The sequence below is a fragment of the Macaca nemestrina genome, chromosome 7 (assembly GCF_043159975.1).
Source record: "Macaca nemestrina isolate mMacNem1 chromosome 7, mMacNem.hap1, whole genome shotgun sequence".
Classification (NCBI taxonomy): domain Eukaryota; kingdom Metazoa; phylum Chordata; class Mammalia; order Primates; family Cercopithecidae; genus Macaca; species Macaca nemestrina.
The window spans coordinates 1,122,478-1,194,566 of NC_092131.1; the positions used below are offsets into that span (position 1 = coordinate 1,122,478).

The following is a 72,089-nucleotide window of genomic DNA, read 5'->3' on the forward strand; positions in this document are numbered from 1 at the left end:
CAGGAAGGGGCATGGCATGAAACCCATGGCTGCAGTCTCCATGGGGACAGCTTATGACTCCTGGCATTTGCAGATACTGATCACAGGTTGACTGGAACTGATCTCATTGCTGCCAGTGGAAAACCACGGGGATGCATCTGCGTCACCAAGTGTGTGGGAACTGTGTGGGGCTTACCACCAGCTGCCACTCCCCACTCCCAGAACAAACTTCTGTGCAGCAGAGGAAGACATGGTCCCCTCTGGAACATCAACCCAGCGGCCTGTGAAGCACCCCTGTCCCCCACACCCACAGAGGCTGCTGCTTGCCCTGCACACGGATACTCAGAGCAGAAACCCGCCTGGGCCAGCCCTCACCTTGCTTTGTGCAGCCACCTGCCCTGGCAGCTTAACACAAAGGACGGCATCTTTTGGGAGCTACATGGCCACACCCACTGCCTGAGAATCCACAGTAGCCCCTATTCCTGGGTAACATAAGCCAAGCAAAACCCGTTTGTTAATACTGTAACTGGTGCTCTTTTGCAAGCAACACCTCCAAGCAGGAGTCCAATCAACAGTCCATCACAGTATCTCCTGGTAGATAACACTGCACCCAGAAAGGAGGAAATGACTGTGATCTCAGGACACCTTATCCCTTGTGCATGAAGGGGATACCACCTGATGTCTGTGCCCTTCCTCAGTGTCCACACCTTAGGGTCTCTGCTAATCTGGGCTTCTCTTCTTATCATTCTCAGAGGTAGGGTCCCTGTGGATCCAGCCTAGCTGTGGCTGCTTCTCAGCCTGTTCCCTCTGTGTTTTTATGAGTCCTACATGAAGTTCACTGGTGGAATCTGGAAGAGAAATGGTACAGCCCAACAATTCTCAGAGTGTTTTATACAAAGCCTCTGAATTTACCTTCATTGACTTTAGCATGAGCTCAGCCCAGCAGAATTCAGGACAGGAGTTGGTGTGGGAAGCAACAGGGAGTCATTCAAGTGGAATTTGCCAGTGGTACCCTCTATGAATTCAAAGAAAAATCATAATCCTCAGGGACACCCTCGTCAGCACAATCTCCCTCAAAATGACTAACCTGAGAGCCGAGGACAAGGCCATGTATTACCATGAGAGACTCAGGGGACATCTGTGTGATGAGCCCAGACACAAACCTCGCTGTAGAAAGACAGGAGGGGACTGTGTGGTACACACTGATCAGAAACACGAAGGGAAGCTCAGAACCAGTAGGAGGCTGACAAAGGAGGACTCAGAAGTCACCAGGGGTTGCTGAAAACCACCTGGGGGTGGTGAAGACACCAGGGGGTGCTGAGGACACCAGAGTCTGCTGAGAACCTCCAGGGGGTGCTCAGGACACCAGAGTCTGCTGAGAACCTCCAGGGGGTGCTCAGGACATGAGGTGGTGCTCAGGACACAAGAGGGAACTCAGAACCACCAGGGGGCGCTCAGGACACCAGCGGTCGCTCATTACCACCATGGGGCGCTCAGGACATGAGTTGACACTCAGGACACAAGGGGGAGCTCAGAACCACCAGGGAACACTCAGGACACTCAGGGGTTGCTCAGAACCACCAGGGGGTGCTCAGGATATGAGGTGATGCTCAGGACAAAAGGGGGAGCTCAGACCACCACATGGCTGTCAGGACACCAGGGTTCTCTTAGGAAGCAGTCCCTCATCAGGTCACGGTGGCTTTCTTTATTTAATCCTTATGATTCCTGACCTGGTGAAGCCAAAGTATCCCAGGATCTCTTGCCATTTCTTCCTTGGAATCCATGTTTCTCTTACCTACAAAATCTTAACTTAGAACAGGAATTCAATTAAACTTTATCTTAATTAATCTTTATATTCTTTATATTTTTGTAATACTAGCAATAATATCTCAGTAAAATTTTAAAATGAAGAAATTGTGTATGCTTACTTCAAACTATTTCCACAAACAGATTTTTGTTACTGTACTGTGTCAGTCACACTATGTAAATGTTTTCTAACAATAACTCTGCATATGCATGATGTTGAGTTTCTTGCTCTTTCATCTGCTAATTGTGAAGATGAAACACCACTTTAAGGGCTCCTGTCTTCCACTTTGGTGGTTCCTGGTGTTTTGCCCCTCCGTCTGTTTCTCCACCTTCCCTTCTTCCATCCAAACCTGTTATATTCCTCAATTTCCATTCAAGGAAACATCAAGTCCATTTACTTTGTCTCATCTACGTCTGGTGAATGAATTCACTTTCCTTTATGATCGCTGAAGCCAACCAAGTATAGGCAGGCAACAGTTCTAATATGATCATCTACCTGCAAATGCTCTGCCCTCTTCACCCCTTTCTAGGGTCCTGCAGACATCCCCCCAACACATCCCCCCAACACATCCCCCCATCCCCCCAACACATCCCCCCATCCCCCCAACACATCCCCCCACCCATCCCCTCCCTTCCGTAAGTACCACAGAGTGGGCTCTGCAGCCCCTGCTGCCCCCTGTGTGCTCAGTCCTGGGGCTCACTAGTGCTTTGATGATAAAGCCCAAATCCCCATGTGTTTGCACACTCTCAGACCACCCTCCAGCCAGCTGTCACTGTGAGTGAATCCCTGGGAACCCTGGGTTGATTTTAGTTCTATATTTATGGATATTCTCTAGCATCCAGGAATGTTGTCAAATAAACAACCTATCGAGTTTATGTTAAAAATTTGTGTGAAGCCATTGCAAAAGAAAAAACAGTCTTTAAATTGGAAATTGCTATTTTTAACTTAATACTTAATGTTATTTTAATTTAATATTTAAATACTATTTAAATGGGAAAAAGCTGATGACTTTTGTAAAGTACAATGTTATTTCAACCAATCGTGTAATAAAATTTTAATAGAGATATTTGTATTATATTTATAATATTAAATGCATTAAAACATTTATTTAAAAAGTATGCTGTTAGTAAAAATGGGAAATAAGCCAGCACAGAGTATATAAAGAATACCATTGTATATTTCAATGTTACATTTGTCAGTAATGGCAGTTACAGTAAGCTTTACTAAAACATGTGTTTACATATATTTCTTAATTTACAGTGGAATAGACAGACTTACTTGTTGAAGAATGTTACTTTGGACCGAAACCTTAAACTGTAAATACAAATAAATCCATAGAAATTCAATAGAATAACATAGAAACAAATGTATGTCACTTTGGTGTTTCGAAATGCATTTATATTTGCCTGTGCACATATATGTTTCATTGCGGGGTGTTGGTGTCTGTGTCTGTATATATGGGTGTGACTATGAAGTTTCAAAATACATTATTAACTTGTATAGTTACATAAATTTAAGTTTATGTTAAATGATAATAGAAAACACACACAAAAATATTCTAGAGAGCATTTGCAATAACTAAGGTGTATTCAGGTATTGTACTAATGAAGAAAAACTAGCCAAAATGTTTTTAAACTTTCATTTTAGATTCAGAAGTACTTGTGCAAGTTTTGTTTTGTAGGTAAATTGTGAGTTATGTTGGTTTGATGTACAGATGATTTTGTCACCAAGGAAATAAGCATAGTACCTGATAGGTAGATTTTCAATTCTCACCCTCCTCCCACCCTCCACACTCAAGTAGGACCCGTGTCTGTTGTTTTCTTTGTGTCAATATGATTAGCTCCCACTTACACATGAGAACAGATGGTATGGATTTTCTGTTACTGTGTTAGTTTCCTTAGGATAATGACCTCCAGCTCCATCTATGTTGCTGCAAAGAACATGATCTTATTCTTCTTATGACTGTGTTGTATTCCATTCTCAAACTTACAGAAATCAATAAACGTGATTCATCACATAAACACAAGTAAAAATAAAAACCACATAATCATCTCATTGATCAATATTAACATTCAATGTAAATCTAAATCTCCCCTAGGAATCTTTCATCTTCTCTTGGCCCTCCCCTCTCCTCAGGCATCCCAAACCAGCGCTTTCTATATATTAGGAGACATGAAAATAGGGCCCTCTCTCAGCTGATGAAAACCAGCCCAGCCCTGACTCCGCAGCTCTGGGACAGAAGCCCCAGCCCTGGAATACCAAGGTGCTTCCATTCAGTCATCAGCACTGAACACTGAACACATGCCATGGAGTTGAGGCTGCGCTGGGTTTTGTTTGTTGTTGTTCTAAAAGGTGATCAAGAAGAACTAGAAATATTGAGTGTCAGTGAATATGAGTGAGAGAAACAGTGGCAGTTTCTGACCAGAATTTCTGTGTTTACAGGTATCCAATGTGAGGTGCAGCTGGTAGAGTCTGGGTGAGGAGTGACACAGCCTTGGGGGTCCCTGCGACTGTCCTGTGCAGCCTCTGGATTCACCTTCAGTAGCTATGGCACGCACTAGGTGGACCAAGCTCCAGGGAAGGGGCTGGAGTCAGTCTTACATGAATGCAAGTGGTGGAGGCACATACTACTCAGATTCTGTGAAGGGCCGATACACCATCTCCAGAGAAAACACCAAGAACTCACTGTATCTGCAGATACAGTTTGATTGTTGATACCATGGCTGTCTATTACTGTAAGAGACACAGTGAGGAGAAGTCAGTGTGAGCCCAGACGGAAACCTCCCTGCAGGAGCGCTGGGGAGAAATCAGGTGCAGGGGTCCCTCAGGGCCCACCGGTCAGAGGCCACTCCAGAGGCAGGTTCACATGAAGGTTAGAGGTTGGTTTTCTCTCAGGATGTGGGACTTCATCATCTTCTTCTGTCACTTTCTTTAGGGAGTCTCTTCATTTTAGAATTCTGTGTGCACTATTGTTATATATACACACACACACATAATATATAATCATGATAATATGAGGACATATTTTCCCATGCACAAAATGTAGATTGACAGAGAAGAAAAATTATCAACCAATGTCAAAAATATCAGAGTCCTGAAAAAGCCTAGGTGTTCTGGTGGGTCATTGCCAATCAGACTCAGTACAGTTAACCTCAGTGAAATTCCATGATTCAAATACTATTTATGGATTCTGATCATACCCAAGAGACAGTCTGCACCAGAGTGAGTGTCATATAGAACCTCACAACTTCCATATATGACCCTTCTCTTGACAATGAAGTATGCAATTGAGTATCAGCAGTGATTTTTCTTTTGCTTTCCATATTCTTTCCTTTTAGTTATCGTTTAGTCATTTATTTTGCTATATCCATTTTTTTTCTTAGTTGTGGCTTTCACTTTTTCATTTGCTTTTCCTGCTTCCTGATAAAGGAAGACATACTTTCTGTGGTCTAAATTCCAGGGCTCAAGCCTTTTCCTGGGGGCTCAGGTGAGTCTCAGGCTGTGGCCCCTGCAGCCACGTGAGAGAGGCTGATGGGACTTTCTTCCCTTCTCATGACTCAGAGCCCTCCATGGTGCTGTGGAGAATCATCTGAGATGCCTGTGGCCATTAGTGGTGAAGGTGATGAAATGTGGATGTGGATTTGATCCTGTGCTGTGCAAACAGTCATAGTCACTTTTCTCACCGTAGTGTTAGAAAGAGACTGTGAAAGTTGTCAGAATCCAAATGGAACAATTTGTGTTAAAACCCTGGGAAATGGAGCTGGGAAGGCCATGAGGGAGGGTTCTCTTCACACACGTCTTCCCTAACAAGAACTGTCATAAATAGATTCAGCCAAACCACAACATTGCACAAAGGCCAGCACAACTTTAAAATAATTACTTCTCCAAGTACATCTGCCTAGAGCTGCCTGCACAATATTAGCCTGATGCCACCCTGGTTATTGATCATTTTATCCCTGGTTAACTGTCTCAAACCGTATATGTGGCCCTCCTCATTTTTTCTTTAAAACACTTTCCTTATTTAACTACCCAAATGTGCCCATGCACATTCCCATTGCAATGCTTATTCTCAAATAAATATCACTTTACTTTAGAGTCTTTTTCTGTCTGATATTCAGGTTTGACACGCTGCAGATGGACTTGCCAATTTTCTGTGGGATACAGGGGATAATAATTATGAGAGATGTCTAAGCACGTTCAATGTTCATAAGACCAGCCGTAAATAAATGCAGGCTGGAAGTCTCGGAGAGAGCTGAACCTGCTGAAACATCATGGCATTTTACCTTCTCCCATTCTTCTCTGATTGGAATCAGACCCAACCCAGGTTATCAATGACAATCTACCTAAGCTAGAGGCAACTGATACAGTATTAACAGCAACAATGGGTTTTCCTTTTCTGCCTGGCTTTGTATTGTCACCTTGTTCCATCCTCTAGAGTATCTATTTCAGCCCTTCGGATGCTGGTTTTGGAGTCCTGCCCCTAAAGTGTAATTTCTTAGTTCTATAGTGGTGATAAAGGAGAAAGAGGTGGGTCTGGATTTGTTTTAGAAGTTCAGGCTCTCATTCTCTTCCAGACACTCTGGTACAGAATGATTTATGGGATTGTCCCCTTTCTAGGGGAAAGATATTCAAGAGAATAGGAAAGCTCTTCAGTATTTGGTCCCTGAGAATTTTACACTAGAGCACATTCACCACTCTTGACTTCAAGCAATCCAATATGTATTTGAAGTATCTCATATGGCAGACTCTGCCTCAGGTAATCTCATACCCTGACTTTGTTACTCTCTGCAAGAACTTGTCTCTCCCCAAATTTCAGATTTGTTGTTTTTCTTAAATCTTTGATTATCTGAAGTATGAAAGACAATTTGCCAAATTTCTTATTTTCTGTTTATCTGTTATTGCTGATGTTGTTGTTGTAAAATACAAAAAGTATATATATTTCTTATCTATATACTTCTCCAAGCTGAGGAGCAGATATTTTTGGTAAAACCCAGAATAACATAAGCTTCCTCATATTAATTAGCTTCTCAATAGGAAAAATAATTATAGTACATTTGTTCACTGTAATATTACCCATCATTTATAATGTATAAATATCTGATACACACAATGACAAGCTAAAACATCTAGGTATTTATGGTGAGTAAAATAAGCCAAACGAATAAGTGTATATACTACATTATTCCATTTCTATAAATTCTGGAAAACGAAAACTAATCTACAATAATTTAATGAAGAACAGTTGTTGCTTAAGGAAATGGCAGAAGAAGGGAAAGGGATAGAAGGAGGAAATGTGGAACAGGAGAAAAAATTGAGGGGAATTCACTTGCCCACTTTCTTGACAATAGTGATAGTTATGTCATGTTTATCAATGTATACTTTAAGGATATGAAGTTTATTGTCTCTCAATTAAACTTTTAAAGTTTATTACAAGCAAACAAATAAAAAATTAGACAAAAAGAACTGATAGAAAATGGATAACGTATGTTAAATGCCAATTACCTGAAAATATATCTGCGTGAACCTTAGTTCTCTCCATAATTTTAGGTGAACGCTAGAGTGTAGCGGAATCACAATGTTCTCATTACAGGCAGTGAGTTCTGCAAACCGCACTAGACATGTCCAGCTCTGTGCTGGAGTTGGTTCAGGGAGCACAGTGATGAGAAGCACAGGCTCAGATACTGGAACTCGGTCATCTCAGACGTGAGCACTTAGACACAGACATAGACTCTCTGTGTGTGGGTTTACGTTCACATCCGTAAATGGAGAAAACATTGAGTCTCACAGACATAATTTATACTATATTTAAAAATATAATGTGGTGTTTGGTGCTAAGTGTTTATCACAGCACAATTTCCTAATAAAAGTGCAAATCTTCCAAATACCATAAGTCACCAAACTCCTGCAGGAGACTCCATCATCTTCTCTCGGCAATGCCTTCTCACGTATCCCACCCTAGAGTTTTTTATGTAGTTGGAAATATGCAAAGGACCCTCCTTCTCTGGTGAAAACCAGCCCTGCCCTCACCCTACAGTTCTGGGATAGGAGCCCCAGCCCTGGAATTCCAAGGTTTTTCCACATGGTGATCAGCAGTGAACACAGAGAACTCACCATGGGGTTTGTGCTGACCTGGCATTTACTTGTTACTATTTTAAAAGTAGACTCAGGGTGAACTAGAGATTTTGAGTGTGAGTGGATAACAGTTAAGGAAACACTGAAAATATGTGCCAGTTTCTGACCAGGATGCCTCTGTGTTTTTGGGTGTCCAGTGTGAGGCACAGTTGGTGGAGCCTGGGGTAGACTTGGTACAGCCCGGAGGGGGGTCCCTGAGACTCTCCTCTGCAGCCTCTGGATTCACCTTCAGGAGCCACTGGATGCACTGAGTCTTCCAGGCTCCAGGGAACAGACTGAAATGGATCTCATGTATTAGCAATGATAGGAGTAGCACACGTTACGCACATTCTGTGAAGTTCTGATTCCCCATCTCCAGAAGCAATGTCGAGAACAAGAACACACTCTATCTGGAAATGAACAGTTTGAGACCTGAGTACACAGCCATGTATTACTGTGCCAGAGACACAGTGAAGGGAAGTCAGGTTGAACTCAGACACAAACCTCTCTGCAGAAACACATGGAGGAAATCGGCTACAGGGGGCGCTCAGGACCCACTGTCAGATTCAACCTCAGAGGCCGGTGCAGATTAGAGGGTAGGAGCTGGTTTTCTCAGTGTTTGGAACTTCCCTCTCCATCTGACAGTTTCCCAGAGAACCTCACTAATTTAGAGTCCTGTGCCTACCAAACAAATCTCCAAATATACACCTTTTAAAAGGTTGTAATATAAAGGCCTAGTCTCACATGTACAAAAACCACTTCCAGGCATGAGAAGTCCTCAACCATGGTCACCAAGATCAGAGTCCTGAGGAAGCTCAGGGGTGCCTTGTGGGTCTTCTCCAACCAGACTCAGGACAGGAAACTAATTTTAATCCCCTGATTAGAAAAGGCTTTAGGGATTCTGATTCCAGCCAAGAGAGAGGCTGGGCCAGAGTCAGTGTCATGTAGAACCTCACATGTTTCCTGGATGCCCCTTCTCTTGATATTAAAATATGCAAAGCCGTATCAGCACTCATCTGGTGCCCCTTTTGCTGTCAATCAATTTTCTTTCTTTTTATTTGTTCTCACTTTTTCATTTTCTTTTCTGCTCCCTGAAACAGAAAGATGTGGTCCATATGGTGTAAATTCCAGGGCTCACGTTCCTTGGCTGGAGCTCAGGTGGGGCTCAGTCTGTGGCTCCTGCAGCCACATGTGGGAGGATGATGGGACTTTCTTCTTTCCCCAACGCTTGGGACCCTCCACTGTGTTTCATGGAGACCCATCTGGAAATTTGAGTGGCCCAGGGGAACTGAAGGGCATAAGCTTGTTTGGTGACAATGAAATGTGGCTGTGGAATTGATTCTGTATTGTGCAAACCAGAAGAGCTTTTGAATGTTGTCAGAATCAAAACGGAGTCACTTTTGTTAAAACTTTTAGAAATGGGACTGGGAAAAGCCGTAGAGGGAGGGTTCTCATACACTTACACTTGGTAACAAGAACTATCACAAAGAGAGCCTTAAAAAAGCACAGCCTTGCCCAAAATCCACCACAACTTTAGGAAAAACTTACTCCCGCAAGGATATGTCCTCATGTACTGTGTGTCCAAATTTCCCCTGTTGTCACCCTGTTATTAATCTTTGCAGCCCAGGAAAATTGTCTCAAAGCAACTTACTTAACCCTTCTCATTTTAACTTTAACAGCCTAAGAATTTACACCCTGAAGTAATTGCCTCATTTAGTGTTAATATTAGTGCCCTTTTGACAATCTTTGAAGCTGTTTTTGTCTGATGTTTCTTGCAACATAAAAAATGGGAATGCGAGGTTTTTTGTTTTGTTTTTTTTTTTTACCATATAAAGGACTTTTAGGAAGATATGATGGAAAGGCAACCTTAATGTATTGTTCAGTGTTTCTGCCTAACACATCAATCTCTTAAAATATATTGCTGTGTCTTCATGTGATAAAGCAGACACCGACACTGAAGATAAAAGAAAAAATGTGCGTGCCTTCCACATTCCAAATCATAAAGTGGTGCTGGAGGTGTTTCTGATGAAGTGAATCACGGGTCATAAGTGCTAGTGCGAGTAGCTTTGGAAAATGGAGTTCATAGGTTTCTTAAAGATTTGCTAGTTTTAATTTAAGAATATTATTTACTATTTATTTTTAGTTCAAGCTTTCCAGAGGATTCTTGGTGGTAATGGCAGTGTAGTATTTAAGAATGACGAATGGACTCACAGCGTTATTTTGTAATATTTTCTGTAGGGTGTACATGTCAGTCACTTGACATAAAAGCTCATGTTGGAGCAGTGTGAAGAAGAGGCGAGAACGACCCCCAGACCGACCAAAGCCCGCGCGCTGCATCCCGCGTCCAGCACCTACGTCCCGCCGCCGTCACCACCATGCCCAAGAGAAAGGCTGAAGGGGATGCTAACGGAGATAAAGCCAAGGTGAAGGACGAACCACAGAGAAGATCCGCGAGGTTGTCTGCTAAACCTGCTCCTCCAGAGCCCAAGCCTACAAAGGCCCTGCAAAGAAGGGAGAGAAGGTACCCAAAGGGAAAAGGGGAAAAGCTGATGCTGGCAAGGAGGGGAAGAACCCTGCAGAAAACGGAGATGCCAAAACAGAGCAGGCACAGAAAGCTGAAGGTGCTGCAGATGCCAAGTGAAGTGTGTGCATTTTTGATAACTGTGTACTTCTGGTGACTGTACAGTTTGAAATACTATTTTTTATCAAGTTTTATAAGAATGCGGAATTTTACTTTTTTTTTTTTTTTAAGCTATGTTGTTAGCACACAGAACACTTCATTGTTGTTTTTGTGGGAAGGGGCATATGTCACTAATAGAAAGTCTCCAAAGCTGAATTGATGTGGGGAAAACACCTTTCCCTTCTAGTTTTGAGAGACTTCCTCTTGGTTCCCAGGAGGAGGGATTCCCTGACTTTCATACACATGGCCACCTTGGCACAAAAGCCTTGTGGTATGGAAAAACAAATTTGTTTTTATGTCCTCTTCTCCCTTTCCATCTTTCGGTATAGACTTAACTCCCTTAAGCCCAGACATCTGTTGGGACCTGACCCCTAGTCATTGGTTACCAGTGTGTCAAGCAATCTGGACTTTCCAGTGATGCCACTGAGATGGCACCTGTCAAAACAGCAGTGGTTCCATTTCTAGATTGTGGATCTTCAGATAAATTCTGCCATTTTCATTTCACTTCAAGAAAGTCAGGGTTGGCTTGTGAAAAGTTGTTAAACAACATGCTAAATGTGAAATGTCAACCCTCACTCTAAACTTTCCCTGTTCAGAGCATCAGATGAAGACTTCATTGGGTTTTATAGTGGCTTTCTGATTTTTGGTAGTCCATTGAAGAAGGGAGTTTTAAAGTTGTTGTATACTGTTAACGATTGTCTGCCCATGCCCTGCCTGAAATACCATGATTGTTTATGGAAAGTATCTTTAATAAAGCTGGATACAGTTTGGCTTGGGAAAAAAAAAAAAGCTCATGTCACTGATAGAAAAATGAAAATTGAGCCGATTTTAATAACTGCAGTGGAAATAGTTCTTGGCAATGAGTGCTTCAAGACAACCACAAAATAAATAGACAAAATACTAAAATACAGCAGGAATCTGATCTCAATTTCTCTGACTTATATGGACAAGCCTGTTCCACATCCAAATTATTGTTCAAACTCCAGGAAAAAATATACTTTTGGATTCTGGAAGCTAAAAGCTCTCTCGTTAGATAGTGCTAAAGTACCTGTGAAATGCAAAATTGTGTTCATGAAGAAGATGACTTCACTGTGATTTTTTTTGTTTTTTATTTTTGCCTGTTGACAGCTTCCCAATCTGTCTCAGATGTCAAGCCCTGATCTATGGGGTGAATGTGGTTGCACATGACTAGCAGAGACTGATTCTTCATATCTCCCAGTGCCCTGTCTTTGGAGCAGCTACAGAGTCAGCCCTAGACTAGAAGAGCCCACACGGACCTTCTGCATCACTTGTGTCTCTGGTCACTCCATTACAAACAGTGCTTATGACTGGGCCTGAATCTGCCAGCTCAGGAAAGGACTGGAATGGATGGAGTGCATTGGTAGTGATGGTGGGGGTCCTACCAGCCTGTGGCAAATGGAAGCATCTCTTTTTTATCAGGCTGAATAACGTTGTAGTGTTTTCTTATACCACTTTTACTTCATCCCTTTGTCCATTACCAAACCCTTAGGTTGTTTTTATATATTGGCTGCCATAAATAGAGCTGCAATTAACATAAGAGCGCAGGTGTCTTTACAAGTTTATGATTTTATTTCCTTTGGCTCTATTCCCAGAAGAGAGTTTGCTGAGTCATATTGTATTTCCATTTTTGATGTATTTATGAGCTGCTATACTGTTTTTCATAATGGTGGGACTAAAAATAGTATAGTTATCATGAAAAACAGTTTCAGTTTTGACATGATCCAAACACAAATAATGTTTGATCCTGGATATTTGTAGGAGTTTTTAATAAAATTGGTGAATAAATTAAAAAGCAGTAAGCAAAATCAGCAATTCAGAAAGAGTGTACCCATATGGTCTTTCTCTCAGAAATGAAAGAGAAATAAGATATTTCTCAGGTGAGATAAACTAAGATGTTTTCTTCACACTTGATGGATCATACAAGAAATATTTAAGGGAATTTTTGTATAAAAGCCAGCATGAAAACCATCACCTTGGGAAAAAAACACACAAAAATTATATTTCAATGGTAGAAACAATAAAAAAGAGAAAAGAAACATTATTACTACAAAACAACATCAAATCATAAAACCAAACAGAAAGAGAATAAACAAAGATAGAATAGTGAGCCCCACAGACGGCAGGAGAGAGACCCAGGCTTGGTAGAGTGTGGACCCAGTGAGGGGGAACCAGGGCAAGTAGTACATGAGAACACACCCTACTATGGGGAGCTCTCCTTAAAATCCAAAACTATCCTAAATTTTAAACATATTTACTTACAAATTTTAAAACATAAAGACACCACGGTAACAAAAGATAAAGGAAAGGTGGATTTGCATATTAAAATATAAAAAATGTGTATTTCTGAACAAATGATAATACTTATGAGGGGGGACAAGTTTATTCTATCATGGGAAATGATTTAAGAGAAGAACATTCAAAATGCTTATGGCCCTAATGAGGAAGCTTCAATTATGAATATGAATAGAGTTATCTCACTACAAGGGTGATGGCTTGAGAAACTTCAAGTTTTGCAAAGAAACAACCTCATCTGGTAAAAATTATAAAAACTCAGCCTTTAATATCAAAGCAAATTATTCTAAGAACACGCAGTAAATAAAAATCATTGATTGTTATAATGTGCTCCTATTGACTGAATGGTTATGACCCCCATAAGGCATATGTTGGAATCTCAACTCCAGTGTGATGGTGGTAGAGGTGGGGTCTTCATTCTCCTTTGAAAGTTGTTGAGGCACCGTCTCCTGAGTGGAATTGGTGCCCTGATAAGATACCCCAGAGAGCTCCTCTTTCTTTCCACCAGGTATGGAAGAATTGGGACATCACCAGATACGAATCTCTAACGCATCTTTATCTTGAACTTCCCAACCTTGAAAATCGGGACATACACATTTATGTTACTTCTGGGCCATCCAGTCCATGGTATTCTCTCACAGCAGTTCAGTCTCAGCAAATGCAGTGAGGACCCAGAATACTTGAGAGAAGAGCATTACCCTCTTTTTTACATCTCAGGATCACAGAATGTTGACTTTGGGCTGAACTGACCGGAAGGTGGTGCTTCCCTCTCCCCCAGATCTCAGTTGACGTCATGGTGTCGGGTCTTTATGGTGGAGACTAAATTCCAGTCTGTGATTCGGTGGATGCCTATCTCCTTCCAGCCTCACTTACAAGACAGAGTTTCTAGGCCATGTATTATAGGCCATAAACTGGTGTACCCCAGTGATTCTCACACCAGCTCACCTGTGGGGCAGAGGTTCTGGGGAGCTTCCTGGGAGAGGCACAATGAGATCATAGGAGTCCACCACTCCCACGCAGTTTTCTGTACTTAAAGCAGGAATGTCCCTCTGAGATACCTGAAGCCTTTCTTCTGCACCAAGATAGAGTCTGGTATATTCTTATAGTGATAGAGGCAGGGCATAAAAACAGTGATACAAAGCTCTCTCTAAAGGGTGTGCCTTGATTTGCAGTTGAATGAGAGTATTTTCAACCCTAAACTTTCATCTAAAATGTTAGTGGTTTTCATGGTAAGTAATTAATAGAAAGCTAATACCTTCATGAGAGCAATATAGAAAACAACAGTCCACTCATTTTTAACAGAGAGAATAAGAAAAATTGTAATTGAAGAATAACCAGCTGGGCACCGTGGCACAGCCTCGAGTTCCATTTACTTGGGAGTTTGAGGTGAGAGGATCACTTGAGCCAAGGATTTCAAGCCTAGCCTGGAAACACAGCTAGACTCCATTTCTTCAAAACAGTAATATTTTGGGGTCAAACCTCAAAAACTGCCCCAAAAAGAAGCAAAATTTAATTGCATCAGATTGTTGATCAATTTATGTTACAAAACAACGTCTCCATTCCAGAAATGAGCACAATGTAACATCTAGATGGGATGTTAAGAGACACAAATGGTCAAGTAGAAAAATCAGGTAATTAGGCTGTCAAAGGCAACACTGCCAAATGACAGCGTTTCCATGGAAACTGTGTGTACATCCAGGACTGCACCTGTGAACGATGACATCATACCCTTCACAGTGTCAGTGTCGAGGACAGAGACATCAAACAGACAAGCCAAGGGACTTCAGAAATATATAAGCAGAAATACAGTGTGCAAGTATGTAAAAATGAAATTAGATGATGACTGCTAAATGATTATCAAGACGTGATCACATACTATGAAATAATATTTTCCTGAATGATAGGATTACTACCAATCTCCCCCAGGACACTCTCTACTCTGTGGACAGCCCTCTTGTCAGGCGTCCCACCCGGAGCTTGCCATATAGTAGGAGACATGCAAATAATATCTCCCTTGGTGCTGATGAAAAGCAGCCCAGCCCTGACCCTGCAGCTCTGGGAGAGGAGCCCCAGCTTTGGAATTCCCAGCACTGAATACAGGAGACTTGCCATGGAGTTTGGGCTGAGCTGAGTTTTCCTTGTTACTATTTTAAAAGGTGATTCATGGAAAACTAGAGATATTGAGTGTGAGTGGACATGAGTGAGAGAAACAGTGAATATGTGTGGCAGTTTCTGACCAGGGTGTCTCTGTGTTTGCAGGTGCCCAGTGTGAGGTGCAGCTGGTAGAGTCTGGGGGAGGCCTGGTCCAGCCTGGGGGGTCCCTGAGACCCTCCTGTGCAGCCTCTGGATTCACCTTCAGTAGTTCTGCTATGCACTGGGTCCGCCAGGCTTCTGGGAAAGGACTGGAGTGGGTTGGTCGCATTAGAAGCAAAATCTAACAGTTACCCGACAGAATACGCCACGTCTGTGAAAGGCTGATTCACCATCTCAAGAGATGATTCAAAGAACCCGGTGTATCTGCAAATGAACAGCCTGAAAACCAAGGGGCATGGCCGTGTATTACTGTACTAGAGACACAGTGAGGGGAGGTTAGTGTGAGCCCAGACGCAAACCTCCCTGCAGGGGCATGCGGGGCCACCAGGGGCGTGCGGGGCCTCCCTTCAGTGGGCGCTCGGGACCCACTGAAGACGGGACCGTTCCCAGGAGCAGGTGCAGGGGGAGGTTTCCTTTCTTCTCAACTGGAGAAGTCAGGTTTGTGTTTTCAGAACTTTGGAATCTTACAGGTTGTTACATTTTTATACTGTTATTTAGTATGTATTTGTTATCATTTGTATTTAAGTTTTAATAATTTTGAACATTGTAGTGTTATTTTTTAAAAACATATACTTTCAAGGAATAATTATTCCTAATTATTTGCAGTTATTCTTCCAGAGTTTTATTAACATATCTTGCTATCAACAACTACAGAGCTATGGGAACATAAATTTACACCTCTAGACATAGGTCTGAATACCACAAACCTGTGCATAAATGTATAGTCATTTATATTTAACATTATAATAAAGTAATTTTAAAAATATGTCCTAAATGGTCAAACTTATTGAGAACTAAATATAAATTATTGGAATAATCCATAATTGATTTCAAAAATGTTACATTGTTGATATTAATTAATATCTGTTTCTTTACTTAAACATTGTATATTGGTCATTTCAAAATAGCTAAGATAAATTTCAAATGGCCTTGATGCAAAAAATGAAAAGATTTTGAGGTGATGAATAAGCTAATTAGTTATATTTAATTATTCCATATTGTATTAATATATCACAACATTGCTTTGTACCTCATATATATACAACCATAATTTATCATTTTTTAAAACAATTATTTAATCCATCCTAGGTCATAATCTTTTTTTCCCTGACCAGGTCTGATTGGATTATCCTGAGAAACCCATCCACACGCCTGCCTCCTGCAGGCTTCTGAGAGGAGCTCCATGAAGGACAGAAGCAGGTCCCCTGTGTTGAGTCCACACGACCTGGAGCCTCCCTCTCCTTGGATTAGGGCATCTCCTTGGGATCACAGGGGTCTTCATTTTGTTAGAAATCCAGGGCACAATTAGAAATTTCAGCAGTAATAGCTGGAAAAACATTGAGACTATATTTAACTTAGTACTTGTGCTCTCAAATACCTTATTTCCCCAAAGGGTGTTCCCAGTTACTATTTTACACATGATATTTGTAATTAATACTAATAAGATAGGTTAAAATATTATCTCAATTATTTAACGACTTTTGATTATAACAAAATACATGTTCCACATCTTTTTGACCAGTTTGTTTTCTCTATGAAATGCATGTTTATTAAGTTATTATAACTGGATGTCACCCTTATCTTTCTGATTTCTGGGATTTAATACTAGCAGGTATTGTTGAGTATATTTTATTAATTCATATTATATTGTCCACATTTTCAGTATGATTTTATTATTTGCATTATTTACTGATTTTTAAACTAGTTCTTATACAGTATTTTTAATTTTCCATTTTTATGAGATGTAATTTCTATATAAGGAATAATGCATAGATCTGCAATGTAGCATTAGAGGATTTCTGGCAAATAAAAACACACTTGTCTCCAACAGCCAAGGTCGGATGAAGAGGAGGCCCATCCCCCAGCACAAGTGGCCTTCTCTGTGCTTCCAGTCAGCTCCCACATTTAACACAATGTTTTGATTTCTGCCACTGTAGATTCATTGTTCATGTTTTGAGCTTCATATAAATGGACTCAACCATTACAGACCCCTTTTCTGGTAAAGGGCTACTTTTTTATGTTTGATGTTTATTTAGGCTATTTCATATGTAAAACTGCATCCGTATATTGACATTTATTCACTTAACAGACTGCCTCTGATATAAAACCTCAAAGTTTTGATATATATGGAGAAAGAGAGAGAAACAGAGAGACAGCGAGAGAGAAATTTTATACTTGAGTCAGTCCATTTAACAATAAATGACAATAAGCTGATCCATTTTCCTGTCAATGCACTTTGAATTTGTTTCTGGTTTATTAACATCATAAGCAAAGCTGCTATAAATATTTTTTTCTATTTATCTTTTCTCATTTTTATTGAGAAAATGTGGAAATATACATTTCTTCATCATAAAACTAAGCTTAATTCATTCAGCTTTATGGAACTATAATTGACAATAAAACTGTATAATTTAAGGTGCACCAGTTGATGTTTTGGTATAAACTGTAAAATTTTCACTATGACCAAGGAGATAGCATATCTATTACCTCACAGTTACCATTTTCCTCCTTTAATTTATTATGTATGTGTCCGATGGGAACAACTGAGATCTATCCCTTTTCCAGAGATCAAGTTTGCAATACAGTGTTGATAACTATAGTCCCATGGCTTTACAATTAGACCTCCAGAACCCATTCAACCTGCACAACTGAAACTTTATGCCCTTGACAAGCATCACTCTGCTTCCCCTCCTCCCAGCCCTGGAAACTACTTTCCTACTCTCTGCTTCTAAGAATTTGAATATTTTAGATTCCACATGTAAATGAGATAATGCAGCATTTGTCTTTCTGTATCTGGCTTATTCCACTCGGTATTATGTCCTCCAGGCCCATCCAAGTTGTTGGAAATGTTATAATTTCATCATTGTTACAGGTCATGTAATATTCCATTGTATGTATATACATTTCCTTTATATACCCATTTGCCTATGGCCATTAACTTTAAAAAATTCCAGACCATTGTGAATAACCTTGTAATAAACATATTTTTTACTTACTGATTTTATTTCCTTTGAATACACAGCCAGAAGTGGGATCACCAGATCACATAATAGTTTTACTTTCAATTTATAAAATAACCTCTACTACCACTCCACTGAATAATTCCCTTTTCACCAGCCAACTGTCGGCATTTTATCTTTTGTCTTTATGATAATAGTCATGGTAACTAATGTGAGGTGATATCTCATTGTGGTTTTGAGTTGGATTCCCCTGATAAACAGCAATGTGGAGCACCTTTCCATGTCCTGCTGGCCATGCATATGTTTTCCCTTGAATACAATGTCTATGTACAGTTTTGCCATCTTAAAAATCAGGTTATTTTTTGCTACTGTATGGGTTCTTTACACATTTATGTAGATCCATTTGTCAGATACATAGTTCCACATAATATATTTTTCTGTGATTTTGGTATCAAATCCAAATAAATCATTTTCCAGATCAATTCCAGGAAGCTTCTTTTTTCTCTATTTTCTTCTCTGACTTTACAATTTTAGATTTCATATTATATTCAAGCCTTGAGTGCATTTTTAGGTGATTTTTGTATATGATATGAAATAAAGTCTCATTTTTTTCTGCATATGTATGCCCAGTTTTTACACCAAAATCTGGCAGAGACACAAAAGCGGGAAATTTTAAACCAGTATTCCTGATGATAGACCTAAAAATGTTCAAGAAAATACTAGCAAATTGAATATAGCAGCACATTAAAAAGTTATTACATTATGACCAAGTAGATTTTACTCCTTTCATGCAAGGCTCCTTCAACATACACAAATCAATAAAGGTGATTCACCACATAAGCAGAATCAAAAGCAAAAACTATATGATTATCTCAATTGATCCAGAGAAACTTTTGATAAGATTCAACATTCTTCATGATAAAAACCCTCAACAGACTAGACATCAAAGAAACTTACCTTAAAATGACAAAAACCATGTATGACAAACCCACAATTAACATCATATTGAATCAACAAAAGCTCAAATCATTCCCCTTCATAATTGAGCAAAACAAGAATACCCACTCTCACTACTCCTATTCTTTTTTTTTTTTTTGAGACGGAGTCTCGCTCAGTTGCCCAGGCTGGAGTGCAGTGGCTGGATCTCAGCTCACTGCAAGCTCCGCCTCCTGGGTTTACGCCATTCTCCTGCCTCAGCCTCCCGAGTAGCTGGGACTACAGGCACCCACCACCTCGCCCGGCTAGTTTTTTGTATTTTTTAGTAGAGATGGGGTTTCACCGTGTTAGCCAGGATGGTCGCGATCTCCTGACCTCGTGATCTGCCTGTCTTGGCCTCCCAAAGTGCTGGGACTACAGGCTTGAGCCACTGCGCCCGGCCTCGCCACTCCTATTCAACATTGTACTGGATGTTCTAGCCAGAGAAATCAGACAAGAGAAAGAAATAGAAGACATTCACATAAGTAAATAAGACTTCAAACTGTCTCTTTTTGCTGTTGATAGGATCCTATGCAAAGAAAAGTCTAGACTCTGCCAAAAGAATCCTAGAATTGCTAAACAACTTTAGTGATGTTTCAGGACACAGAAAAAATATACAAAAATCAGTAGCTTCTTTATACACCAACGACATCCAGGCAGAGAGAAAAATAAATGACACAATGCCACTTACAACATCTACAAAAATAGAAATACCTAGGAATACAGCTAACCAAGGAGGTGAAAGATCTCTATAAGAAGAACTACAAAACACTTCGGAAAGAAATCAGAGAGGAAACACAGAAATTGAAAAAACATTCCACGCTCATGGATTGGAAGAAATAATATCACAAAATGGCAATATTATCCTTCAAATTTTACAGATTCAATGTTATTACTATCAATATACCAGTTTTATTCTTCGAGAAACATAAGAAAATATTCTAAAATTTGTATGTAACCAAAAAAGAACCAAAACAGCCAGAGTAATCCTCAGCCTAAATAACAATGCCAGGGACATCACACTATTTGACTTAAACTCTACTATAAAGCCACAATAACAAAAACTTTGTACTGGTACAAGAACAAACACATACACCAATGAAGTAGAATAGAAAACTCAGAAATAAAGCTGAAAACCTACAACTCTGTTTTTTGACAACCCTTAAAAAAATAAACAAGCAATGGGGAAAATACAACCTAGTCAATAAATGGTGCTGAGATAACCTGCTAGCCATATGCAGAAGACGGGAACTTGACTCCTAACTATCACCATATGAAAAAGAAAATTAACTCAAAATGGATTATAGCTTTAAACTAAGACTTCAATCTACAAGGAAACCTAGAAAGACAACCTAGGAATACTCTTCTCTGCATTGGCCTTGGCAAATAATTACTGGCTCTGAGACTTGTCGCTACACTACTACGTAAGAGTGTTTTTCATATAATTAAACAAAATGTTGACCCTGTGAAATTTTCTACTTTTTCTTCATGTTTTGGTATTATATCTAAAATTTCAGAAGTTTAAAGCGAGCAAGAATTTTTATCATGTGCCAAAGCCTATGCCATAATTCACAGATGCAGGTTAAACTCCAACTCTTTGAATGAAGAAATACCAACAAAATTTTATGTAATTATACTGTTTTAGATAAACATCCTTTTTCTCTCATATATTTTAATTATTCATTTATTAACAGTATGTTTTTATAAATATTTAATACTTTGGTCAAAATCAAATTCCGTGTTATTATATTATTCAAATTTTTCCAGCTCTTTGGAAAATGGGAGCTTCTTCCAGTTGCCCCCTTCATCTTTTTGACATATCCCAATTTTTTTGTGTTTTTTTGCATTTTTAAGTTTTTTTTTTCTTTTTTTAAAATTATGCTTAATGTTCTAGGGTACATGTGCACAACGTGCGATTTGTTGCATATGTATAAATGTGCCATGCTAGTGTTCTGCACCCATTAACTCGTCATTTACATTAGGTATTTCTCCTAATGCTATCCCTCCCCCCTTCCCCCACCCCACAACAGGCCCCAGTGTGTGATGTTCCCCCTCCTGTTTCCAAGTGATCTCATTGTTCAGTTCCCACCTATGAGTGAGAATATGTGGTGTTTGGTTTTCTGTTCTTGTGATAGTTTGCTGAGAATGATGGTTTCCAGCTGCATCCATGTCCCTACAAATGACATGAATGCATCCTTTTTTATGGCTGCATAGTATTCCATGGTGTATATGTGCCACATTTTCTTAATCCAGTCTGTCATTGATGGACATTTGGGTTGGTTCCAAGTCTTTGCTGTTGTGAATGGTGCCGCAATAAACATACGTGTGCCATGTGTCTTTATAGCAGCATGATTTATAATCCTTTGGGTATATCACCAGTAACGGGATGGCTGGGTCAAATGGTATTTCTAGTTCTAGATCCTTGAGGAATTGCCACACTGTCTTCCACAATGGTCGAACTAGTTTACAGTACCACCAATGTGTAAAAGTGTTCCTATTTCTCCACGTCCTCTCCAGCACCTGTTGTTTCCTGACTTTTTAATGATTGCCATTCTAACTGGTGTGAGATGGTATCTCATTGTGGTTTTGATTTGCATTTCTCTGACGGCCAGTGATGATAAGCATTTTTTCATGTATCTTTTGGCTGCATAAATGTCTTTTTTTGAGAAATGTCTGTTCATATCCTTTGCCCACTTTTTGATGGGGTTGTTTTTTTCTTGTAAATTTGTTTGAGTTCTTTGTAGGTTCCGGATATTAGGATTCCCTATTTAATAAATGGTGCTGGGAAAATTGGCTAGCCATAAGTAGAAAGCTGAAACTGGATCCCTTCCTTACTCCTTATACAAAAATTAATTCAAGATGGTTTAGAGGCTTAAATGTTAGACCTAAAACCATAAAATCCCTAGAAGAAAACCTAGGCAATACCATTCAGGACACAGGCATGGGCAAGGACTTCATGTCTAAAACACCAAAAGCAAAGGCAACAAAAACCAAAATTGACAAACGGGATCTAATTAAACTAAAGAGCTTCTGCACAGCCCAAGAAACTACCATCAGAGTGAAAAGACAACCTACAGAATGGGAGAAAATTTTTGCAATCTACTCATCTGACAAAGGGCTAATAGTCTTTTTAAGTTTTTAAATAATTATGTGGGATACATTTGTGTTACATAAATATATTGCATAGTGATGAAGTCTGAGTTTTTAAAGTAAGCTCACCAGATATAGTACCTTGGAACCATTAAGTGATCATTGATCTCATTCTCAAATCTTATGAGTCTTCCATGTCTATTATCCAACTCTCTGTGTCTATGTGTACCCATTATTTAGCTGCTACTGATAAGTGAGAAAAAGACATATTTGGCTTTCTGTTTATGAGTTGTTAGACTTAAGACAACGACCTCCAGTTCCATCCATATTGCTGCCAGAGATATAATTTCATGCTTTTTTATGATGACATTATTTTTCATTGTGTATATACACCACATCCTCTTTATCCAATTATCCATTCCTAGACACTTAGGTTAACTCTATATCTTTGTTATTGTAAATAGTGCTTCAATGAACATAAGAGTGCAGGCATTTTTTTGACACAATGATTTATTTTCTTGGGTACATATCATGGAGTGGGATTGCTGACTGAATGATACATCAATTTTTAGTAGAGAAGTCTTTACAATTTTTTTCACACAGTTTGCACTAATTTACATTATCAACAACAGTGTATAAATGTGATTTCTCTGAATTCTCATCCATATCTATAATTTTTTGACTTCATAATAATAGGCACTTTGACTGATGTAAAGTGTGTCTCACTGTTGATTTAATATTCATTTACCTGATGATTAGTGTTGTTCAGCTTTTTATTTCCATGTGCTTTTTTGCCATTTGAATATCTTCTTTACAAAATGTCTATTGATGTCTTTTGCCCACATTTTAATGGTATAATTTATTTATTTGTTGCTGTTGCTGAGTTGTTTGTGTTCTTGTTAGATTCTAGATGTTCTTTATTGCACAGTAATGGAATAAATCTAAAAATCAATTGCAAAAAACTGTTGAAACTAAAAATATGAGGCAATTTAATACCACAATTTTGACCAATCATTGGCTCATCAATAAAATTAAGATATTAATTTTTAAAAATACAAAGAAAAATGAAGATACAACATACCAAACCCTCTGAGATACAGGAAAACCAGTACTAAGAGGGAAGCTTATAGTTCTAAATGTCTACTAAAAAATAGAAAGATTACAAACTGCAGTCTACTGATTTACTTCAAAGAAACTAGATAAATTAGAACAAACCAACCCCAGAGCTAGAAGAAGAAAATAAATAAAGATCATAGCAGAATTAAAAAAGATTGAAACAAAAAAGCAAAATATAAGAAATCAACAAAATAAAATGTGGTTATTTTAAAAGATGAACACAATTGATAGAGCACTAACGAGGTCAACCAAAAAAAAAAAAAAAAACAGAAGATTCAGATAAGCACAAGCAGAAACGATAAAGCCGGTATTACAACTGACCCAACGAAAATACAAAAGATTATCAAAATATACCGAATATCTCTATGCTCACAAGCTAGAAAATCTAGAGGAAATCAATAAATTTCTGGAAATATTCAACACCCCCCACAATTAAACGAGGAAGGAAAAGAAATCCTAAATTGACCAATACGGGTAATAAGATTGAATCAGAAATTGAAAATCTCCCAACCCCCAAAGCCCAGAACCAGATAAATTCAAGGTCTAATTTTACCAGATGTACCATTCTTACTGGAACTATTCCAAAAGATTAAAGAGATTATTTCCCAGCTTTGTCTAAAAAACTCATATCACTTGATACCAAAATCAGGCAAGGATATAACTACAACAACAAAAAGTTACAGGGAAATGTTCCTAATGAACGTAGACACAAAATAGTAAATAAAATACTAGCTAACTGAAAACAACAGCACAATAAAAAGATAATACATCATGACCAACTGGGTTTTATTCCGGGGATGCAAATCTTGTCTCAAATAGACACATCAATTAATATAATTCAACATATAACATAATTAAAAACAAAAAACATAAGACCATCTCAATGGATGCAAAAAAGTCATTCAATAAAATTCAATGTCCCTTCGTGAAAAATTCCTCAACAAGCTTAGCATCAAAGAAACCTAACTCAAAATAACAAAAGCCACATACAAAAACCAACAAAAACTCTTAAAGAAATCAATAGAACAGGGATCTTCTTCAATTTTGTAAAAACCTATGCAACTGATTTATTCAATGTGCTGGACTTGATAGTGAAGGAATAAATGACTTTAACTGGAAAAAAAAAAGCCACATACAACAAAACAACATCATACAGAATGAGAAAAAGTTGCAAAAATATTCCTGAAGAATGTGAACAAGAATGCACACTTTCACCACTCCTATTCGACATATTACTGAAAGTCCTAGCCAGAATAATCAGAAAAGAAAAAAGAAATGTACGTTTCAAGTTCCAAGCTAAGGAATCCAGGAGTGGAGTACCCAGAGACTCATTTTTTAATCAATGGATAACATCCAAACTCCTGGCATATCCCTTAGAACACAGGACTTACAGGTGATAGAGGCTCTTTATTTTGGGTTAAATGGAGTTGATAGATGGAGGGTGTTAAGTAAAAATGACTACATAAGCTGCATGCTTTGTGTCAAATGATTGTAGTTTTCTTGTCCAGCCTGCTGTTTCTGAGCCACACTGTATGAAAGTCCTCAATAAACTCTATGTCTTGTTTAATGATCTGGGTTTATTTCCTTGGTCTGTTGTACATGATGCCAGTCCTATTGGAGTCAATATTGGTCTGGTGTGACACCCAGTGAACCTGGAAAACACGTCAAAAAATCACATGATCACCCAGAAAATGGAAATCTAAAAAAAGGAGACCCCTGCAAAAACCCTGTGCGGGCTGTTAATTTCTATGTAGGGCCCAACATCTGCTATCCATGACGGATGGGGCCCAGTGCTTGAGTATGGGGATCCTGCCAAACACCAAAAGTCCTGGAAGAACCACTTCAGTGGGTGCATCTTACAAAGTGAAAGTCAGATGCCCAAGATGTTGCGTTTTCAGGTGGCTGGTTCCTCCTGACTCCACTCTGAGCAGCCACTGAGACAGAGCTCACCGTGTAGGCTACAGTGTATCAGTCATAAGAAGAGCGACTCCTAGAAAAACATGCCACACCAGCTCAGACTAATCAAGAGACTTTCTGTCCTGCCTATAGAAGCAGAATGGTGAATTGGGGACTGCGGCTTGTTGAGGAGCACACTTGAAGGATTTCTGACCATACGCGAATTAGTTAGGGCTATGATGACTAAATTGTCATGGGACTCTAAGACCCAGTTCCCATGAAGAGCTCTACGGGGAGGAGGATGAAGATTGGGGTAAGTCCATGGGGGTCCCTGTCCTCTCTACACATCTGCTGGCTACCACCAAGGTAAAAATGGGCCAAATGTACCAGCAGAGACTAGCCCCCGAAGACGTTTCCCCACCTGAAATAAGGAAGCACGCCACAAAGTGAGATTCCACCACTGTGGAATTGCTGACACTTAGAAATGCACTCAGACAGAAGTAGAGAGTTGATCACAGGATGGCTTCTTCATCTGTGAGGCACGGGGGAGGAGGGCATTATACTCCCAGAACTCAACATTAGTAAACTGACATCCATCACAAACCATCTGGGCCTGAGGCAGCACCTTGATGGTGTCAGTGATGGAGATTGGACCATCCCCCTCCTTAGCTGGGGGGTTGCAGGCTGCGGGGAACCCTGGTGAAATGAGGGAGATTTCCAGTTTACTTGTGTGTTCTCACATTGCTAGAAATAAATACCTGAAACTGAGCAATTCATGTAGAAAATAGGTTTAATGTACTCATGATTCTGCTGGCTGTACAGGAAGCATGATGATAAATCTGTTCAGCTTCTGGAGAGGCCTCAGGAAATTTACAATGACAGTGAAAGGCAAAAGGGGAGCAGCCATTTTATATGGTGGGAGCAGAAGCAAAGAAAGAGTGAGTGTGGAGCTGCTACACACTGTTAAACAACCAAAGCTCATGCGAACTCACTTACTATCATAGCAAGGGGATGGTGCTAACCATTAATTATAAATCCACCCCCATGCTACAACCACCAGGCCCCACCTCAAAAATTAGGGAAGCAAAATCACACAAAGTTGTTATGACAGGCATGTCCCACAGCGCCCTGGACTTGTCTCAGGGGAGCAGTCTCCTCCAGTGTTTAGAGGCACAGGCACAGACAACAGGGCTAACTCTGGCCAGATGTGTGATATTGGACACATTGCACAACTGCTCTGTTCTGTATGTAATTTATCTTCTTTAAAGTGTAACACTGACACTTCAATTAATATATTCTGCAAATATGTAAAAATAAAATAAGATGATGACTGCTAAATGATTATCAAGGCACAATCACATAATCTGAAGTTATACTTTCCTGAGAGATAGGATTAGTGCCCATGTTTTCCAGGACACTCTCATCCGCTCTGGACACTGCCTTCTCCTCTCAGGCGTCCCACCCCAGAGCTTGCTATATAGCAGGAGACATGCAAATAGGGTCCTCCCTCTGCTGATAAAATCCAGCCCAGCCCTGACCCTGCAGCTCTGAGGGCAGAGTCCAGCCCCGAATTCTCAGGTGTTTTCATTTGGTGATCAGCACCAAACACAGAAGACTCACCATGGAGTTTGTGCTGAGCTGGGTTTTCCTTGTTGCTATGTTAAAAGGTGATTTAGGGAGAACTAGAGATGTTGAGTGTGAGTGGATATGAGTGAGAGAAACAGTGGCTATGGGTGGCAGTTTCTGACCAGGGTGTCTCTGTGTTTGCAGGTGTCCAGTGTGAGGTGCAGCTGGTGGAGTCTGGGGGCGGCTTGGCACAGCCTGGGGGGTCCCTGAGACTCTCCTGTGCAGCCTCTGGATTCACCTTCAGTGACCACTACATGGACTGGGTCCGCCAGGCTCCAGGGAAGGGCCTGGAGTGGGTTGGCCGTATTAGAAACAAAGCTAACAGTTACACGACAGAATACGCCGCGTCTGTGAAAGGCAGATTCACCATCTCAAGGGATGATTCAAAGAACACACTGTATCTGCAAATGAGCAGCCTGAAAACCGAGGACACGGCTGTGTATTACTGTGCTAGAGACACAGTGAGGGGAGGTCAGTGTGAGCCCAGACACAAACCTCCCTGCAGGGGCGCGCGTGGCCACCAGGGGGCGCGGGGAACCCACTGAGGACGGGACCTGTGCAGGGGAAGGATTGATTTCCTTTCTCAGCTGCCGGAGGCGGGTTTGTGTTTGCAGGACTCTGGAGTCTTATAAGGTTGCAATATTGTGTATTGGTCATTTCAAAACAGCCAAGAACAAATTTCAGATGTTCTTGTCACCAAAGTAAGTATTTGAGGACTTGAGGTGATATATATGTCAATTAGCTCGATTCAATTATTCTATATTGCATTTATAAGTCATAACATAGCTTTGTACCCCATCAACATATGGAGTACAACCAAAATTTCTCAATTTCCAATGAAATTTTAATTATGTATTTTTTAACCTGAGGCCTCTCCTTGGATTAGGCCATCTCCTCAGGATTACAAGGCTGTTCAGTTTTCTCTACATGCTGTTGTAACAGATAAGCACAAAACACTTAATTTCATTATGCTTTGCTTTAGTTTTTCAAAACAACATAAAGACAATTTTTTTTTTTTTTTTTTTTTGAGGTGGAGTCTCGCTCTGTCCCCCAGGCTGGAGTGCAGTGGCCGGATCTCAGCTCCCTGCAAGCTGCGCCTCCCGAGTTCACGCCCTTCTCCTGCCTCAGCCTCCCGAGTAGCTGGGACTACAGGCACCGCCACCACGCCCGGCTAATTTTTTGTATTTTTTAGTAGAGACGGGGTTTCACCGTGTTAGCCAGGATGGTCTCAATCTCCTCACCTCGTGATCCGCCCGTCTCGGCCTCCCAAAGTGCTGGGATTACAGGCTTGAGCCACCGCGCCCGGCCAAGATAATAATTTTAACAACAAACACATTACAGCCTACTATACATGAGATGCTTCTCATGCCTCAAGGTTTCTATTCAGGACTTTATATGTATTACATATTTTCAATTTTTTTCTGACATGGAATGCCAACGCCTCTGTATTACAGATTATTCTTTTAATTTATCCCTTAAAAATAATTTTTCCAAAGTCCCATTCAAAACCAGGGTATCATTAGAACTTTGAGGTGTAAGCGTTGGACCAGCATTGAGAATGCATTCAATTTAGTTCATGTGCTCTCAAATATCCTTTTCTTCTTTAAAAGTTGTTCTCAGTTATAATACCACACAAAATATTAACAATTTATACTAATGATACAGGTTAGATATTGTATAAATAATTTAATGACATATGATTGGAAAAAACTACATGTTCCATCTGTCTTGACTATTTTTTCTTCTCTATGAAATGTATGCTAATTAATTATTAAGTTTCTGGTGTTACTGTTATCTTTTCTTATTTCTGGGATTTAATTTTAGGAGGTATACTGAAATACATTTTACTAATTCATATAATAATGTTCATGTTTTGGATAGGGTTTTAATATTCATTGTATTATTTACTGAATTTTGAACTATTCTACACTTTATTTTTTGTTTTTATGAGATAAAATTTACATATGAGAAAAAATGCATAGATCTGAAATGTGTCACTAGAGAGTTTCTGGCAAATGTGAATCCCCTTGTCCCGAACACCTAAGGCAGCCTGAAGAGCAAGTGCATCCCCCCAACATGTGTCTTTTTCGTGCCTGTGGTCCACACCTATATGGGGAAATGTTTTGATTTATGACACTATAGATCCATTTTTTTCTGTTTTGAGCTTCATATAAATGGATTCAAACATTATAGACCTTTTTTTGGTAAGGGGCTACTTTGCTATTTTTTAGGTTAATTCATGTTATTTAATGTATGAAATTAGATCAACATAGTGTCATTCATTCAATTAATGGGCTCACTCTGATATGAAACCTCAAAGTCTTCATGTGTATATGGAGAGAGAGAGAGGGAGGAAGGACAGAAATTTTATATCTGAGACAGTCCATTAAGTAAATATATGACAATACATTGATCTATTTTTTGTCAATGGACTTTATATTTGTTTCCAGTATATGAATATTATAAGCAAAGCTGTTATAAGTACCTTAGTGTAAGTTTTTCTATGTTGTCTCACTTTTGTTGAGAAAATATGAAATACGTTTTTCTTTGTTGTAAGAGTAAGTTTAAATTTTGTCAGTTTTATTGAGGTAGAAATAAAATTTTTTTAAAAATGTATAGGTTTAAGGTGCACCACTTCTTGTTTTGGTATCTATTAGTCCATTCTCACCCTGCTATATAAAATGCCTGAGACTGAGTAATTAATAAAAAAAAAAAACAGGATGTTTAATTGGCTCACGGTTCTGCAGGCTGTACAGGAAGTGCAGTGGCTTCTCCTTCTGGGGAGACTCAGGAAAGTTAGAATCATGGCAGAACACAAAGGGGATAGGCACATCACATGGCCAGAGTAGTAGCCACAGGAAGCAGGCAGGCATGTGGGGGGGACTACACACTGTTAGACAACCAGATCTTGTGATTACTCATGCACATCCATGAGAACAACACCAGGAGTCCATGCTGCACCATTATTAATGAAAGCCCCGCCCCATGACCCAGTCATCTCCCACCAGGTTCCACTTCAGGATTGAAGATTATAATACAACATGAGATTTGGGCCAGGACACAGATTCAAACCATATCAGATACATATTGTAAAATGTTCATCATAGTCAAGGTAATTTGTATATTCATCTTCTCACAGAGCTACCATTTTTTGCTTGCTTGTTTGTTTTTTGAGACAGACTTTTGCTCTTGTCGCCCAGGCTGGAGTTCAATGGCACCACCTCGGCTCACTGCAACCTCCAACTCCTGGGTTCAAGTGATTCTCCTGCCTCAGCCTCCCGAGTAGCTGGGATTACAGGAGCCCACTACCACACCTGGCTTTTTTTTTTTTTTTGTACTTTTAGTAGAGACAGAGTTTCGCCATGTTGGCCAGGCTGGTCTCGAACACCTGACCTCAAGAGATCTGTCTGCCTCGGCCTCCCAAAGTGTTGGGATTACAGACATGAGGCACCACGCCCAGAATATTTTATTATTTTAAAAATGTACTGCATGTGAGTTTGTGTGTGTGTGTGTGTCTCATGAGAACACCTAAGATCTACCCTTTTAGCAAAAATCACTTTTACAATACGGTAGTAAATACAGGAAAATTGGCGTACATTAGATCTCCGGAACTCATTCACCCACACAGCTAAAACTCTGTACCCTTTGACCAACATCACCCGATTTCCCTCTCCTCCCAGGTCCTGGGACCCACTAATCTACTCTCTGCTTTCAAGAGCTTGGATATTTTAGATCCCGCATGTAAATGAGATCATGCAGCATTTGTCTTCCTGCATCTGGCATATTCCACTTAGCATCATGTCCTCCAGGCCCATCCGTGTTGCTGCAAATGCCAGAATTTCCTTCTTTTCAAAGCTGAATAAAATTCGGGTTTTATGTGTACACATTTTCTTTAAACATTCATTAATCTATGGTCATTAAACTCTTTCACAAATAATCTGGCAGGGAACGTGTGTTTAACATAATAATTTTATTTCATTTGAATATATAACAAGAAGTGGGATCACCAGATCATATGATAACTTTATTTTTCAATTTATTGAGTAACCAATCCTACCACACCATATGAGTATTCCCTTTCCCCACATTCTTGCAAACACTCGTTATATTTTGTCTTCCTGATAATAGCCATTTTAAGTGGTTTGAGGAAATATTTCACTGTGCTTTAGATTTGAATTTCTCTGAAAATTAGTAATGTTGAGAACCTTTTTAGGCTCAGTTTTTTATGAGTGTGTTATCTGAAAAAAAAGTCTATCAAGGTTTTTTCCCTTTTATCAGGTCGTTTAATATTTGCGCATATTTTTTTTCCTGTGCTTTTGCTATTAAATTCAAATAATCATTTCTGAATCACTGACAGGAAGTTTTTTCCATGTTGTCTGTGAGTTTGTGGTTTCAGGTTATGTTCATTTTTAGTTGATTTTTGTACATGGTGTAAGAGAAGGTCTAATTTTATTTCTTTTGTGTATGGATGTCCAGTTATACATCATTTACTGAGGAGACTGTCTTTCTTCACTATTTCCTCTTGGCATACAAAATCAGGAAGACACATAATTTAAAAAGAAAACATCATATGAATATTCCTGATGAACACAGACCTAAAAGTTCTCAACAAAATACTATCAAATGGAATCCAGAAGCATTTTAAAATGTAATACATCATGATCAAGTGGGTTTTACCGCTGGGATGCAAGGTTTATTCAACATCCACAAATCAATAACTGATTCATTGTGTAAGCAGAATAAAGGCAAAAACCATGTTATCTCAATAGATGCTGAGAAAGCTTTTGATGTGATCCAACACTCACTTGTAATGAAAACCCTCAGCAGAGTAGGCATCAAAAAACACACCCCAAAATAATAAGAGCCATCTATGACAAACCTACAGTCAACATTATACTGAATGAGTAAAAGCTCAAACCCCATGAGAACTGAAACAAGACAAGGATTCCCTCTCTCACCACTCCTATTGACCATAGCACTGAAAATCCTAGTCACAGCGACCAGGTAATAGCAAAAATAAAAGGCAGCTGATATGGTTTGTACTAGTGCCCCTACTCAAGTTTCACGTCGAATTGTAATTCCCAGTGTTGGGGGTGGGGCCTGGTGAAAGATGATTCTATCATGAGGATGGGTCTCCATCTCTTGTGCTGTTCTGGTGATAGTCCTCAGGAGATCTGGTTTCAAAGTGTGTGTCACCTCATTCCTCTCTCTTCCTCCTTCTCCTGCTCTGTAAGACATGATGCTTCCCTTTCTGTCATGATTGTTGGGTTCCTGAGGCCACCCTCAGTCATACTTCCTGTACAGCCTGCAGAACCACGAGACAATTAAAAATCTTTATACATTACAGTCTCAGGTGTTTCTTTACAGTGTGTGAATGGACTAATACAGAATCCAAATAGGAAAAGAAGTCAATGTATCTGTCCAAATTGATGATATAATATATACCTAGAAAATTCTAAGGACTCTGCCAAAATAATTCTAGAATAGATAAACAACTTTGGTAAAATGTCGAGATATAAAATCAATGTACAGAAATCACTAGCATTTCTATATCCCAACTACATCCAAGCTGAGAGTGAAATCAAGAACACAATCCTATTCCACTTGCAATATCCACAAAGAAAAGGAAATGCCTGGAATACAGATAACAAACAAGGTGAAAGATCCTTACAATATGAACTACAAAACACAGCAGAAATAAGTCATAAATGACAAAAAATGGGAAAACATTTCATGCTCATGATTGGAATAATCAATATTGTAAAAATTATCATACTGCCAATAGAAATTTACAGATTCAATACTATTTATGTAAAACTATCACCATCATTCTTCGCAGAATTAGACAAAAATGTATATATATTCTAAAAGTTATATGGAATCAAAAAGCCCCTGAGTAGCCTAAGCAATTCTAAGCAGAAAGAATCATGACAGAAGCACCATGATACCTGACTTTAAACTACACCATAAAGTCACAGTAACCAAAACAGCCTGGTACTGGTACATAAGCAGACACGCAGAAAAATGGAACAAAATAGAAAACAGAAATAAACCTGCACACATAAACCATCTGATATTTGATAAGGCTGACAAAAACAAGCAATGGGGAAAAAACTCTGTATTCAGTAAATGGTGCTGCGATAACTGGATTTGTCAGATATACAGAATGCAAAAGTGAAGGAGGCTGGGCAGCTTCGACTTAGATTTCAGAGGATATGCAGAGGGCCCTGCAGGCCCAGCAAGAAGCCTGCTACAGCAGTGGAGCCACCACAGACAGCCTCTACTAGGGCAGTGCCAAAGATGGGGAAAGAGAGGGTTGGAGCCCCAGTTCACAATCCCCACTAGGGCATTTTAAATTAAAGCTGTGGGAATATGGCCATGACCCTCAAGGTCTCAGAATGATAGAGCCAAAGGCAGCTTGCACTCTCAGCCTGGAAAAACTTCGGGTACTTGACTCTAACCTGTGAAGGCGGCCCCATAAGCTGTGCTCGGCTATAAGGATGAAATGCCTGAGGTTTCTGGGACCCCTTCAGCCCAGGGTGCCCTGGTTGAAGTACATCAAGTAAAGTGAGATTATTTTGTAGTTTTAAGATTTAATATCTGCTCTGCTAGGCTTTAGGTGTGTGGGAGGACTACTGGATATTCCTTTGGACATTTTTTTCCTTTTGTATTAACGATATTTAACCAATGCCTGTGGCACTCTTACACACTGGAAGTAAATCACTCTTTAAAACATTTGCCAGGCCGGGCGCGGTGGCTCAAGCCTGTAATCCCAGCACTTTGGGAGGCCGAGGCGGGCGGATCACGAGGTCAGGAGATTGAGACCATCCTGGCTAACACAATGAAACCCCGTCTCCACTAAAAATACAAAAAAATTAGCCGGGCGTGGTGGCGGCGCCTGTAGTCCCGGCTACTCGGGAGGCTGAGGCAGGAGAATGGCGGGAACCCGGGAGGCGGAGCTTGCAGTGAGCCGAGATCGCGCCACTGCACTCCAGCCTGGGCTACAGAGCGAGACTCCGCCTCAAAAAAAAAAAAAAAAAAAAAAAAATTTGCCAGCTCATAGCTGGAAGGAAATTACCTTAAGACTCAGATGAGACTTTGGAATTTTCAGCTGGAGGTTGACCAAGTTAAGGCTTTTGGAAACTATTAAAAAAAAAAAAAAAAAAGATCATTTTGTAACTTATGAAGGGCATAAGATCAGGGGCACAAGAGTGAAATGATACAGTTTAGATGATTGTCCCCTCCAAATCTCATGGCAAAATGTGATCCACAATATTTGAGGTGGGGCCAAGCAGGAGGTTTTGAGATATGGGGAAAGATTCCTCAGGAATGGCTTGGTAACCACCCCATGGAAATAGGTGAATTATTACTGTATTAGCTACGGTGAGATCTGATTATTAAAAGGAGTCTGATGACCCTCCTCCCCTCTCATGTTTCCCCCTCACCATGTGACATAGCCTCCTTCCCCTTTGCCTTCCACCATGATCGTAAGCCTTCTGAGGCCCTCACAAGAAACAGATGTGGGTGCCATGCTCCTCACACAGCCTGCAGAACTGTAAGCCAAATAAGCATCTTTTATTTGTAAATCACTTGGCCTCAGGCATTAATATACAGCAATGCAGAATAGACTGAAATACACTGCCCAAAGCAATATACAGAGTCAATGCAATTTCCATCAAGTAACCAATAAAATTAATTACATTTTTTTAAATATCCTAAAATTTATATGGAAGCAAAAAAGAGCCTTTTGATTCCATATAATAGCAAAAGCCATCCTAAGAAAAGGAAAACCCGCTGGAAGGATCACATTCCCTGACATCGAATTATACTATACAGATATAGTAAGAAAGACAGCATGGTACTGGTACCAAAACAAAACAAAAAATATTAGACCAGGTACGTGGTGGCTTATGCCTGTAATTCCAGCACTTCAGGTGGTAGAGGCTGGTGGAGCACCTGAGGTCAGGAGTTCAAGACCAGCCTGACCAACATGGTGAACCCCTGTCTCTACTAAAAATGTGAAAAACTAGCTGGGCCTAGTGGCCCATGCCTGTAATCTCAGCTACATTGCAAGCTGAGGCAGGAGAATTGCTTGAACCCGGGAGGTGGAGGTTGTAGTGAGCCAAGATTGTGCCATTGCACTCCAGCCTGGGTGACAAGAGCAAAACCTCATCTCAAAAAAAAAAAAAAAAAAACTAACAGAATAGAGAGCCCAGAAATAAAGCCAAATAACTACAACCACCTGTTCTTTGGCAAAACTGACAAAAATATGCACTGGAGAAACAACCCTGTATTCAATAAGTGGTGCTGGGAAAATTGGACAGCCACACATAGAAGAATCAAACCAGACTTCTATCTCACCATAGACAAAAATTAACTGAATATGGATTCAATAATTAAATGTATAAACTGAAACTATAAAAATACTTGAGGAGAATGTAGGGAAAATTATCCAGACATTGGACTAGGCAAATAAAATATGACTAAGACTTCAAAAGCAAATGCAGTGAAAACAAAAATAGACAGAGAAAACTTAATTGAACTAAAGATTTTCTGCACAGAAAAAGAAATAATCAACATGGTGAACAAACAGCCTACAGAATGGTAGAAGGTATCACTTCACCTCAGTTAAGATGGCTCTTATTAAAAAAGAAAAAAGAAAAAAAGCAAGGTGTGGTGGCTCATGCCTGAATCCCAGCACTTTGGGAGGCCAAGACAGGTGGATCACTCGACATCAGGAGTTTAAGACCAACCTGTCCAACATGGTGAAAACCCATCCCTCCTAAAAATGCAACAATTAGCTGGGCGTGTTGACTGGCACCTGTAGTCCCAGCTACTTGGTAGGTTGAGGCAGAAGAATCGATTGAACCTGGGAGTTGGAAGTTGCAGTGAGGTGAGATGACGCCACTACACTCCAGCCTGGGTGACAGGAGTGAAACTCTGTCTCAAAAATGAAGGAAGAAAGGAAGGGGGAGGGAGGGAGAGAGAGAGAAAGAAAGAAAGAAAAGAAAGAAAGAGAGAAAGAAAGAAAACTAACAAATGCTGGTAAGGTTGGGGAGAAGGTGAACTAGTACAGTCAGTCACTATGGAAAGCAGTGTGGACATACCTCAAAGAACTACAAATAAAACTACCAAATGACCCAGAAATTTCACTACTGCAAGTTTATCCAAAAGCATGAAAATAATTATATCAGAGATTTCTTACTCCCAGTGTATATGACAGGACCTTTCGCAATAGCCAAGATATGGAATCAAACCAGGTGTCGGACAGCAGATGAATGGTTAAAGATGATGTGGTGCAGATACGTGATGAGATACTAGTCATCCGTAAGAAAGGAAATCCTGTTATTTTTGGCAATGAGGATGGAACTGGAGGACATTATGTGAAATGAAATAAGCCAGGAACAGCAAGTAATACACCTTGTTTTCTCACTCATATATGGTAGAACAGAGGATACTAGAGTCTGGGAACGGTAGGGGAAGAGATAGGCAGAGATTTGTGAAAGAATACATTAGAATTAGATAGGAGGAATAGATTATAATGTTCTTTACCACTGTGGGATAAATGTATTTAACAATTATATGCAGTTTCAAATAGTAAGAAGAAGGATATTGAGTGTTCCCAACAAAAAGAAAACGTTTCAGATGATGGATATATTAATTATCCTTATCTGACCCCTACACACTGTTTCAAAACATTGCTATGTACCTCATGAATATTTACAATCATTATTTGTCTATTAAAATTATATTAGAAAACACAAACTTCACTGGAAGTAATGTAAATGGAGGCTTTGGAATACACCTGGAGATAAGGGGAGGGAATGGAATACATTACAGGCCTAGCATTCAATGGCAAGAGGAGCTCCCATTGGCTTTTTGTATTTGCAGCACTGAGTAAATCTAACATTTATCAAAGCTTCCCTCTACAATAGAGACCTGAGTCTAGGGAAATCTTGCAGATAGTCAGATATGCAGAGGGAAGAAGCAGGAGTAGAGGGTTGCTGGCCCATTTAACAATAGTTGGAATGATAATTATGCATGTAGAGAAGCCAACATGGATTTAAATAAGTTGCATGACTGAATGACATGCAAAAAAAAAATCCAAGGGAAATCTTTAAATAAAATTGATAGTGAAACTATTTTGGGTGAAGAAATGTTCACTGAAGTTAAGTGAGCCATTAAAGCTGTTAAGAACTACAGTAACCACTGGATTGGATTCAGCTTTGTCTGAAATCAGGGTGATTATTACTGGCTCAGGCAGGGGTCAGAAATCAAGATGGATAGGTGGTACCAACCCAAAAAAGTCAGGGACCAGAAAGATTCATAGCTGAATTTTTTCAGATGTACAAAGAAGTGTTGCTACCAATCCTAGTGTAACTTTTCCCAAAAATGAGGATAAAGGACTCCTCCCTAAGTTATTCTGTGAGATCAGCATTATTCTGATAACAAAACCTAGCAGAGACTTAATTTAAAAAGAAAACTTTAGGCCAATACATCTGATGCAAAAATGCTCAATGAAATACTCACGAACTGAACACAGCAGCACATCAAAAAGCCTAATCTACCAACACTTTGTTCCTGGGATGCAAGGTTGGTTCAATATATGCAAATCAGTAAATGTGATTCATCACATAAACAGAATGAAAAACAAAAACCATGTTAACCATAGACACAGAAAATGTTTTGAATAAACTTTAGCATTCTTTCATATTAAAAACCATCAACTAGGCATGAAGGAACACACCTCAAAATAATAAGGGCCATCTATGACAAACTCACAGCCAACATTATACTGACTGGGCAAAAGCTGGAAGCATTTTCCCCTGAAAACTGGAACAAGAAAAGGACACCCACTCTAACCACTCCTGTTCATCATTGTCATGGAAGTCCTAGCCAGAGCATGCAGACAAGAGAAAGAAATAAAAAGCATCAAATCAGGAAGAGAGAGTGTCAAACTATCCTTGCAGATGAAATGATCATATTCCTGAGCCTGTAGTTTGGTGATTAACATTAATTTAGAAAACTTGTCAGTCATCATTGTTTAAATATTTCTTCTTAGCCTTTCTCTATTTTTTCTATTTCCCATTATGTGCATGTTATACCTCTGCAACTGTCCCACAGTTCTTGGGTAAGCTGTTCTGGTTTTATATGTAAGTTGTGTGTGTGTGTGTATCTGTGTGTCTGTGTGTCTCCGTGTGTGTATATTTGTATTTGTGTGTTTACTGTTCTAAAAATACATTTTTTCTTTTTGCTTTTCAGTTTGGGAAATTTCTATTGAGATAGTTTTAAGTTCAGGTTTTTGTCCGCAGCTATGCCCCATCTACATATAAGTCCATTGAAAGAATTACTTGATTCTGTTAGAAAATTCTTGATATCTACTTTTATTTTCCTTTTTTAGAATTTGCATCATTCTACTTGCATGACACAGCTGTTCCTGCATGCTGTCTGCTTAATTCATTACAGCTCTTAGCATATTAATCATAGTGGTTTTAAATTCTTCGTTTGGTAATTCCAACTCAAATGGCATAGCTGAGTCTCATTTTAATGCTTGTTCTGTCATATCACATGATGATACATTTCTTTTAGTATATATCATTATTTTCACAGGCAGAATTTATGTAACAGGTGAAAGAAACTGCTGTAAAGAGGCCTTTAGTGATATCATTGTAAGTTGTGGATGAAATGTGTTTCATAATCCTCTGGTTATGGCTTAATGTAGCAAGTTTAGGCCTTTGAAAATAAATCCTTACATGAGTGTGAAAAGATAAGCCATAGATTTGGAGAATTTCCTCACAAATCAAATATTTGGAAAAGGACTTTTATCACGAATAATAAAAATTATCTTACAATTGAACAATAACAAAAACACACAATTTAATTTTAAAATAGACAAAGACCTGAATAGAAAGAAGCCTCATCTAAAAATAAATATAAAAAGTGATCTGCATGATTTTCAGGTATTTGTATGTTTAATATTCAAAAAAATACTACTATCCTGTTACAATGGGTAAAATACACAGTATAGACAGTATCAAATTGTGATGAGGAAGCTGAAAAACAGAACATTCACTCCATGTTGGAGGGAAGGGGATGCTGAAGTGGCACATATACAACTACAGTTAATAATTTATTGTATATTTCAGAATAGCTAGAAGATAAGATTTAGAATGTTCTTAACACAAAGAAATAATCAGGTATCTGGATTTGATCACTGCAAATAATATACTTTTATCAAAATATCATGCATATTCCTTAAATATGCATTTGAACCATTCTGTATCTATATAAATTAAACATTTTTTAAAAACAGTGCACGGGAATCCAGCTAATTGCTGATTCCCATTAGATGTGATGTTCTGCATAATCTGTAAACTAATCAGAATCTGTGGGTTTGTAAAGGACTTTAGAAATCAACTAGACTAATTGTTTCTAAAGATAAGTCTCCCAAGTTTAATTATTTTCCTAATGGGTGGTGATTTTGAACATAGAAGATATGTTAACAGTTGTTGCTGGTAAGACATAGAAGATATGTTAACAGTTGTTGCTGGTAAGTTTTCTTCTAGTCTTGGGAGAAAAGGTTTGTAGGGAGGAATCTGGGACAATCTTTTAAGTCTCAACTTCAATGTGATTATCTCAGTAAATATTTTCTGATACCCCTGATTAGGAGAAGTCTCATATATCTCCTGTGAATTAAAAGTAGAATTCTAAGCACCCAGCTGACTGAATGGAACATTCCTCTTCAACAAGGAGTTCCATGGACACTAGAAAACCTAGTTTAGGCCGTGTTAGAAATAGAAGATCAGAAATGCACATTATACATTCCTCCCTTTGGAATTTAAGCAGAAGTAACCAGCATTTTCATTAAAACAGATTTACGGCTCAGAAAACAGATTCCGTGTAGCAGTAAAATACCAAATTCTAACCTGACTCAAGAATAACATCACATCACAGAGAGCAGGCCTTGAAAGGAATCAGTCATTCACCCTAAAATATATTTCTTTGAAATATTTTACAATCGCCCTGCACAGTTAGTTTTTTGCAAGAGAAATTTACATTCTGTAGATAATCTGCTTCCCTTTCAAGGTGTCTGTATTATACTGAGGAGGTTAGCTGAGAGTCTAGCATCTTTTAAATCTCTTAATAGAAAATATTTGCTGTCTATGGCCTCTAAGGGTGGTCACAAAAGAGGCTTCATCTACATAATAAGAATCTTGTTCTCCAAAACCTGTTATCTTAACCCAGACACTTTTTTTGTACTAGTTTCAGGTCTTTTGATAAAAATTTAAGTCTTTCAATCGCCAATCAGAAAATCATTTAATTCACCTGTAAGCTGTAATCTCCTCCCCACACTGCCTCACTTCTAGCGGTTTTGTCTTTATGGAACAAGTTAACATATATCTCACGTGTATCAATTGATGTTATTAAATTTAACCTGCAATCAAGTCATTTTGGGCACATGTTCTCAAGATCTTCTGGGGCTGTGTCACAGGGCATGATCCTCACATTTGGCTCAGAATAAATCTCTCTAAATATTTTGCAAACTTGGCTTTTTATTAAGAGTTCTAACAGAACCTACTCTGTGGTCTTTGTTACATCCACAAGTATGATGTTAGTAAACATTAGTTATTAAAATAAGCACATGTTGGCAATTTCTTATGAAGTTACACAGAGACCTTCTATGGGATCAAGTGTAAATGTTTCAAAGTATTTCTGCAGTTATTTCAAAATTTATGTTCCACAGATACTTCTATCAGATTCCTTACGTCAGCTAATTATTTGCTTTATGACTTTTGCATTTTTGTAGATGATCACAATTTGTTTTATGAGTTTTTTGTAGATGATCATGCCCTATCTCCTCTGGGCCTTTATTGTAGAAAACTGTATGAAACTACTCAGGACTACATCTGAAAGTCCTTACTGCAGTGGGTGCCAGAATTGCTGTGGGTTTCCTCTGCAGCCACCAGACACTCAGATTCATTCAGTGAAATCTTAATTTTGTTTCCTGCTTGGCTTTGGGCCTTAATCTTGTGCCATCCTGAAAGACTCTGTCTTTCAGGTCCCCGTGGTCATCTCAGAGCCACAAGGACCTGACAATTGTCAATGTGGTGGGAGGGGTTGCACTGAACGGACACTCTCTGTCCTTCTGAGGGAGCCACACTCCACGCAGACATCACAGTCCTGACTCAGGATGTGTCCTTCCAAGTATCCCTGCCCCTCCTGCCGGTGTGATGCTGATCCAGGCATCTTCCTCCCACTAATGGGTAGAGGGTCTCCTTGTTTGTTCCAAGATCTTCTTCCAGCAGCCACTATGTCTTCCCACTGATGTCTTCAGCTTCCTTTTTTCTGCCCTTCCCAGCAGGATGCGGCTGTTTTTCCAGAGGGAAGAGAGAGGAGATGGGAGATGAGGCTGTTATTCCTGAGAGAATGGACAGAGCTTTGGAGCTTTTCTTCCTTCCGTCCCAGTTTCTATGAGTTCCTCCAGTGGCTGTAACACAGAGGTGTTAGTGGCTTTGCCCCAGTATGTTAATTCTTTGGTAATGTCGTGGTGGCAGGGGAGGTGGGTCTGGATGCATTTCAGCCACAGCTGCTGTTCCACTTTCCCACACAGAAACATCTTGGGAGGGAGAGGCTGGAGATTTTTGTGATGTCTCCTCAGTCCTGGCAGAAAAGGTTTCAATAGCAGTAGGAATCCTCAGTTGTATGTCCTCTGATAATTTAAACAATAACTTCTTTACTATACTCAACTCTAAACAATCTAAAGAATATGTCTAAGTTAATCCTGCATTTACTTACATGACATTTGCTGGCCTCTGCCCCAGATAAGGTCATATTCTCTTCCTGTTTGTTCCTGCAGTCACTGAGTTTCACAAGATGTAAGGTCCCTTGTTTGTCCTATAACATCAATAATCTGATGTTTTAAAGAAAAGGTGCTAATTTCCAGCTCAGTAAGGTTAGTTGTTGTAAAAATAATACAATGTTTTCTGGGATACCTGCATCTCCAGGCTGAGTAGAAGCTTTATTTGTAACACTCAGAAACTGGAAATAACAAAAATATTAAGGAGCTTTATAAATAGCAGGGGTGCACTCATTAACTGGAATACTGTTCCTCATTACAATGAACACATTCTTCACACACAACCAAATTACTGACTCGCAAGTAATTATGCTGAACAAGAAGCCACACAAATGAAATAGAAACGGTAAGATTTTACTTTAACCAAATCTTGAAGAATAGATCGGAAGTAACAAACGTGAGGGATTGACTCAGTACGGTGAGAGAAAAATGTCTGGGAGGCAGGAATTGGAGGAACCCAGGGAAACTTTTAAGTATGATGCATCGTTATCTTGATTGTTATCTTCTTATTTTGGATGCACAGGTGAGAACATGTAAAATTGCATTTTTTTCCTTTGGAGACATGATCTTGCTTTGTCATCCAGGCTGGAGCTCAGTGGTGAGATCATAGCTCTCTGCAGCCTCAGACCCTGGGTCTCCAGCAATCCTCCTCCCGCTGCCGTATGTAGCTGGGACTACTGGTATGTAAGACCATGCTCGGCTTCAGAGCTTATTAAAATGCACACATTAATTAAGCAATATTTATTACACAGCAATAATGCCTCAATAAGACTATTGCAAATAAGTGGATAATTTGTTCAATAAACATTGATGGAAAGATAGATGCTAACATGAGAAAATGCGTGACACCCAAGAAAATGAAACTGTAGGAAATGTGCTTTTCTTTACAATTATTAGGTAATCACAACAGTGCATACACATCACACTGTGTTCTCATTACAGAGAAGAGGTTCTGCAAACCTCACTAGCTGCGACCCCTGTGTACTGGGCTTGGTTCAGGGAGCAGTCAGGTCCAGTGGTGAGAAGCACAGGCCCAGACACTCAGGCTCACTCTGACCAAATGTGAGGTCTGGGGACATTGTACCACCCATCTGTGCTTTTGTTGGTAATTTTTCATCTGTAACATGGAAATGGCATTGATACCACATACCATGTTTCCTCTACATATGTAAAAATAAAAGATGATTGGTGCTAACTTTAAATATACACAGTTTATGTAGATCGATTGTACCTCAATACCACTGTTTTAAAATAGAAATTACAAAATTGTAAGTTTTATAGGTTTTAATATTTTATCACAGAACAAACTTTCAATAAGTAACCACAATTTCCAAAATGCTATCAATATCAAATATCTCCCCCAGGACACTCCTCATGCTCTGAGCCCCACTCTCTCCTCAGGCCTCTCATCCCAGAGCTTGCTATATACTAAGAGACATGCAAATAGAGCCCTCCCTCTGCTGATGAAAACCAGCCCAGTCCTGACCCTGCAGCTCTGGGAGAGGAGCCCAGACCTGGGATTTTCAGGTGTTTTCATTTGGTGATCAGGACGGAGCACAGAGGACGCACCATGGAGTTTGGGCCGAGCTGGGTTTTTCTTGTTGCTATTTTAAAAGGTAATTCATTGAGAACTATTGAAATTGAGTGTGAGTGGATAAAAGTGAGATAAACAGTGGATTCATGTAGAAGTTTCTGACCGGGGTTTCTTCTTGTTTGCAGGTGTCCAGTGTGAGGTGCAGCTGGTGGAGTCTGGGGGAGGCTTGGTACAGCCTGGCGGGTCTCTGAGACTCTCCTGTGTAGCCTCTGGATTCACCTTCAGTGACTACTGGATGGCCTGGGTCCGACAGGCTACAGGGAAGGGGCTGGAGTGGGTCTCAAGTATTAGTCAACCTAGTGGTAGTAACACATACTACCTAGACCCTGTCAAGGGCCGATTCACCATCTCCAGAGACAACGCCAAGAACACACTGTATCTTCAAATGAACAGCCTGAGAGCCGAGGACACGGCTGTCTATTACTGTGCGAGACACACAGTGAGAGGAGGTCAGTGTGAGCCCAGACACAAACTTCCCTGCAGAAACGTTCAGGCGAAATCAGCTGCAGGGGGTGCTCAGAAGGCACTGATCAGAGTCAACCCCAGAGGCAGGTGCTATAGAGGCTGATTTCCTGTCAGGATGTGGGACCTCGTCTTCTCCTCACAGTTTCTCCAGTGAACCTCTCTAAGTTTAGAATTCTGTGCTTCCTAATGTCATCTCTACATATTTTTTAACATATCATTTTAATATGAGGACCTATTCTCACATGCACCAAATGCAGATTGATGTTTACAGAGATGAAAAGGCCTCAACCATGGCCACCAAGATCAGAGTCCTGAGGAAAGTGAGCAGTGCCTGGTGAGTCTTCTCCTGTCAGACCCAGGACAGAAACCTCAGGGAGATTCCAGGACTAGAACAGTCTTTGGGATTCTGATCACAGCCAATAGAGAGGCTGGGCCAGGATCAGTGTCATGTAGAAGCTCACAGGTTTCTTGTCTGATTCTTCTCCTGACACTAAAGCCAATCAGTATCAGCACTGACCTGGTGCTCCTTTTGCTCCCAATCCATGTTCTTTTTGGAGTGTTTGTTCTCCCTTTTTATTTGCTTTTCCTGCTTCCTGAAAAAGAAACAGAATGATCTCCATGGTCTACCTTCCAGGGTTCAAGGCATTTTCTTGGAGCTCAGGTGGGGCTCCGCCTGTGGCTCCTGCAGCCACGTGGGAGAGGCTGATGGGACTTCCTTCCCTCCCCATTTTCTCAGGACCCTCCACTGTGTTGTGTATAGACTCATGTGGGAATGCAATTGGCCATTAATAGTGAAGGGGATAAACTTATTTTATCAAATGGGATGTAGATGTAGAATTAACCCTGTTCAAGCCGTCAGAGTCATCTGCTTCAGAAGTAGTGTTAGAAAGAGCTTGGGAAATTTATTAGAATCAAGATGGAGCCACTTGTGTTAAAACCCTAATGAATGAAGCTGGGGAAGGCCATGAAGGAGGGTTCTAACACACATGTTCCTGATAACAAGAACTATCATAGGCTCTGCACCGCCACAACCTTGCAAAAAAGCCATCACAACCTTAAAAGAATTATGTCTCCAAGTATATCTGCCCAGCAACTGCTTGTTCAACCTCACACCAATGTTACCTCTGTTACTAATCCTTCTAGTCCAGGATAATTGTCTCAAAACAGCTGATGTAACTCTCCTTATTTTTCCTTCATTCTTTATCTTCCTTTACCAACCTGAATGCACCCATACATATTTCAAATGCAATACACATCCTAGAATAAATATTATTACATTTTACAATCTCTTTGTTATTCAGGGTCGACAAGCTACAGGTGGACATGCCACATTTCTGTGAGGCGTAGAGGATGACAGATTTTGGAGATGTCTAGGAATATCCAATGTCCAGAAGATCATCTATCAAGAAGTGCAGGTTGGAAGTCCCAGAAAGAGGTGAAGCTGCTGAATTACCATGGCATTTAATTGTATCCAGTTCTGCTCTGATGGAATCTAGCCCACTCATTTTATCATTGACAATCTACCTAACCTAGAGTCAACTGATGGCAGTTTTAATAACATATATTAAGTAAATTCAGAACCATATATATATATATATATATATATATATATATGTTTATATTTGAGACGGAGTCTCACTCTGTCGCCCAGGTTAGAGTTCAATTGCACGATCTCAGCTCATTGCAACCTCCACCTCCGGTGTTCAAGCAATTCTCCTGCCTCAGGCTCCAGAGTCAGAACCATATATACACACACACACACACACACGTATGTAGAAATATATATACATATGTGTGTGTGTGTGTGTATATATATATTTCAGATGGAGTCTCACTCTGTCACCCAGGTTAGAGTTCAATTGCACGATCTCAGCTCATTGCAACCTCCGCCTCCCGGGTTCAAGCAATTCTCCTGCCTCAGCCTCCCGAGTAGCTGGGACTACAGGCACAGGCTACCATGTCTGGCTAATTTTTGTATTTTTAGTGGAGATGGAGTTTCACCATATTTGTCAGGCTGGTCTCAAACTCCTGACCTCAGGGGATCAACACAGCCTTTCAAAGTGCTGGGATTACAGATGTGAACCACCAAGCCCTGCTAACCCTACATATATTAATTTTGGATTGAATAACTACAAAGTCTACCCTAACCGAGTGTACCATAAAACTTTCCATTACCCAGAGGGAAGAATCTTTAACACAAGATCTATGTTCTTAATTTTTTTAAGGTGTAAAACTGACCATTTTACAATCAGACGATTATGATTTTGATAATGAGGTGTAGAAGTTGCATGTATATTGTGGATACTAACACTTTTTCAGATGCATGACTTGCAATTATACTCCCATTCTGTCCGTTGGAATTTTTTCCATGCTTTACAGAATCTTTTTGTTATGATACAGTTCCACTTGTTAAATTCTGCTTTTGTTGTCTGTGAATTTAATTTGAAATACAGGAAATCATTCTTAATATTATTTTCTGGGTAGGGGAAATTTTACAATTGCAAGCCATACATTTAACAATCTATTCCATTTAGAGTTGATTTTTGTGTTTATTCTAAACTAAAATTCTTAATTCTTTGCATGTGTAGATCCAGTTTTTCTAACACTCTCTTAGAGACTATGATTTATCCATTGTATATTGTCGGTTGTCATGCTGAAAATCAGTTTGCCATCGATATATCAGTTTATTTCTGAGCTCTTTCTATATGTTATTGCCAATACAGTCCTGTTTTTATTTATGTATCAAAATGTGCATATTTTGTGAATTTCAACGTGCTGTTCAGAACCTGTGCATGCCGACAACTGTGTTTCTCAGTGCACTCTTGGACTTGTGAAGCCCTCACAGACCCTCTCCCTCATCTGTGCCATCTCTGCATTCTCCATCAAACCAGTGCTTCCTGCTGGATCTGGATCCATCAGCCCGCAGGGAAGAAACCAGACTTGATCAGGTGCACAGCTCATGAGGGAGTGCACAACCTAACCCACTCCTCAAGAGGAGTCCAGGTACCATCTCCAAATCCACATGCAAAAAAACAGTTTTTCCTACAGCTGAGCTACCTGAACAACGAGTACACAGCCATTAATTTTTATAAAATAAAACACAGTGAGGAGAAATCATTGTGAGTTCAGACGCAAACCTCCCTGCAGGGGCGCTCAGGAGCAACAGGAGACGCTCCTGACACCAGGGGGCGCTCAGGACACACATCAAGGCAGGTGCAATTGGGGGGAAAAGGTGCTGTAGATGGGATTTGGCATCACCATCGTATTTCACCACTGGACACCCAGTTTATTCTCATGTACGTGATTCTTTATATTATTAGAAAGTGGCATTTATATAAATATATAACCATAGGTAGGTGCATCAAGTCGTCTTCTCCATCTTACGTGGACCTTTTCCCTTAAGACTCTGAGTCCCTGTACTTATTTGAGCACCTCATAAATTATGGTCAGTTATGTACAATCTCTTTCTCCTCTTTCTCCTTTCTTCTCTCCTACTCTCTCAGTCACAATCTCTCTCACACACACACACACAATTCTACAACTTTGATTGCCTGATGTGCTGAAAACCATTGATTAAAATGCAGTTTTCCCAGCTTACCTGCTGTTCATATTGTTGTAAGAATAAGAACGTTGTGTTTCTCAGCTATGTACTTTTCTAAGATAATAGCACTTTTTAAAAAAATAATAGCCAGATACTGAAAGCAATCCAAATATCAATCAGCAGCTTAATTAACAAACACATTGTGGTAAATTCATTCACCGGAAACAACACCTATTGTTACAATAAGGTACTGCTGACTACACTCAAAAGTAAGGGTAAATTCACAAGTACGTATGATGAGTAAAATAAGACAAACACATACAAGTCCATACATACTATTCAACTTTTATAAATTCTATGAAATGAAAGCTAATCTAATGTTACATAAATAAAACCAGTAGTTGACTCTGCACATGGTGTGAAAAGGGGAGGTTAGGAAGCAGGAATTATAGGAAAACAAAAGGAAATGTTGAGCGTAGTCGGGTTTTTTCTATATTGAGAAAGGTGATGGTTATGTCACTATTTTTCAAATTGTACACATTATGGGAGGGCCACTATTTGCTATTTTCACCTCATTAAACTATTACAAATTTAAACACATATAATATGGTAAAAATGAGTTAGACAGAGATGAATGAAATATAGAAGAAATAGAAAAAGAAAATCACAGAATAATGGCATAAGAACCTCACTCATCAAACTGAATAAATTTTAAATTTCTCAACACAGAATTAAAGATTTTATTAAATATATATGAGAAATCAAAGACTCCAGAATATGCACATGAATAAACCCTAAGTCTACTTATATTCCTAGGGAAACACTAGAATACAACAAAATAATGTCATGATTTCATTGCATAACGGGGGTAAACAAACCAGGCATGCCAGCTCTCTTCTGGAGTTGGGTCAGGGAACAGGTGTATCCTGTGGTGAGGAGCAGTGGCACCAGGCTCACAGCATCAGTTCTAGTTGACACCATAAATAGGCCAAGAGGTCACAACTAAAATGCAGGATGGATGTCATATCTGTGGGTGCTGCACACTCCCCCACGTGAATATGGAAAGGTTAATTACCTCTTGGAGTGTCTGCCGAGAGTAGTGCTGGTCTCTCAGGAATTTCCAAAATGGCTTGGTCAAGCAAGAAAGGAGACTGGCTCAGAGTTCCTATAGTGGCTTGGTGGTGGAGGCAGAGTGAGGGGTCTCACTCACAGAAGGGAGTTTGTGGGGTTTGAACCTCCAAATGGCTTCAAATAGGGAATTCCTGTGATTCCTGACTAGATTTACCTCATTTGGGAAAGAAAAGAGATGAGGGAGGAATGAGCGTTATCAGCAGTCAGACATCAGAACTATAGTCTGATGACTTATTCTGTGTAGAAACTATAAAAATCATGAATAAAAAAAGATCAGACTGGGCGCGGTGGCTCACGCCTGTAATCCCAGCACTTTGGGAGGCCGAGACGGGTGGATCACGAGGTCAGGAGATGGAGACCATCCTGGCTAACACAGTGAAACCCTGTCTCTACTAAAAACACAAAAATTAGCCGGGCATGATGGCGGGCGCCTGTAGTCCCAGCTACACGGGAGGCTGAGGCAGAAGAACGGCGTGAACCCGGGATGCGGAGCTTGCAGTGAGTGGAGATCCCGCCACTGCACTCCAGCCTGGGTGATAGATCAAGACTCCGTCTCAAAAAAATAAAAAATAAAAATAAAGGATCAGTCCAATATTGGTGGACATCAACCAGGTCTACACAAAATGAGAAGACTGATTTTAAGAATAAGCAAATAATAACGAAAAGGAGGAGGAAAATGAGCAGAAAGAGGTGAAAGGTACGGGACAGGGGATTAGACAAGCATTGTGTTCCAATGACTTTTGTGGAGAATTTTCACTATCTAAGATCATCCGCCTATTCTGAATGTCTTAGGTGAGACGCCGGCTCCAAAACATCAGAAGCACCAGAGAATTTCTGAGGATTCTCAGTTTAGTATCTTCTATTTGAGTAGCCTTACAGTAGTGTACAATTCTTGCTTATTACTATTACAATTAGAGATAGGGTCTTACTCTTTCACACAGGTTGGAGTGCAGTTCACTGTTACCTTGAACTTCTGGCCGAAACAATCCTTCTGTTTCCGCCTCTTGAGTATGTAGGACTAGAGGGGTGCATCACCAAACCCAGCTGATTTTTTAAAAAAGTTCTTCCATAGAAATGGGATCTATGTTGCCCAGGCTGGTCTCGAACTCCTAGTCTCATATAAGTCCCCTTCTTCTGTTTTGCTTCTCAAAGTAGTGGAATTAAAGGCATGAGCCACCACATCTGGTCTGAACTGACTATTTAGTTGCAAAATATCAACCCAAGAATACTCCCTGAATTTTTTTCTGCAGTATTTTGGTTAATAGTGCCTGAAAATATTTATTCCAATATGTTTCAACAGTAGATTTTTTTCCTGAGGTTTCTTCCAATGGACATAATTTGGTGGTTGAAGATCACAAAATACTGTTAAAAGATGACTTGAAAGGCAACATTAAACTTTTGGTGATTGGAGTGAGTATAATACAAAAATTACTTTCAATATTGTGTAACACATGCATGCAATAGGACAAAGGTGAGCAATGAGGACAAAATTTCTAAATGTCTGAACCTTCCAGCTCCCGAGTCATAGGGCAGTAACTGATATGTCCTGAGGGAGGGACCCTGATGCCATAGTGCTAGTGGGACAACTCTTGGCCAAAAGAGTTTCCATATTTTATTAAAGTTTATAATTTTTTATTTAAAGATGCCAATTTATCAACATATCCAGAATATTGTGATTGGGATTGATTCTGTATGATGTGAACAACGATGATGCCTTCCATGTTTAGATAATATTACACACCAGCTTAAGATTGAGTGTTTGATGTAATGATGCACCTGAACATTATTCCAGTTTTCATACTAGTGTTTCATTTTTCTCTTTATTTTCATTTGGTTTCAAATTCATATGTCAGGTCTCTAACATGTAGGAATTCATTTAAAAGTATCTTTTCTTGTTGTCTATTTTGATGGGGCTTCCAGAAGATTTAAAAACTTCCTCTGCCTGCAGCACATTTTAGATTCTGCGCTACTGTAGAACATCTGTATTTAATCCTGGTCTTCAGTTAATTTACAAGCTCTAATAAGTGCAATAACTTCTGCCTTCTGAGCTGATTTACATCAGGTAGGGGAATATATCCTAAATGAAAATTTGTATTAGTGATATAAATTATTTCATAACCCCCACTTTTATTATTTGTTATTCATTAAGAAACAAGTGTATTCAAGTGTTTTATTTACTGACAATTTCTCAATTGGTGAAGGGCATTAGGCTAAAGGGTCCATATTCCTGGGTCCGTATTCCTAGGAAGGCATCGTGACCCTGAGTCTGGGCGTGACCTTGCGAGTGTTTCTCACCCTCCTCCAGATGAGATGCTGGTCTGTGTGTTCTTCCTCCTTCCCCTGGGGTAGTGTCCTCCTGCTTTTCCCAGGTGCTCCCTCCCACAGCTCCAGTGTTCTCCATTGACGCCACTACCTTCCAGTTCTGCTCTACCCTGCAGACTAAGGCTCTGATTCCATAATATAGAGAGAGGAGCTGCTTCTCAATGGACCTTTGGTGGGGACCTCTGTTCCCATCTCAACTTCTGAGGGATTGAAACAGTGTCCCTAGGATTCTGGTTTCAATGGTTTGCCTTGGCAGAGTAAATTCTTAGTTCTGTAGTGGAAATAAAGGAATTGGATCTGAATACATTTTAGAAGTGTGGGCTCTTCTTTTCTCCCAGACAGACACTTTGAGAAAGGATTTTTATGACTGTCCCCTTCTTCGGGGAAAGGGTTTCAAGAGGATAGGTTAGCTTTTAATATGTGGTTCCTTAAAATTTCACACTACAAAACACTTACCACACTCAATTTCAAGCAATCCAATATACATTTGTTTTTTTTTTTTATTGGAAGAGCCTATATTTCATATTCCAGACTCTGCCACAGGTAATTTCAAACCCTGGCTTTGTTAATCACTACGAGAACTTACTTCTCCCCAAACTTGAGATTTATTGTTTGTTTTGAAACTGTAATTATCCAAAGTATTAAAGAAAATTTGCAAAGTTTCATCTTCCATGTTTATCTTATTGTTGATGCAGTTTAAAAAATAAGACAAATATATTCATTTTCTATATACATTTCCAAGCTTAGTACTAGATTTTTTAAGACCCAGAATGATAAAAAAAATGCAAATATTGTTCAGCTGCTTAATAAAAAAAAATTAAGGTAAATGTTTGCTAGAATACTACCCAGCATTTATAATAAGTAAATGTCTGATATACATAACTACAAGGTAAAATATCTAATTATTTATGCTAACTAAAATAAGCCAAACAAATAAGAACATATACTATGATATTTCATTTTTTAAGTTCTGATGAATTAAATTGAATCTGCAGCAATGTAAAGATCAGTAGTTGTCAGGGAAATGGGTAGAAGAAAGAAAGGGAAAAGGAGAAAGAATATAGAAGAACAAAAAGAAATGTTGAGAATTTTCTTGTCCACCCTGATAACGATGATGGTTACATCATGTTTATCAACTGTACACTTTATATATGTGAAAGTTTACTTTCTCCAAACTAAAACTTATACAATTCATTACAAGGAACACATGGAAACTTAGACAAAGAAGGAATGACAGAATAACAGAAAAAATGTATATTAAATTTCAGAAATACTTAAGAATTTATCTGCCTGAACCCTGGTTCTCACCATATTTGTAGGTGAATGCTAGAATGCAGTAAAATCACACATGTTCTCAATACAGGAAATGGGTTCCACAAACCACACTAGGCACATCCACCTCTGTCCTGGAGTTGGTTCAGGGAGTAATTGGGGCCAGTGATGAGAAGCACAGGCCCAGATACCAGAGTTTACCCATCCCAGATATCAGCTCTTAGACACATACTGAGCATCTCTACATGGAGAAACCATTGGCTCTGATAAAACATAATTTACACAAATATGTAAAAATAAAATAGGGTGATCATTTCAAAGTGTTTATCACAGCATAATTTTATAAGACAGCATATTTTCCAAATACCATCATTGTCACCAAACTCCTGCTAGGGACAGTCGTCTCATCTGGGGACCGTCTTCTCCTCAGGCGTCCCATCCCAGTGCTTGCTATATAGTAGGAGACATGCAAATACTGTCCTCCCTCTGCTGATGAAAACCAGCCTAGCCCTGACTCTGCAGCTCTGGGAGAGGAGCCCCAGCCTGGGATTCCCAGTAGTTTCCACTTGGTGATCAGCACTGAACACAGACCACCAACCATGGAATTTGGGCTGAGCTGGGTTTTCCTTGTAGCTATTTTGAAAGGTAATTCATGGTGAACTAGAGATAATGAGTGTGAGTGGACATGAGTGAGAGAAACAGTGGATATGTGTGGCAGTTTCTGACCAGGGTGGTGTCTCTGTGTTTGCAGGTGTCCAGTGTGAGGTGCAGCTGGTGGAGTCTGGGGGAGGCTTGGTCCAGCCTGGGGGGTCCCTGAGACTCTCCTGTGGATTCACCTTCAGTGTCCACTTCATGAGCTGGGTCCGCCAGGCTCCAGGGAAGGGGCCGGAGTGGGTAGGTTTCATTAGAAACAAAGCTAATGGTGGAACAGCAGAATACGCCACGTCTGTGAAAGGCAGATTCACTATCTCAAGAGATGATTCCAAAAGCATCGCCTATCTGCAAATGAGCAGCCTAAACACCGAGGACACGGCTGTGTATTACTGTGCCAGAAACACAGTGAGGGGAACTCAGTGTGAGCCCAGAAACAAACCTCCCTGCAGGGGCGTGCAGATCCCCCAGGGGGCAGTTGGGACCCACTGAGGACGGGACAGGTCCCAGGAGCAGGTGCAGGGAGAGGTTTCCTTTCTCATTAGCTGGAGAAGTCAGGTTTGTGTTTGCAGGACTCTGGAGCATTCTAGGCTGTGACATTTTATTACTTGTATTTATTATGAATTTATTATCATTAGTATTTAAACTTTAGTAATTTTTAAAACAAAATATATATATTTAAGTATACACCTTCATGAAATAAACATTTCTAATTATTTGCACCGATTCTTCCAGAGTTTTATTAACATGTGCTGACATCAGCAGCTATAAAGCCATAGGGACATAAATGTATAATCATAGAAAGATGTACAGGCCGGGCGCGGTGGCTCAGGCATGTAATTTCAGCACCTTGGAAGGCCTAGGTGGGCGGATCACATGAGGCCAGGAATTCGAGACCAACCTGAGCAACACGGTGAAACTCTGTCTCTACTAAAATACAAAAATTAGCCAGGCGTGTTGGCACGTGCCTTTAATCCCAGCTACTTGGTAGGCTGAAGCAGGAGAATCACTTGAACCCGGAATGCATAGATTGCAGTGACCTAAGATGGCACCACTGCACTCCAGCCTGAGCGACAGAGCAAGATTCCATTTCAAAAAAATAAAAATAAATAAAAACAAAGAAAAATGTATAAATGCACAGACCTACGCATAATGTGTAGGAATAATAAACATTACAATAAAATAATTCTAAAAATATGTCCTAAAGAATCAAACTTAATGATGAGCTAAATGTAAAATATTAGAATATTTCATTGATTTTATTTTTAATTGTTTACATCAATTGATTTATATTTGTTCATTTAACTACTGTTAAATAATGGTCATTTCAAATGTGGTTGTCACAATAAATGATAAGAATTTGAGGTGACGAATGATAATTATCTTAATCATTTCTTAATAATCTAAGTTATTCCATATTGTATTCACAAATCATAACATTACATCTTACCTTGTAAATATAAGGCGCTGCAGGAGTCGGCGGCCAGCGCGGAGCAGAGGAAGAGGCCGTGACATCCACAGAGAGAAGGAGAAGAACACGCAGCTGAGGAGGAGGATGGAGGAGCTGGAGGCCGAGCTCCGAGAAAAGGAGGCAGAGCTGGAAGATCTCCGGAAACAAAGTGAACCCACACCTCAGCTCAGGTCAGAGCGCGACGGTGTCTCTGAGAAGATGGAGGCGGCAGAGAGAGGATCAAAACCTGGAAGACAAAGCGCGTTCCCTAAAGACAGATGCTGAGGTGAGTAAATCCCGACAGCGCCACCTGGAGGTGGAGGTGAAGAGCTTCCTGGAGGTGCTGGACCGGAAGATCCACGACTTGCGTGACTTCCGCCCAGGCCTCCTAAGCTGGGCACTGACAACCAGGGATGGCCAAGGCCCGGGTACCTGCCCGTGAGTCCCACACGTGTGTGGGAGACCAGATGGCGCTAGGACGTTCCCTGTGTGCGTTGCTTCTGTAAATGCAGGTGCAGTTTGTCGTGTCTCCAAGCCAGTTGTGCCGTCCACTCACTCCTTTCCAGAATAGAAATCTCCTCTCACTTCTCTGGCCTTGTGAGGGTGTGGACAACTGGAAGATTCTGACTCGGGAATCCAGAACCAGGTCTACCTTCAACATTTACGCAGTCAGGTCAGGGATGTTTATATCTTTCATAAAGGCTGTTGCAACCATATGAACTGAACAAAAAATTTTTCTAATCCAAATACTGATATTCTTTTCACCAAGCCACCGGAGTCCTTTTATCAAATAGCATTCAGAGTATTTGAACGCCCACCAGGCGCCAACCCCGGAGGGAGCAGAGAGAAAACAACATTCCTCTCCATCAACATCGAGAGGCTTTAAAACAACTGTTTAGTGGAGACTTACCGAGAAATGGAAAACAGGTTTCTGGTGGCTGCATTTTCTGGCCTGGGAATCGCCTCCATCCCCGAACCTGCCCCCTGCCCCCTGGTTTGTGTGGTTGCGACAATGTTCCTTTTTCGGTTTTAATTTCTGAGCAGATGATTGTGGTGTGGGAAGAGCACACAGTGAGGGTGTCTAGCACAATGCGTGGCACAAAGTAGGTGCTTAATAAATATTTGTGTGGCTCCTGCCTGTAATCCCAGCACGTTGGGAGGCTGAGGGAGGCAGAACACCTGCCTTAAAAAAATTATTTTTTTCAAGGCCCCACTCAAAACCAGGGTATTATTAGAGGTGTAATAGTTGGACCAATATTGAAAATACATTCAATTTAGTTCATGTGATCTCAAATATCCTTTTTTTTTAAAGTTGTTCTCAGTTGTAATATCATACAAAATATTAGTAATTTACACTAATGACACAGGTTACAATATTGTATACACAATTTAGTGGCATTTGATTGGAAAAAATACATGTTCTTCTTGTCTTGATTATTTTTTCCTTCCGTATGAAATGCTTATTAATAAGTTTCAGATGTTACCGTTATCTTTTTGATTTCTGGGATTTAATTTTAGTAGGTATACTTGAATGCATTTTATTAATTCATACAACAATGTTCACATTTTGGAGAGGTTTTAATATTAATTTTACTGTTTACTGAATTTCAAACTACTCTACATTTTATTTTTATCAGATAAAATTTACACATAAGAAAAAATGCATAGATCTGAAATGTGTCACTAGAGAGTTTCTGGCAAATGTGAATACCCTTGTCCCCAACACCTAAGGCAACCCGAAGAGCAAGTCCATCCCCACAACATGCGTCTTTCTCTGTGCCTGCGGTCAACTCCTGTATGGGGAAAGGTTTCGATTTCTGACACTATAGATCTCTTTTTCTCTGCTTTGAACTTTATATAAATGGAATCAAACATTATAGACATTTTATTGGTAAGGGATTTCTTTGCTATTTTTGAGGTTAATTCATGATATTTAATATATAAAATTACATCAACATATTGACATTTATTCAATTAATGGAGTGACTCTGATATGAAACCTCAAAATGTTCATGTACATATGGAGAGAGAGAGAGCGAGAGAGGAAGCAGAGAGATTTTATATCTGAGTCAGCGCATTATGTAAGTAAATGACAACATTTTGATTGATTTTCCTGTCAATAGACTTTAAATTTGTTTCCAGTTTATGAATGTTATAAGCAGAGCTGTTACACATATTTTAGTGTAAGTTTTCCTACGTTCTCTTCATTTTTATTGAGAAAATATAAAGTATGTATTTCTTTATTCTAAGAGTAAGTTTAATTTTTTTCAGTTGTATTGAGGTATAATTGAAATGTTTTAATAATGTATATGTTTCAGGTACACCGCTTGATGTTTTGAAATTGTATTGGCCCATTCTCATATTGCTATAAAGAAATACCTGAGACTGAGTAATTTGAAAAAAAAAAAAAAAGATGTTTAATTGGCTCACAGTTCTACAGGCTGTACAGGAAATGCAGTGACTTCTTCTGGGAAGACTCAGGAAAGTTATAATCATGGCAGAAGACAAAGGGGAGTAGGCACATCACATGGCCAGAGCAGAAACCACAGGAAGTAGGAGGGGGTGTCTACACACTGTTAGACAACCAGATCTCGTGAGAACTCACGCACTGTTGTGAGAACAGTACCAGGAGTTGATTCTAAACCATTCATGAAAGACTCACACCATGACCCAGTCATCACACACCAGGTCCCACCTTCACAATTGAGGATTATAATACAACATGAGATTTGGGACAGGACACAGATCCAAACCATGTCAGATATACATTGTGAAATGCTCATCATGGTCAAGGTAATTTGTATATCCATCACGTCAGAGAGCTACCACTGTATTTTTTTTAAATGTACTATGTGTGTGAGTGTATGTGTCTGATGAGAACACCTAAGATCTACTCTTTTAGCAAAAATTATTTTACAGCACAGTATTAAATGCAGGAACATTGCTGTACATTGGATCTCCAGAACTCATTCACCCTGCACAACTGAAACTATGTACCCTTTGACCAATATCACCCGATTTCTCTCTCCTCCCAGGTCTGGTACCCGCTATTCTACTCTCTGCTTTCAAGAGCTTGAATATTTTAGATCCCACATGTAAATGAGGTCATGAAGCCTTTGTCTTTCTGCATCTGGCTTATGCCACATATTTCAGGCCCACCCATGTTGTTGCAAATGTCAGAATTGCCTTCTTTCCAAGGTGAATAAACTTCAGTTTTATGTACACACATTTTTTATACATTCATCAATATAAGGTCATTAAATTATTTTATAAATTTATACTTTTATAAATAATCTTGCAAATAATATGGTTGACATCAAAATTTTATTTCCTTTGAATATAAAACAAAAACTGGGATCACCAGATCATATGATAGCTTTATTTTTCAATTTATTGAGCAGCCAATCCTACCACACCATATAAGGATTCCCTTTTCACCACATTCTTGCAAACATTTGGTACCTTTTGTCTTGCTAAAAATAGCCATTTTAATTGGTGTGAGGTGATATCTCATTGTGTTTTGATTTGAATTTCTCTGATAATTAGTACTGTTGAGAAACTTTTATGCTCTGTTTTTTGGGTGTGTGTCTCTGAAAAAAAAATCTATCCAGGTTTTTGCCCTTCTTATCATGTCATTTGATATTTGCTATTGGGTTGTATGGGTTATTTATACATTTGGATAGAACTTCTTGTCAGATACATAATTGCACATCGGTTTTCCTATGCTTCTGGTATTAGATTCAAATAAATCATTTCTGAATCAATGACAGAAAGATTTTTCCATGTTGACTGTGAGTTTATGGTTTCAGGTTATGTTCACTTTTAATTTATTTTTGTATATGGTGTTAAAGATGGTCTAATTTTATTTATTTTACAATTTTTTTTTTAGTTTTTACATCATTTATTGATGAGACTGTCCTTCCTTCACTGTATGTTCTTGGCATACAAAATCAGGAAGACATTTAATTTAAAAAGAAAGTATCATATGAATATTCCTGATGAACATAGACCTAAAAGTTCTCAACAAAATACCAGCAAATGGAATCCAGAAGCACTTTAAAATGTAATGCATCATGGTCAAGTAGGCTTTACCCCTGGAAGGCAAAGTTCATTCAACATACACAATTCAGTAACTGTGATTCACCATGTAAGCAGAATAAAAGCAAAAGCCATATGATTATCTCAAGAGATGCTGAGAAAGCTTTGATAGGATCCGATATTCACTCATAATAAAAACTCTCAACAAGCTAGGTATCAAAAAATACCTCAAAATTATAAGAGCCATCTATGACAAATCCACAGCCAACATTATACTGAGTGAACAAAAGTTCAAACCGCTTGAGAACTGAAGCAAGACAAGGATGCTGTCTCTCACCACTCCTATTGAGCATAGCACTGGAAATCCTAGTTAAAGCAACCAGGCAATAACAAAAATAAAAGGGAGCTGATATGGTTTGTATTTGTGTCCCCAACCAAATTTCATGACAGATTGTAATTCCCAGTGTTGGAGGTGGTCCCCAGTAAAAGGCGATTAGATCATGGGGATAGGTTTCCTGCTCTTGGGCTGTTCTCGTGATAGAGCTCTCAGGAGATCTGGTTTCAAAGTACGTGGCACCTCCTCTTTCTTTCTCCTGCTCCAGCCATGTAAGACATGATGCTTCCCTTTCTGTCACGTTTGTCGGGTTCGTGAGGCCTCGCCAGCCATGTTTCCTGTACAGCCTGCAGAACTTGAGATAATTAAAAATCTTTATAAATTACACAGTCTCGGGTGTTACTTTATAGTGTGAGAATGGACTAATACAGCATCCAAATAGGAAAGGAAGTTAATATATCTGTCCCAACTGATGATATAATTTTATACCTAGAAAATTCTACAGACTCTGACAAAAATAATTATAGAACAGATAAACAACTTTGGTAAAATGTCGGGATACAAAATCAATATATAAAAATCACTAGCATTTCTATACCCCAAGTATAGCCAAGCTGAGAATGAAATCAAGAACACAATCCTACCCCACCTACAATATTCACAGAAAAAATGAAATGCCTGGAAATACAGGTAACAAACAAGGTGAAAGATCTCTACAAGGCGAACTACAAAACACAGCAGAAACAAATAATAAATGACACAAATAAATGGGAAAACATTTCTTGCTTATGGTTTGGATGAATTCATATCGTAAAAATTGTCATATTGCCCAAAACAATGTACATATTCAATACTATTTGCATTAAAACTATCACCATAATTCATCAAAGAGTTAGAAAAAGAAATCTATTCTAAAAATCATATGGAATCAAAAAAGACTCTGAATAGCCAGAGCAATCCTAAGCAAAAAGAACAATGCCAGAAGCATCATGATACCTGAATTTAAACTACATCATAAAGTCACGGTAGCAAAAACAGCTTGGTAGTGGTACAAGAGCAGACATGCAGACAAAAATGGAACAAAATAGAAATCAGAAATAAAGCTTCACACCTACAACTATCTGATAATTGATAAGTCTGACAAAAACAAGCAATGGGGAAAAAACTCTGCATTCAGTAAATGATGCTGGGATAACTGGATTCTGGCAGATAGGTAGAATGCAAGAGTTAAGGAGGCTGGGCAACTTCTTCACAGATTTTGGAAGATGTGTAGAGAACCCTTAATCCCCAGGAAAAAGCCTGCTCCATGTATGGAGCCACTACAGAGAGCCTCTAATAGGGCAGTGCCAAAGATGGGGAAAGATAGGATTGGAGGCCCCAGTTCAGAGTCCCCACTAGGGAACTTCATAGTAAAGCTGTGGGAATGTGGCCACAACCCTCAAGATCCCAGAATGGTAGAGCCAAAGGCAGCTTGCACTCTCAGCCTGGAAACACTTCTGGCACTTGACACTAACCCAAGAAAGTAGCCTCTTGGGCTGCGCCCACCTATAGGGATAAGATGCATGAGGTTTCGGGGACCCCTTTGTCCCAGTGTGCCCTGGTTGATGTACATCAAGTAAAGGGATTATTTTTGTAGCTTTAAGATTTAATATCTGTCCTGCAAGGCTTTAGGTGTGTGTGGGGCCTGTTGCCAGTTCCTTTGGCCAATTTATTCCCTTTGGATTGACAATAATTACCCAATGCCTGTGGCACTCTTGCCCCTTGGAATTAAAAAACTCTTTAAAACATTTTTCAAACTCACAGATGGAGGGAAATTGCCTTAAGACTCAGATGAGTCTTTGAAATTTTCAGTTGGATGTTGATAAAGCTAAAAGCTAAGGCTTTGGAGAACTATTGAAAAAAGAGGATTTTGAAATATAAGACAGACATGAGAGCAGGAGGCACAAGAGGTAAATGATATAGTTTAGATGATTGTCACTCCTAAATGTCATGGTGAAATGTGATCCACAATATTTGAGGTAGGGCCTACTGGGAGGTTTTGAGTCATGGGGAGAGATCTGTCAGAAATGGCTTGGTGTTCACCCCATAGTAATTAGTGAATTCTTTACGTATTAGCTACTGTGATATCTGATTATTCAAAAGAGTCTGGCAACCCTCCTCCCCTCTTATGTCCTCCATCTCACCATATGACACAGCCTGCTTCCCCTTTGCCTTCCACCATGATTGTAAGCTTCCTGAGGCCCTCACAAGAAACAGATGCTGGTGCCATGCTTCTCATACAGCCTGCAGAACTGTCAACCAAATAAGCCTCTTTTCTTCATAAATTACTTGGCCTCAAGTATTAATTTATAGCAATGAAAAATAGACTAATACACTGCCCAAAGCAATATATAGGTTCAACACAATTTTTATCAAGGAAACAATAAAATTGATTATATATATTTTTAAATCCTGAAATTTATATGGAATCAAAGAAGAGCCTGAATAGCAAAAGCAATCCTAAGAAAAAGGAATGAAGCTGCAAGTACCACATCCCCTGACTTCCAATTATACTACAAAGATATAGTGAGAAAGACAGCATGGTACTGGTACAAAAACAAACAAACAAACAAACAAAACCAGATTAATGTAACAACATAGAAAGCCCAGAAATAAACCCAAATATCTACAACCAACTGTTCTTTGACAAAACTGGAAAAGATATACATTGCAGAAACAACCCTGTATTCAATAAGTGGTGCTGGGAAAATTGGATAGCCACATGTAGAAGAATAAAACCAGACTTCTATCTCACCATAGACAAAAATTAACTGAATATGGATGCAATATTTAAATGTATAAGCTGAAACTGTAAAAATACTTGAAGAAAATGTAGGAGAAAGTTCTCTGGACATTGGCCTAGGCAAATAAAATATGACTAAGACCTCAAAAGCAAATGCAATGAAAAATAGACAAACGGGACTTAACTGAACTAAAGATCTTCTGCACAGAAAAAGAAATCATCAACATGGTGAACAAAAAACCTGCAGAATGGTAGAAGGTATCATCTCACCTCAGTTAAGATGGCTTTTATCGAAGAAGAAAAATAAACACTAACAAATGCTGGTAAGGATACAGAGAAAAGAAAACTTTTATGCATTATTGGGGAGAATATAACTAGTACAGTCACTATGAAGAGCAGGGTGGAGATACCTCAAAAAAAACTACAAATAGTACTAACATATGATCCAGCAATTCTACTACTTGCAAAATTATCCAATGGAATGAAAATCATATCATATCAGAGATTTCTTATATGATAATCACAGTACCAGAGATTTCTGTGCCCCAATGTATATGGCAGGACCTTTCATGATAGCCAAGTTATGGAATCAACCCATTTGTTGGACAAGAGATGAATGATTAAAGATAATGTGGTGCAGATACATGATGAGGTATTGTCAGCTTTAAGAAAGGAAATCCTGTTATTTGTGACAATGAGGATGGAATTGGAGGACATTATGTGGAATGAAATAAGCCAGGAACAGAAAGTAATATGCCCTATTTTCTCACTCATATGTGGAAGCGAAAAGAAAATTAGTCTCATAGAAGTAAAGAGTAGAACAGAGGATACTAGATGCCGGTAAGGATAAGGCAAGAGGGCAAGATAAGCAGAGATTTGTGACAGAATACAACATTACGGTTAGGTAGGAGGAATAGATTGTAATGTTCTTTACAACTGCAGGATGAATATAGTTAACAATAATATGTAGTTTCAAATAGTTAGAAGAAGGATATTGAGAGTTCCCAACAAAAAGAAAATGTTTGAGATGAAGGATATATTAATTATCCTAATCTGATCCCTATATATTTTATATATCAAAATATCACTATGTACCTCATGAATATTTACAGTTATTTTTGTCTATTAAAATAATATTAAAAATAACAAAAAATTCATTGGACGTGTAATAAATGGAGGTTCTAGGATAGATCTTGGGATAAATAAAGGCTCTGGGATAGGTGTGGGGATAAAGGGAGGCTCTGGGATACATTACCGGCATAACATGTCAATGGGCAGAGGAGCTTGCAACAGATTTTTCTATTTGTAGCACTGAGTAGATCAGACATTTCTCAAAACTTCTCTCTACAATAGAGAGCTGAGGTCCAGAGGGGTCTTGCAGACAGGTATGCAAAGGGAAGAGTCAGGAGTAGAGGTTTGCTGGCCCATTCAACAATAGTAGGAATGATCATTATGCATGTAGGGAAGTCAAGATTGTTTTAAAATAAATTGCATCATTGAATGAAGTGTAAAAAAAACAAATTCAACAGAAATCCTTAAATATTATTCATAGTAAAACTGTTTTGGGTGAAGAAATGTTCTCTGAAGTTAAGTAAGCCAGTAAATCTGTTAAGGACTACAATAAACATTGAAATGGATTCAGCTTTGTCTGAGTTCAATGTGATTATTACTGGCTCAGGCAGGGTCAGAAATCAAGATGGATGGGTGGTACCAACCCAAAAAAGCCATGGCCCAGAAAGATTCACAGCCGAATTTATTCAGATGTATAAAGAAGAGTTGCTACCAATCCTAGTGTACCTATTCTCCCAAAACGAGGAGGAAGAAATCCTCCTTGAATTATTCTATGAGACCAGCATTATGCTGATAACAAAATGTGGCAGAGACTTAATAAAAAGGGATACCTTTAGGCCAATGTTCCTGATGCAAAAATGCTCAGTGAAATACAGGCAAACTGAACACAGCAGCACATCAAAAAGCTAATCCACCATGATCATGTAGGCTTCGTTCCTCGGATGCAAGGTTGGTTCAACATACGCAAAACAGAAAATGTGATTCATCACTAAACAAAACTAAAAAAAAAAAAAAAAAAAAAAAACCATGTTGTCAATAGACACAGAAAAGTTGTTCCATAAAATGTGACATTCTTTCATATTAAAAACCCTCAACTAGGCCTGAAGGAAAATACCTTAAAATAATAAGAGCCATCTATGACAAACCCACAGCCAACATCATACTGAATGGGCAAAAGCTGGAAGCATTTTCGCCTGAAAACTGGAACAAGAAAAGGACACCCACTCTAACTGTTCCTGTTCATAATAGTCCTGGAAGTCCCAGCCAGAGTATGCAGGCAAGAGAAAGAAACAAGCATCAAATCAGGAAAAGAAGGTTTCAAACTATCCCTGCAGATGAAATGATCATAGTCCTGAGTCTGTAGTTTGGTGACTGACATTAATTTGGAAAAAGTGTCAGTCATCAGTGTTTTAAATATTTTTTCTTAGCTTTTCTCTGTTCCTTCTCTTTCCTATTGTGGTCATGTTATACTTTTGTAATTGCCTCATAATTCTTGGATAAACTGTTCTTTTTTTTATGGGTTCGTGTGAGTGTGCTTGTATGTGTATCTTTGTGAGTTTACTTTTTAAAATATATATAGACTTTTCTCTTTGTTTTTCAGTTTGGGAGACTTGTATTTAGATATTTTTAAGTTCAAGGTTTTTCCTCAGCCATGCCCTGTGTACATATAAGTCTATTGAAAGCATTACTTAATTATGTTACAATATTCTTGATATCTACATCTTTCTTAGAGTTTGCATTTTTCTACTTGCATGACACAGCTGTTCCTGCATGCTGTCTGCTTAATTCATTACAGCCCTTAGCATATTATTCATAGCAGTCTTAAATTATTTGTTTGCTAATTCCAACTTATATGGCATAGCTGAGTCTCATTTAATGCTTGTTCTGTCTTACCACACTGTGATATAGTATGACTCATGATATTTTTTTAGCCAGAAATTATGTAAAGGTGACAGAAACTGCTGTAAAGAGGCCTTTAGTAATATCATTGTAGGGTGTGGAGAGAAAGGTGCTTCATAATCCTATGGCCACGGATTAATCTAGCAAGCTTAGGCCTTTGAAAATAAACCCTTACATGGCAGTAAAAATATAAGCCATATATTTGGAGAATTTCCTTGCAGATCAAATGTTTGGAAAGGGACTTTTATCACAAATATACAAATTACCTTAGAATTGAACAACAAAACCACATAATTTAATTTTAAAATAGGTAAAGTCCTGAATTGAAACCACATCTAAAAACAAATATAAAAATGTGATCAGCTTGATTTACATTAGGTATATGAATGTTTACTATTCAAAAATACTGGCAACCTATCAGAATGGGTAAAATACACAATATAGACAGTACCAAATGCTGATCAAGAAGCTGAAAATTAGGAGCTTTCACCCCTTGCTGGTGGGAATACTAAAATGGCACATAGACCACTACAGTTAATAATTTAATGTGGGTTTCAGAATAGCTGGAGGATCAAATTTAGAATGTTCCTAACACAAAGAAATAATCAATTATTCAGATGAAGGATATCCCAGTTGTCCAGATTTGATCACTGCCATAATATTCTTTTATCAAAATATCACATATACCACATAAAGGTTTTGAACTATTGTGTATCTATATGAACTAAACATAAAAAAATACAAATGCAGAGGAATCCAGCTAATTGCAGATTCCCATTAGATGGGATGTTCTGCATAATCTGTAAACGAACCAGAATCTTTGGGTTTGTAAAGGACTTTAGAAATCAGCTAGACTACTTGCTTCTAAAGAGAAGTCCCCCAAGTTTAATTATTTTCCTAATGGGTGGCTATTTTGAACACACAAGAAATGTTAACATTTGTTCCTGGTAAGTTTTCTTCTTCTACTGTCAGGTGGAAAGGTTTGCGGGGAGGAATCTGGTGTCATCTTTCAACTCTCAACTTCAATGTGATTACCACAGTAAATATTTTCTCATACCCCTGTCTAGAATAAGTCTCATATATGTCCTATGAATGAAAAGTAGAATTCCAAGCACCCCAACTGACTGGATGGACCCTTTCTCTTCAAAAAGGAGTTCCAGAGACTTGAAAACCTAGTTCACGCCATGTTAGAAACGGAAGATCAGAAATGCCTCATACCGTCCTCCCTTTGGAATTCAAGCACAACTAACCAGCATTTTCATTAAAACCAACCTTAAACCTCATAAAACAGATCCGTAGTAGCAGTAAGATACCAAATTCCAACCTGACTCAAGAATAGCATCACATGACAGGTAACAGGCTTGGAAAGGAATCAAAGTCTTTTACCCTAAAATATATTTCTTTGACATATTTTAAAATTGTCTTTCACAGTTATCTTTTGTGAGAGAAATTTACATTTTATAGACAGTCTCCTTCCCTTTCCTGGTATTTTTGTTATACTGAGGAGATTAGCTGAGAGTCTAGAATCTCTTAAATGTCTTAATAGAAAACATTTTCCATCTATTCCCTCTAAGGGTGGCCACATAAGAGGCTTCATCCTCATAAGAAGTATCTTGTTCTCTAAAACCAGTTATCTTAACCCAGACACTTTTTTTTCCAGGTCTTTAGATTAAAACTTAAGTCTTTCAATCAATTGCCAATCAGAAAATCTTTGAATCCAGCTATAAGCTGTAATCCCCTCCCCACACTGCCTCCCTTCTAGCTGTCTTGTCTTTATGGAGCAAATCAACATATATCTCACATGTATTGATTGATGTCTGTCTCTCTAGGACATTAAATTTAAGCTGCAATCAAACCACTTTGGGCATATGTTCTCAAGATCTTGTGGGGCTGTGTCACAGGGCATGGGCCTCACATTTGGCCCATAATAAATCTAAGAATTTTCCATTTGGAAGGCCGAGACTGGAAGATAACCTGAGGTTGGGAGTTCGAGGTCAGCCTGACCAACATGGAGAAACCCTGTCTCTACTAAAAGTACAAAATTAGCCGGGCATGGTGATGCATGACTGTAATCCAAGCTATTCAGGAGGCTGAGGCAGGAGAATGGCTTGAACCTAGGAGGTGGAGGTTGCAGTGAACCGAGATTGTGCCATTGCACTCCAACCTGGGCAACAAGAGCAAAACTCTTGTCTCCAAAAAAAAAAAAAATTCCAAAGTTGATTTTTTATCAGTAGTTCTGATAGAACCTACTGTGTGATGGTTGTTATATTCATAAGCATAATAGTAAAAAAGTATTAGTTATTAAAAATAAACACTTGTTGGCAATTTCTTATGAAGGTACACAGAGATGAACTATGGAATCAAATGTAAATGTTTCAAAGTATTTATGCAGTTATTTCAAAATTTATGTTCCACAGATACTTAGATTCCTTATATCAGCTAATTATTTGGTTTATGGTTTCTTCATTTTTTGTAGATGATCATACACTATCTTTTCTAGGACTTTATTGTAGAAAATTGTGTGAAACTAGTCAGGGCTACAAATTTGAAAGTCATTGTCGCAGTGGCTGCCGGAATTGAACTGCGTTTCCTCTGCAGTCACCAGACACTCAGATTCCTCCAGTGACAACTTAATCTTGTTTCCTGCTTGCCTTTGGGTCTTAATCTTGTGCTATCCAGCAAAACTCTGTCTTCCGGATTCCCCAGCTCATCCCAAAGCCACATGGACCTGACAATTGTCAATATGGTGGGAAGGGTTGCACTGAACGGGCACTTTCTGTCCTTCTTAGGGAGCCATACTGTAGGCAGACATTGCAGTCCTGGCTCAGGGTGTGTCCTTCCAAGTATCTCTGCCACTCCTGCAAGTGCAATGCTGATCCATGCATCTTCCTCCCATTTCTGGGTAGAAGGTCTACTTGTTTTTTCCCAGATCTTCTTCCAGCAACCACTATGTCTTCCCACTGATGTCCTCAGCTTCCTCTTTTCTGCCCTTCCCAGCAGGATGAGACTGTTATTAACAAGGGAAGAAAGAGGAGATGGGAGATGAGGCTGTTATTCCTGAGAGAATGGACAGAACTTTTGAGCTTTTATTTCTTCTGTCCCAGTTTCTATGAGTTCCTCCAGTGCCAGTAACACAGAGATGTTAGTGGTTTTGCCCCTGCGTGTTAATTCTTTGGTAAAGTCGTGGTGGCACGGGAGGTGGGTCTGGATACATTTCAGCCACAACTGCTGTTCCACTTTCTCACACAGAACCATCTTGGGAGAAAGAGGGTGGAGATTTTTGTGATGTGTCCTCAATCCTGGGAGAAAAGTTTTCAATAGCGATAGGAATCCCCGTCAATCGTACGTCTTCTGAGAATTTAAGCAATAACCTCTTTATTATACTCAACTCTAAACAATCTAAAGAATATGTCTAATTTAATCCTGCATTAGGTTATATGACATTTGCTTACCTCTACCCCAGATAAGGTCATATTCTTCCTGTTTATTCTGGCAAGTCATTGACTTTCTCAAAATGTAAGGTCTATTTTTCATCCTATAACATTAACCTTTCTTACTGAAGAAAATGTGCTATTTTGCAGCTCAGTAAGGTTAGTTGTTGTTTTAAAAATAATATATATATATTTTTTTGGGATGCCTACATCTCCAGGCTAACTAATACTCAGAAACTGGTAATCATACAAATATTAAGGAGCTTTATAAATAAATGGTAGGGGTGCAGTCATTAACTGAAATACTGTTCCTCATTAGAATCAACACATTGTTTATACACAGCCAAATTACTGACTCACAAGTAATTATGCTGAGCAAGAAGCCACACAAATGATATGGAAACTATAAGATTTCACTTTAACAAAATCTTAGAAAATATATCTGAAGTAACAAAGATGAGAGATTGACTCAGTATGGTGAGAAGGAAATGACTGGGAGGCAATAAGCAGAGAAATAGGGGGACGCTTTTAAGTGTAAGTCGTCATTATCTTGACTGTTATTTTGGATGCACAGGTGAGCACATGTGAAATTACATTTATTTTTCCTTTGGAGACATGGTCTTGTTTTGTCATCCAGGCTGGAGCTCAGTGGTGAGATCATAGTTCTCTGCAGCCTCAGAACCTGGGTCTCCAGCAATCCTCCCCTGTCTGCCCTACATAGCTGGGACTATGGGCATGCACCACCATGCTCGGCTTCAGTGCTTATTAAAATTTTATTTTATAGCAATAATGCCTCAATAAGCGTTTGGCAAATGAGTGGGTAATTTGTTCAATAAAGATTTATAGAAAGACACTCACATGAGAAATGTATGACACTTGAGGAAATAAAACTGTAGAAAATGTGCTTTTCTTAACATTTGATAGGCAATTACAACAGTGCATACACATCACACCATGTTCTCATTACAGAGAAAAGGTTCTGCAAACTTCACCAGGTGCGACACCCTGAAGTCGGACCCAGTGGTAAGAAGCACAGGCCCAGATACCCAGGCTCACTCTGACCAAATGTGAGCTCTGGGGACATGGTAGAAACCATCTGTGATTTTGCTGGTAATTTTTCATCTGTAACATGGAAATAAAATCGATACAACATACCATGTTTTCTCTGCATATGTAAAAATAAAAGATGATTGGTGCTAACTTTAAATACATGCAGTTTATGTACATCTATTGTACCTCAATACAACACGTTTTAAAAAAGAAATTACAAAATTATAACTTTTATTACATTTTAAGGTTTTATTACAGAAAAAACTGACAATAAGAAACAACAATTTCCAAAATGTTATCAATATCACAAATCTCCCCCAGGACATTTTCACGTGCTCTGAGCCCCACTCTCTCCAAAGACCTCTCACCCCAGAGCTTGCTATATAGTAGGAGACATGCAAATAGAGCCCTCCCTCTGCTTATGATAACCAGCCCAGCCCTGACCCTGCAGCTCTGGGAGAGGAGACCCAGACCCGGCATTTTCAGGTGTTTTCATTTGGTGATCAGGACTGAACACACAGGACTCACCATGGAGCCATGGCTGAGCTGGGTTTTTCTTGTTGCTATTTTAAAAGGTAATACATAGAGAAATAGAAAAAGTTGAGTGTGAGTGAATCAGAGTGAGATAAACTGGATATGTGTGGCAGTTTCTGACCAGGGTTTCTTTTTGTTTGCAGGTGTCCAGTGTGAGGTGCAGCTGGTAGAGTCTGGGGGAGGCTTGGTCCAGCCTGGCGGGTCCCTGAGACTCTCCTGTGCAGCCTCTGGATTCACCTTCAGTAACTACTGGATGTTCAGGTTCCGCCAGGCTCCAGGGAAGGGGCTGGAGTGGGTCTCAAGTATTAGCGGTAGCAGTAGTAGCACATACTACCCAGACTCTGTCAAGGGCCGATTCACCGTCTCCAGAGACAACGCCAAGAACACGCTGTATCTGCAAATGAACAGCCTGAGAGCTGAGGACACGGCTGTCCATTACTGTGCGAGAGACACAGTGAGGGGAAGTCAGTGTGAGCCCAGACACAAACCTCCCTGCAGAAACACTCAGGGAAAATCAGCTGCAGGGGGCACTCAGGACCCACTGATCAGAGTCAATCCCAGAGGCAAGTGCAGATGGAGGCTGATTTCCTGTCAGGATGTGGGACTTCATCTTCTCACAGTTTCTCTAGTTACCCTCTCTAAGTTTATAATGCTGTGCTTACTAATGTCATCTCTACTTGTTTTTAAAAAGATCTTTTTAATATGAGGACCTATTCTCGCATGCAAGAAATGCAGATTGATGCTTAGAGAGATGAAAAATTCTCAACCATGGTCACCAAGGATCAGACTCCTGAGGAAACTCAGCAGTGCCTGGTGAGTCTTTTCCAATCAGACCCAGACAGAAACATCAAGGAGATCCCTTGACTAGAAGTCTATGAATTTTTATCACAGTCAAGAGAGAGGCTGGGCCAGGGACAGTGTCATGTAGAACCTCACAGGTTTCACGTCTGACCCTTCTCCTGACACAATCCAATCAGTATCAGCACTGACCTGGTGCTCCTTTTGCTCCCAATCCATGTTCTTTCTTTGGAGTGTTTGTTCTCCCTTTTTTATTTGCTTTTTCTGCTTCCTGAAAAAGAAACAGATGGTCTCCATGGTGTACATTCCAGGGCTCAAGGCATTTTCTTGGAGCTCAGGTGGGGCTCAGCCTGTGGCTCCTGCAGCCACGTGGGAGAGGCTGATGGTACTGCCTTCTCTCCCCATTTTCTCAGGACCCTCCACTGTGTTGTGTGTAGACTCATCTGGGAATGCAACTGGCTGTTAATAATGAAGGGGATAAACTTATTTGGTCAAAATGAGATGTGGAATTAACCTTGTTCCATGCACACTGTCAGAGTCATCTGCTTCAGAAGTAGTGTTAGAAAGAGCTGGTGAAATTCATTAGAATCAAGATGGAGCCACTTGTGTTAAAACCCTAATGAATGAAGCTGGGGAAGGCCATGAAGGAGGGTTCTAGCACACATATCCCTGATAACAAGAACTATCAAAAAGAGACTCTGCACAACCGTAACCTTGCACAAAGGCCACCACAACATTAAAAGAATTACTTCTCCCAGTGTATCTGCCCAGCAACTGCCTGTTCAACTTTACACTGATATCCCAGCCCAGGAAAATTTTCTTTAACATCTGATGTAACCCTCCTCATTTTTCCTTTATTCTTTATCTTCCTACACCAACCTGAATGCACCCATACACATTTCAATTGCAGTGCACATCCTAGAATAAATATTATTATATTTTAGAGTCTCTTTCTGTCTGTTTTTCGGGGTTGACAGGCTACAGAAGGACATGACACTTTTCTGTGAGATATAGAGGATGACCATTTTGGGAGATGTCTGGGAATATAAAATGTCCGTAAGATCATCCATCAATAAGTGCAGGCTGGAAGTCTCAGAGAGAGGCTAAGCTGCTGAATCACCAAGGAATTTCATTTTCTCCAGTTCTGCTCTGAGGGAATCAGGCCCACCCGTTTTACTTGTCTTAAGTAAATTCACAGTGTTGGAGTGAGTAAATACAAAGTCTACCCTAACCAAGTGTACCATAGAACTTACCATTACCCAGAGGGAAGAATCTTTAACATGAAATCTATGTTCTTAAATTTTTTAAGTGAAAAACTGATCACTATCCAATCAGGCAAATATGATTTTGCTAATGAGTTGCAGATGTTGCATGTATATTTTGGATATCAACCCTTTTTCAGATGCATGACTTACAATTGTATTTTCCCATTCCGTAGGTTGGAATTTTTTGGATGCTTTGCAGAATCTTTTTCTTTTGATGTAGTTCCACTTGTTTAATTCTGCTTTTGTTTTATGTGTCTTTAATGTGAAATATAGGAAATCATTGTTAATATTTTCTGGGTGGGGGAAGTTTTACAATTGCAGACCATATGTTTAAATATTTAGCCCTTCAGAGTGATTTTTGTGTATATTCTAATCTAAAATTCTTAATTCTTTGCATATGTAGATCCAGCTTTCCTAACACACTCTTAGGGAGAGACTTGGTTTATCCATTGTATATTGTCGGTTCTCATGCTGAAAATCAGTTTGCCATTGATATATCAGTTTATTTCTGAGCTCTTTCTGCATATTTATGCCAATGCCATCCTATTTTTATTATTCTATTTTTGTTATTGCTTTTGAAATCTGGAAGTAAAGTGTCACCAAGTTTATTTTTTGCCTTTTTACAGATACTATAGCAAAATATTTTAACCTTTCACTCTTCCGTATGATAAAAATATGGCTTTAAATATGAATAATTTTATTATGTACAGGTTATATTCTCGTATCTCTACTTTTTAG

General features: G+C 39.3%; 1 long non-coding RNA gene and 1 pseudogene across 1 annotated transcript; one reads left to right on the forward strand and one right to left on the reverse strand.

Annotated features, from left to right (window-relative positions):
* Positions 1–21,185: 21,185 nt before the first annotated feature.
* LOC139364047 (uncharacterized) lies at positions 21,186–54,332 on the reverse strand. The gene is made up of 3 exons (XR_011625243.1): positions 54,150–54,332; positions 44,300–44,375; positions 21,186–24,996 (listed from the first exon to the last, which is right to left on the reverse strand). It is a non-coding gene; the product is annotated as an uncharacterized lncRNA (long non-coding RNA).
* Positions 43,227–43,878, forward strand: LOC105489892 (immunoglobulin heavy variable 3-23-like; annotated as a pseudogene).
* Positions 54,333–72,089: the final 17,757 nt, after the last annotated feature.